The following is a 72,089-nucleotide window of genomic DNA, read 5'->3' on the forward strand; positions in this document are numbered from 1 at the left end:
TTTCCTCCCCCAGTCATCCCTCATTTTCTATCATAAACATCCAGTGACCTGGTCACTACTTTTGACTTGGGCCCTGCTCTTGCAACATTTGCATATTCATTTAAGTTTACTCACATGAGTAGCATCTTTGGTTGCAGTAAGACAATTCATTGAACATGTGAATCTTTTGGGATTGTGGCTTTTTGTTAAGGTGAAGCAGATTGTTAAAAGAACTTTGCTCCTGAAAGTTTAACAAGGAACTTTACAGTGGCAGGAAGAAGAAAAGAACAAAGTATTTCACAGATTCTTTAAAAAAATGTAAAAATAATTTTTAGAAGTACCAACAGGCATACAGAAATAATCTTTGTCCTGCCTCCTTTCCATGGTGCAAATAGAAGTTGTCCATGTTGTGAAAAGTGAATCTAGAAAATTAAATGAATATTTCAATACACTGTGCCAAACTGTGCATTATCAGACTTCTGATGTGTTACTCTGAATGATTCATAAAATACTTAACATTATGGATCTCACTGATGCACATCCTGCTGGGATTAGTGACACCACAACATTTCTAAAACTAAAATAACTAAATGTTATGCACACATGGTGTCCCAAATTCACAGATCTCAGTATTGCAACACATTTTGAAAAATACAGCCTTGCAGCACCCAGTATCACTGGGGATGTGTGATTCTACCAAGACATTAAATTCTGGTTCTGTCTGTACATAACCTCTTTTCAAATGGCAACTTAAAACTCAGTTATGCACTGGAAAACCTACAGCCATTTCAGATTATGGCTCTGCTTTATGGTTTGGAGGATTTTCGAAACAGCATTTCTATGGATTTGAGGTATATCAATTCAGGACAAAGGTTTGATACCACTAGCACTAACATGTCTCTCCCAGCTGTAATCAGGTGGTGGTTGCGGTTTTTGTGTTGCTTTGTGTTTAGTGGGTTTTTAAAAATGCATATAATAACAAAGTTTTCTGTCTTGGCTTCTTAAAAATACTAGTCTAGTATATTTACTATCTCTGTAAGAGCTTTCTGCAGGTGGGAGCAATGAGAAATAAAATCAATGGATGTCAATAGTAGAAGCACTCTTGTAAATCCTTCCAGGACGACATCACTCTTCTCTCAACCTCCTCTGCTTTTCACCATCTTTCAGGATCATCCTTCTCAATTAAAAGACCAAATCAGAATTCAGCTTATATAGTTTTAAATTATTTGACAGAAAGTCTCCATTCAAAAGGCAGACAATTTTATGCTCATAATTCATGAACAGAATTACCCACTAATCCTCAGTACAACTGTTCTTGATTTTTCACTTCAATATTAAGTATATAAAGCACCGGAAAAGCAAATTTAAAAGGAAAAAAGAACAATTCTTTTTCTACTCAGAACAACACAAAGTATTACCAATGTATTACATAGCTGTGACTAAAACACTTACAGTATTTAAAACTTGAGAGTTTGGGATGTGCTATTAGGTTATAAATAAATACCAACGCTCTGTGCTCCACAGGACAGACCTGAGTACAGAAGACATTGTATATACAGGTTTACCTCGCTGAAACAGACTTGTGAGTTAATACCAGTGTCTAGCCAAAAGAAGTCCTTGAGTTCAGTAGGAAGTTTGCTGTATGAAAAACAGAAAATGGGACATTTGCAGCCTCCAGGACTACAAGGAATGAAGTAGCTTCCACTTCCACTTTAGTCAATGGGAATTACGGCTGGATAGATGACAGTGACGAGCATGTGCAGGGTCAGTTTTAAAAGCTGTGCAAAGAACAACTGCCTATTTTCTTATCACAGAAAATCAGCAGGAGGCCTCTCATGAGTAATACACTTCACCAGTAGCAAGTATTCATAGCAATATTCCCAAGTAATTCAATTTAGGTTGTCATAAAATTGAAAAATAAAAACACTTCAAAATTTCCATGAGAATCAATAAACATTTGAAGATAGTTTCAACTTGCATACATAACTTTTTAACGATTACATCACTTAACAGTATCATGCATTTAGCAAATTGAATTAAAATCTACATTACACTGAAATAAATTTCTTGTAAAAATCAATTACAAATTGCTTTGGTCTATCTGTAGCTTAATTTATCACCAAAATACAGAAAAATTATCAGGAAATCTGATAAAAGTTTAAAATTGTCAAAAAGAATATGTATTTACTTGTAAATATATTTTCTTTGTATATAGTATTATCACTTGTAAGAATACACTTAATAATAACAAATTATTGCTTTATTCCATTAAATTGGTGCAATCTTATCTTCACTCCATTAAAATCACTTTTGCAAAGAGTTTGATCCTGTTGTTCTCATTTCCAAGTGACACGTAGAGATTTCTTTATATCTTATGACAATCTGAACATACTACAATAAACCACCCAAAACCTAACAGAGTTTAAGAGACAGACTGGCTAGCCAGTAAGATTCCAAGTTTGACAGGGTATATAAGCTCCACTGTCCGAGATTACCTGAAAATGAAAAAATCCTTCCTGAAAACTGTGGAATAAAGAGGAAATGTTAGTAGAAATAACAAGAAAAAAGAAAGAAAACCAATGATTCATTGTATTCAAAGCAGTAACAGTCATTTTCAAAAGCTTTTGCCTCTTCACTCTATCATTGCTTTCTGTATTTCAGAATTTCTATTCTAAGCTTCTTGGAGAAATATGGTTCTTCATTTGATTAATCTCAAGTAACACAAAAATATCTCCTTTCTTAGAGCAAAGGAAAATAATACAGTCTATTCAGCTGGTGGTCCTACACAGCCTGTCAATGTCACATTACACTGGCTGGCTCTTCTCAAACAGGTGTACTGAGTTTCTGAAACAGAGTCAGAATATGGAAAGTTCTGAGGTGGTTTCTACTCTTTTTGGTAATGATATAATTACAACAACAAACAAACTCCTGACTTAGCTTCCCCTCCATTTGCATAACCTCCAGAAACGACTCTGTTGGGATCGTTCAGTTCGTCAAACAGTCCTGTTTCGATGATTTCTTCCTGCCAGGGTATAGGGACAGCACCTGTCGCAAACTTTTTGAAGAACTTCTTGTCTTTGTCATCAAACTCAATTCCTCGTATTTCAGAGAAGTCAGCAATGTCTGCAACATCTTTGGCATAGACAACTGATGGATCTGGCACAAATGGAGGGTCAACAAGGTTTGCCTCTAACCTGTGGAAATTTATCGTTTTGAAGAAGCTGTGTTTTCTTGGGTCATCGTCTTCATTCCTGCAATAAAGCAAAAGTTTGTTCATCAGTGTGTTTTGCTCCCAGAGAGCTACAGGGGTGTCTGTGTTTTGTACATGACAGTACTTTATATATATATATATATATATATATGTCATGCAACACAATTCCTTTTTTCCTAACCAAGGAATGCAGCATAGTAAACATAAGCTGAGCAGCTGAAAACATTCTGATCCCATTACTGCACCTCTCAGGGTAAATCAGCCCTGGCAAAGTGCCAGGCAGGAGCTGCAGTGCTGCATCTGGGATACCCCACCCAAAGCTACACTTCCACCAGAACTGAACCTACAGAAGGCTGGGGAGGAGGAGTATTGGATCTACTGTCCCACAGGGGAAGTTCAATGATTGGCTTTGTATCTACAGGATAAGAATATCTGTACTGTATTAAGTATAGAGTAAGACTATCTGTATTAAACTCTACATTGGGGTATATTGGGTTAATACATCTATAGACTGACTCTGAGCAGCAGCAGTCTGAATAGGAAGCTGGTGACAAATGACAATTCTCATTTTATCTTAATTCAAAGCATCTACACATTTATATTCTAAAACTCAGTTATGTCACTCAAGTAAACAATCCCACTTATAGTGACAGTTCATTCAAAGTAACTACTCTTATAAATTAACAAAGATTTTTTTAGGCAAGAGATTCACAGATGATGACATTAACAAAAGTATGTATGCCACTGTCACAAATATAATCCTTTATTAATATAGTTAAAACCCAATAATAAAAACAAGAAAGGACTAAATAATTGTAAATGGTTAAGTTAAATAAATCTTACAAAAAACAACTGCAGACGGTGGGGAGAACTTCAGCTGTAAAAGAACTAGTGAATTGTTTCACTGTTGACCTGTAGTGAAACTTGTAGGATATTTCCAGGTGATAAAAATCATCTGAGCCTCAAATGTGTGCTTGTTGAAGAATGACCAAAGACCACAGCTTTTGAACTGTGCTCTAGTGTCAAGGCATGCAAAGTCTGTATTTGGAATTCTAGAGAAAGGAGGAGCAGAGAGGAGCCCTGTCTTTTCCACACCTATCATTCTTTGTTTAACATATTTAGGGATGCACTGCTCTTGAAAACAGTAATATAGGAAAATCAAATTTGTCTACGTTTTGGCCTCAGAAAATGGTAGTTCCTAACACAGCTTTTTTCTTTTCCAACCTCCTTACAAAATCAAACTTAGCAAAATGCAAGCCCTCATGTATTTCTAGACAATGTTCTATGAATAAAATGTAATGCAAACCTTTGGCAAGTGTTTTTATCTTTAAAAATGTGCAGAAGCATCATACAGAAGCAGTAGATTTGTGTGATCATGGAAAAATCTTTATTTTTTAAAATCTTAATTTCCATGCATGCAGAACAGCTCATCCACCTTGCCACTGCCTGTTCCTCATGCTGGCCTGCTGTGCTTCTGGCCTGCACTGGTGCTCCCTGGGCACAGCACAGATGAAACCACCAGCTGCTCTTTTCAGCCCCTTGCTAGAAAATTGTTACTTTGCACCTCTGCTGCCCAGTTCTTCTGAGCAAGCCACCACCAGCCACTACCCACTGTACACCACCATGAATAAGCAGGATGCCACAGCCTGAAGAATGGTAGATGCTGCCATCCAGGCATGCTGGTCAATGAAAAATATTATGTTTTCAACCCCAAAGCACCATATGAACAAAATTATGAATGTACAGATTAAGGATCTTGACTTCTGCATATCCATAGGCTTGCAAAATCATCTCCTACCTTACCTAGCCAGTGATAACCAAGTACTTGAGAAGCCTGAAATTATTTATTTACATTCACTGTTAGCCTGAAATGCATTTCAGCTGCTGTTCAAATTAACTGGTGTCCTGGGACACTGGTAAGCCAGGACTGCTCACTGGGCAGAGGCACTTGCAAAAATCTCCCTTTATTTTGCTTTTCCTTTCTGTAACATAAACCAAAAAGCACTAGAAGCTGGTGGAGGCTGCAAAATGGATTGCTGCAGTGTTCCTTGTCCTGAATCCATAAAAAGTTAAAAAATGTAAAGCTACATGAATGCCATCTACTGGAACTGAGACATCTTCCAACTAGCTGGAGATGAACTTGAGCTCACCCTCTGTGAACTGCATTTTTAGATAACTTTAATAGGAAAAGCAAATGAACTCACACAAAGTTCAATTTTGTATTCTTCAATTAAAAAAAATTTTGAAAATCACTTTACAGGTTCAGATTTTGAGATATTAATCTCAAAAAGCCAGAGTAGAGGAAAGGGGGTAGATCTTCCCTGAGTTAGCTAGTGAAATCACATCTTCAATAGAAGAGTGGAGTTTTAAAAGGTCAGGTGTACAAAATAAAGCTGTCTTTGAGCAGCTTTAACTTATGCAACAGGCAGTGCTGTGGATAACCCAAGCTCTTGTTGTCCTTAGGAGAATTACAGTGCTAATCTTTACATAACACACAGCTGTCCTGAATAGTATCACCCTGTTTAAGAGGTTCATGCATGCTTTTATTCTGTATCATGCTCAGGGTATATATCCTATTTATTGTTCGCCTTCTCCAAGTACAGCACATCAGAGGAAGGATATCTTAAACAGCAGAAAATTAAAAATACTGTGTGCATTAACCCTTCTGGGTGCACTTCTCATTTTGCTAAGAAGTTATGGAAAAAAAAGCAGACAGAAAGATTGTAAATTATTCCCCTGGAAAAGGCAGTGTGGTTACAGTAAGTCAATTGTGTGTTGCTGGTTTTGTTTCAGACTGAATGAACTCAACCAAGTCACTCACGATTTCTGAATTTCATTTTCCCCTACTCTGAAATTTGTATACTTCATGACATGCTGTAAGTCCAAATGTCTGCAAAGTATGCTGACTTTAAGTTAGAGTGCTCTGGATGTTTTTGTGTTAAATTTACTTTTAAAGTAAGCTTTTAAAACATACTAAAACAATATAGATTTTGTATTGAACATAGTCCATGTGCTGCTGAAAATAACTTTTTTCTGCTGCCTTGCACAGTTGCTGGGAAAATACATAAGGCACAAGAGTAGCTGTCTTCATTTAGCAACAGAATATTGAGAATGTGTGTATTAATGATCTATTATCTCTTATTAGATTTAATTATTTTAGACAAATGTTTGCCTAACATTTTGAAAAACTGTTCCACGTTGCTCTGAAATATAAATTTAGAAGACTATCTCTGCATTTTCAATGAGATCCTTTGTCTATTCCACCTTTAGACTGGAAAAGCACCTGATACATACATTTCTATTCACAGATTATTCAAATCACAGTGTATTCTAAAGATAGATATTATTGGTTTCCTATTAATTTTTCACATTTTTATTATATTTCTTTAATTTGTCTGTATTGCAAATGTAGATCTGCAACCTGTCTAAACAGAAATGCACTAAATTATTTATACACACACACATGCACATATCAGAGGGATCAGAGCTATTACAAGTTAAACATTACAAGGTTTAGCTTTGCATTCTCTTCTTACTGAACAGTTCCTTGAAATTGCTAAGTCATAGACAAATCTACTAGTGTTCATCAACCCAAAGCCATCTCTGAAGTGCCCAGAAATGTTTTGCTTTATAGGAATTTGTGCCAAATATTCTTTTTCTCCCTGGGATGAGTCAGGATGACCAGAACTTCTACAGCATTTTTTAAAAGCACTTGAGAAAAACAGAGGGGTTAAGGTCTCTTCAGTATGAAGCCAATGATGCAGCCTTGCAAATTAGATATCTGCAGGGAAGAGAATCCTCATTGCAGATCTGGATTTCTGCCCACATCATTCCAGTAAGCACTACAGCCTAATGTTCTGCATTCAGTCTGCACTAGCAGGGATGCAGGTGTCCACTGGAATATCCTTTTACCTTTAAGAATGTGTAAGAAAAACCCTTTTGATTCTTTCTCCCAAAACTATATAAAGTCTAACACAGAAAATAACAAGAGGGCAACTCCTATGAGTCATTTGGAGTGAGAATAGATGATCACACTATTGCAACAATATTCCTTATTTCCATATTATCTTCAATACTTTCCACCTCTTTCTTCCTAGAAGTGAAAGGGAAAATTCATTACTCTGTAGAAAGTGAAGTTCTAACCTGTTTTGTGCAATGAGTAAAATAACTATAATGTCTGCAGCTTGAATTTCTCTTGCACTGAGATTGAGAAGGCATACCTGCTTCCTAAACGGTCCTCTTTTTTCTTAGCCAAAAACAGCTTGCAAATATCTTTCGCTTCCTCTGTAAAGCTGGCATGTTCAAACTTCACCTCATCTTCCAGAGTTCTTCTTCTAACCTCATCCTTATTGACCTTTTCTTTGAAATCCTTGAATGGTGTTCTCCCAGCAACCATCTCATAAATAGTACACCCCATAGCAAACCAGTCCACGGGGTAGCTGTAGTCCTCTTCCTTCAGGATTTCTGGAGCCATGTAGCCATTTGTCCCAGCCTATGGCAAACACACAGACAGATTTACTTTACAATGTCAGAAGTGAAATGCATACAGTTCAACAGACTAGTCTATAATTCTTCCAAAATATTAGTAATTCTACTGATAATTTTTGTATCTGGAAACCCTGACCTTTTTATAATCTGGAATCGGTGAGGTATAACTTTTTTAGGACATGGACCATATCTCTCTTGAAACATCTTGGCACATTAAAAAACTGTCTTAAACACGCTTTTCAAAGTTGAAATGTCAGCATAATTTCTACCTAAAAGTGGTTTAATTTTAAATTCATGGCTAGCTTGCTTTCTTCCTCCATTTTATTCTTTTTTTTTGTTGTTGTTGAAGATATTCTTAGTTTTGTTGTGTAAACACAAGTAGCAATCAACTTGAAAAGATTTTAAAAAATACAAAAACCAGGCAAAACAGTCACTGATTCCCACCCTGTGCAATGGTTATCTAATTGGTCCAACACAGGGCTCTGATGCCAGTGAGAAAATTCTCATCAAGCCAGTAGCTGAGCTGCAATGAGGAAGTTCTCAGCTTCCCCCCTCTTGGTTTCTGGATAAATGTTCTACCACCAAGGGCCAAGAAAAACTCTTAAAAACCACTGTAAGAAAGTAAACTGATGAAAATTGTAATTCATAAATTACACACATTTAGGTGAAGGAACAAGTTCATACTTCCCAACTAAAAAAAGATGCCTGAATAAAGACTACTCACAGCACAAATGGCCCCTTCTCTGAGAGAAGAAATGGCCATTCTTTGAGAGGGACATGTGCCTGCTTTCTACTCAGCCCAGCCCTGCCACCTTCCCTTGGGGGACAGGCTGCAGTGACTGAAATAGCTCCTGCTGCCTCTGTCCCCAGGGAGCTGATTCACCTGGGAGGTAAGTGGAGAGATCAGCTCTCTCTATGTTCTCTGCTGCACTGTTACATGACTGAGGATGTGGGATTTCAATTGCAAAGGCATTTCCTCAGCTGAACCCATGTTTACTGCTGTGTCTCATGCTCTATATGATGTATTTACCAGATGCAGCTAACAGTGATAACCATGTCAGAAGTTGCTTGAACCTCTCATATAGTTTTTAAATACCGGGACTGATGTATTACCAGTAAAACAATTTAAAATAAAAAACTGTGTCTGTGCAAAATCCCACTAAAGCTTACTCAAGATGGTCATTATTACTGCTATCAGAATACAATCAGTGACAGAGATTCACTCTGAAAAGCAAAACAGTTAGAAAAAGGTAAAGCTAAGCTCATTTGGACAAATTGTATTTATAAAAAGTACAGCTCAACAGATGAAATTTATTTTATGGGGTTGGATAACCCCTCTGATTTTTGTAAATTTAGGCACAGTACTTCCAAGGCAGGTCGCCCCATAAACTTCAGCTTTTGTCACTACACATCCTAACATATAATGTCTCTACTGTAAACAATGTGTGCAAGAGGGAACATCTTAGCATCTATTAAAACATAAGCCTAACAGACAGAAAATTAAATCCACTTTATATTTTCTCTCTTTGTAGTTTTGTTGCTTGGTTTTTTTGGTTTTTTTTTTTTTTTTTTTTGTTTTTTTTTTTTTTTTTTTTTTTTTTTTGTTTTGTTTGTTTGTTTTGTTTTGTTTTTTTTGTTTGTGGTTTTTTTTTGGTTTTTTTTTTGGGGGGTTTTTTTTTTTTGCTTTTAAGGATATAGAGCAAAATCCTCCATATGCTTGAAAAACAGAAATGGGATGAGAAGAACAAAAGTATGAGTCAGGCTGAAAGCAAAAAGAAAGGTTAAAAGTGAACAGTTGCCTCTCTCCCTAAAGCCACAGAAGTACAGAGGAGCAGCACAGGCACTGCAGCAGCTGACATCATCCCACAAGCACTTTGCACTGCTTACTATGGGTTTCTCTAACTAAAAACATTGAGAGATATCCTGACAGTATTACATTTTTAGGTATGATTACTGCTTTGTTCAGGGAAGGTGACAAATGCTCAAACACAGACCACAGACCCAGATCCATCTGGCCTCAGAACAAACTTGAGAGGGAGAAGAGAGGTTGAAAGTGGTAGAGAAATTTTGATACAAAAAGCTTGCCCACAGAGCTCACTGTGGATTAGTAAACACAGCTCTAAATAGGTTTCTAGAACGTTTTTTTCTTTGCTTTTTTTTTTTCCTCCTTCTGGGAAGCAATAAACATTCTTATTTTTACTGAGATGAAGCTGGGGCACTAATGCCTTGAAGAACTATTGAGTCACATTATCATCAAAATGTGCCCTGACAGCACAATATGGTCCTTCTGATAAGAGATTACTTTGCAGCAACTTAGCATCATCATTCAGAACCTGGATACATCTGACATGGAAAAGTCAGAAATCTGCTGTCACAGATGTGTCTCAAGGCAGCTCCTTTCAGACTGTTTCTTTCCTCCCACTTGCATTTTCTCTTCCACAGCTGTTTTTTTCAAAAGAAGTAACTAGTCTCTTCCATGGGCATTTTCAACACAGCCTCCAGCAGGACACACCATCTGGAAGAACACCATGCTTTGACACGGTGCTTGTGTTTCTCAAGAACAGAGAAAACAAGGCCATCCCCACACCAAAAAGACAGCACGACCACAACTTAACAGAAAACACCATGGACTGACAACAGCCTCCCTTCAGGCTAAAGTGACAGGCTGTGGATGAGCTTAAATGTAAACAAGAACTAAACTTCCACACTCTAAATTAGTAGCTCTGAAATCTTGAGCTGTTACTGGGCTTATCCAGCTCCATCTGAGGAAGTCTAGAAACATATCATACCTCGGATATGCCAAAGCATTTCAATTCAGAATTTAATGAGAGCTGGTTTTCTCACAGAATTTAATCCAAATTTAATCTAAAACCAAAACTTTCCCAAACCTGAACCTGTCCTTCTATTCACAATGAAGGAACAGGCTAAGAAGAAGGAATCCAAACCTGATCTTATAAGATTTGAGATTTTTAAAATCCACTAAAATGTGACAATTTTATAGCAGAAGCAAACACATTTCAGAAGTGAACGGGGATTTTTAAGGGGGAAGAAAAACAATAAGGAGGGATAAATACATAAATCTCTATTTTTATCAAAACAGGAATTTGAAGAAAGGAAGAAAAGAGCTTAAATTTTAGTCTTTTCCACCTATTTCTCTATATGTGTAGTTTTGGCAAAATGATTTGTAAAGAAAGATGCTAATGCCTTTAGCATTTGCCATATTAGAGAACACAAAAAAGGAATTATTCAGCACCTGGAAGAACACAGATCCTTCAAGTGAAGATTTAATTCTATCTTTGGAGAGCAGGCAGCATTAGAGGGAAGGTAATACCTAACATCTCTACACTAATCATTATGGAGAACAAGATGCAACAATCAGATCATCTTTCCAGGAACAGAGATCCTAGGGCATCAGGAAAGGCAGCCTAAGTAACCTCAGGAGAGGTTTATCTAAGGAGGTAAAACAGGAGTTTTGTGAAGGGAGTTATTAAACTGTACAACTCTCACTAGCAGCAAATCTGAGCAACAATAAATAATGTATTAGGAGGAAAACTTATCCACCAAGTCCCAAAGCAAAAATGAATGAAAGTAAATAGGCAGGTGTGGAGTAAATAAGTATACTGTAAATTATATTCTCGTGCAAAAATAAAAAAAAATAAAGGACAGAAAGGAAAGTTAAAAGCTACCACAAAAGATAAATGCATTATTTTTTGAAGGAGTCTATTTCCCATGGGCTAGTACTGAATATTTAATTCAGTCAGAATTATCTGACCATGCCTCAGAATGAATATCTCCAAATATGGACTACTGGTATGTGTATCATACAAAAAATCAGTAGGTTTGTATGATTTTGCAGATGTTTTCATTCAGTACAATTGATAAGTAAATTCAGAGGCTGTATATTAAACGAAACTCACTTTTTCTTACTAGATCTTACTTTACATGGACAAATTTCACTCTTTTAATGGAAACAGAGGAAATAAAAAACTCATACTCAAAGTTAATTCTTTGCTGTCAACTCTTTTCTATTAGGATGTTCACTGGGTTTTGACTGAGACTAAGCACATTATTCTCTTCTTTCCTGCACAATTCCTGGTAACAGAAGGAACCATTTGAACATATATGTTAACTAATCAAGTGATCTTACAGAGACACAAACACATGATATTACACCTTCACTGACCTGGAAACATCTAATAAAAATATCACAAAAAAAACAAAGACTGATATATTATCACAACTTTTTACTAGAGACAGAAATCTTATGCCATTGTAGAGGCACAGAACTTTTTAAAGCATAGTCAATACAACACTAGCTATTTTTTACTTGCTCTCCATCTAATATTGTCTTTTGTGATAAGCAGGTTTACTTGCATATGCTGCTTGAATTATAAATATAGTCAATAAATTTAAGTCAATTAAATTTTAATTGATCTGCTTTTGAAAAGGGTTCACAGATCTACTTTCCCTTTCTTTCACTACCTTGAGAACAACCCAAAAGACAATTTATCAGTAATCCTCTAAAATGTAATGAGCAAATGCTGCCCTTGGCTACATTAGCAAAGAAGTTCCGTTGACTGGAATTATTGCTTTGAGTGTGATTTGACAGGGCATAGTAGAAATGACTCATCTGAAAGTATACAAATGTTTCTTTTGTGAAATGCGATCCTGCATAAATTTTTCAAAGGTCACATAATTATAATCTTTTAGTAATTCAAGATGTGATGCTGAGAAGCACTAAGTGCACTCAGATCCCAGTGCAGTCAAGGGGCACCTGGCAGTGCAGAGCTGGAGCAGAACCAGCCCCACAGTGCAACAGCTCACACATCCCTCTGCCAGGGAACAGCCCCTTCCACACTGCCCCCGTGCCAGCTTCCAGCAGGTGCAGGCAGGAAACAGAGGCAACTCTCTGGAGCTTCCAGCAGCACAGAACAGGCAAATGGGGAAAAATGGGATTTAGACCTTGCTACCTTTTCCCACAGATCTCTGCAAAACAAACTCAATTGATACAACAAACCAAACAGTAAAGCAAATCAGAATGTCTTTTGTTTGCCATGGCACAAGAACTGTTGAACAGAGGAAAAAAAACAAGCTGAGTTTAGCTCTATCAGCTGTTTCCTGGGGCTCGGTCCTTCCTTCCTCCAAGGGGTGCCACTGCCTGCTTTGTTCTCTTGTCCAGCTGTTCCTCCACTCCTTCAGCAATGGCCTTAATAGACCCTGCAGGAATGCAGGAACAGACCACAGAAATCTCCTCCCTGCACACAAGCTAACAGGCCCTAGATGTGGAGAACAACACTGATCTGCCTCTGTCACTCACTTCACCATGTTAATTCTTCTCCCAAGTCACTGTGAGGAGGAACAGAGCGTAATTTAAATGAGTTACACAGAACTGCAGTTCCTCCAGTTTCTCACACATGTTCACACAATAACAAGAAACTAGCTGACCCAATTAGTAGGCAACTATTTTATTTTTTTCAAAGAAGATATAATTAAATCTAAATAGAGCAAAAGGCACTCAGGAAAGCCACACAGAAGATTCTTATGCAGATTGTTAATGTTTAGCAGAAGGAGGGACCTTCTAATGGGATGGACCATCATGATTCAAGACAACACAAGGAAGACTCCTCAGAGTAGCGGGAAAAGATAATGAAAAGACAATACTGGAGCTAAGTAACTCCAATCCCAAGTTTGGTCTTGAATCTTACATAAGCATTGGAATCCCACATGCTTAGTCAAGATCAAACTTTTTTTGATTTTCACATAAGGAGATAGTTTTCACAGGGAAAGTTGTGTGGGCTTTTAAAAAAGCCCCCACAGGCCAAAGCACAAAAGGGACAAACCAGATTTTTGCTATATTAGAAAAAAAGAAAAAAATGGCCCTGGGTGCAAAGTCACTAACTGGAATAGTAAAAAAATCCAGCATTGGTTTTTTAATCTTTTAAGTTTGGTCATCAGTAATCACTGAAATGAAACAAGCTGCACAACAAAAGAGAAAGCCACTCTGTGAGTAGGGACTGCTCCCTGTGTGCTCCTCTTTGGGAAGAGAAATAGACACAGGTATAACATGGTTTCAGTTTAGATTCACGCTGTGTGGAAGTCAAAGGGATAAAGGGCTTGAGAAAGGACAATCCAGTAACTGGGAACCAATTTTAACTTTGGATTCTAGAGCAGCTCCCTGCTTTCTTCTTGCATGATCACACGTAAAGCTTTGCCTCAGATCCCAACTGGAGAGAGAACCTGCTAACACTCCCACCACAGTGATGTGTCATCAGAAGACATGCGAAGGCATTCACAGACAGGGAAGCAATCAGACATTATAGGATGGAACATTTAGGATAAACAAAACACTTGTCCAATCCCCACTTTGCTACAACCTCCCATCAGGGAGATGTAAAAAACAGTGAAGTCCCCCTGAGCCTCCTCTCTCCACTTCCCTCAGCTGCTCCTCACCAGATTTGTGCTCCAGACCCTTCCCAGCTCCACTGCCTCTCTCTGGACACACTCCAGCACCTCAATGTTTTTCTTGTAGTGAGAAGCCCAAACCTGAATACAGGATTCAAGGTGCAGCCTCACCAGTGCCGAGAACAGGGGAACGGTCACTGCCTGGTTCTGCTGGCCACAGGCCAGGATGCCATTGACCTTCTTGCCCACCTGGCTCATGTTTAGCTAGCTGTTGACCAACAACCCTCTCTTCCCACTGGGCAGCTTTCCAGACACTCTTCCCCAAACCTGTAGTCTGCAGGGGTTGTTGTGACCAAGGTGCAGGACCTGCTGCTTTACATCACTGAACCTTGTAGAGCTGCCATCAGCCCATCAACCCAGCCTGTCCAGATCCCTCAGCAGAGCTTTCCTGCCCTCCAGCAGATCCACATTCCCACCCAACTTGGTGCTGTCTGTGAATTCACTGACAGTGCACTTGCTTCCCTTGACCAGATCATCAGTGAAGACATAAAGTAGGGCTGGTCCCAGTACTGAGCCCTGGGGAGCCCCACCAGTGACCAGGTGCCAGCTGGATGTAATTTCATTCCCCACCTCCCTCTGGGCCCGGCCATCCAGCCCATTTTCACCCAGCAAAGAGAGCACCTGTGCAAGCCATGAGCAGCCACGCTCTCCAGGAGATGCTGTAGTAAACAGTGACACAGGCTTTACTACAGTCCAGACAGACACATCCACAGCCACCTCCTCATGACAAAGCAGGTCACCCTGTCATGGAAGGAGATGAGGCTGGTCAAGCAGGACCTGCCTTTCCTAAACCAATGCTGGCTGGGCATGATCCCCTGGCTGTACTGTATGTGCTGCATGACCACACTCAGGATGATCTACTCCAGGATCTTCTCTAGTACCAAGGTCAGGCTGACAGGCTGGAAGTTTCCTGGATCCTCCTTCCAGCCCTTCGTGTGGATGGGCATCACACTGGCTAATGTCCAGCCAGCTGAGACCTCCTTGGTTTTCCAGGACTGCTGGGAAAGTCATGATGGGAAGTGACTCGGTGAGCACTTCTGCCTCAGGACCCCTGCATGGATCCCAACTGGCCCCACAGACTTTTCTGGATAAGGCTGCATTCAGTAAAGTACATTTCAGGGATTAAAAAAGTCTCAAACACCTGGCATGACAATGCACCACATAACAACTGTGATTATCAACATTTTTAAGAACACAGTTCTGCTAGTAAAAATATCATCAATTTTACATTTCATACTTCAAAATGTATACAAAACAGCTGCAAGTTCCTCTAATTCTGAGCAAATGAAAAGCTGTCATTTTTCAAAGACCAAAGGAAGAAGAAATTTTTACAGAATTTTATCCAATAAGAATGCCATGTGATAATGAACAAAGGTCAACTGTAGAATAGCTTGCTGAGTTATTTTTTATTTCACAAGTCTAAACCCTCCTCCTGCTTTTCAGCTGCCTGGAAATTAAACTGCTAGTTTCAGGAACATCTAAATAGATTTCCATCTGTTTTCCTAAGAAATAGAATCTTATAATAAACAAACATACAGGAGGGCAAAAGGACATTTTGAGTAAGATTTTAACCAAAACATGTTTTTCCTATAAAAATATTATGATGTCCTTCAAATATATAAAACATAGCACAGGAAAACTGTGAAGAAGCCTGAAACCTCTGAAGATATGAATGTACTTTTATAAATACTAAAAAATATGTTTGTGTTATTTTTCACAGTTATTATGTCAATATTTAAGCTCTCTGGCTCGCACATGCATCTGCACAAAAGTTCTTCACAATTTACATGCAACAGTTACTTTTCACAAAAGCCATATCTAGTAAGGGCAGAAAATTCTTCCCTAAATAAACAGCAAATACACACTAACTTCTGGAAAAATGGAATTAACTTGGGATGGAAGCTCCTCATTTCATATGCAAAAAACCCCTAGTGCTAGAATAAATCTAGTACATAACAGACAGAACACTTTGCCTGTGTAAAAGCTCTCAGTTTCTCCTTGTTGTCTATTTCAATTATGTAAGACAGAGAAAATAATAATATTTAAAAAGCCATAATTTTAAGATACAAACTAGTTCCTGCAGGGTCTGATCAACACATCAGATCAGATGCAACAGGCACATTTACAGGAAGTCATAATGACATTTAAAGTCCTGAATAGTTTTATTACCGCTGGAGTTCGTTTCTGTTTCCAGAGATGTCAGTAGGGAGCTCGCCTGACTAAATGTGTATAGACACATTTCTTGGTAGATTGCACAGGTGCATGTAGCTATCATGAGAGGATCCCTTATAATCCATGTATGTTTAATGAAGGAAAATTACACGGTAAGTAGCTTTCAACTGTTTTCTACTTTTATTTTCAAGATTGTTATTATTCAAATTTGTGTATTTTAATTTTTTCTTGTGATTTCTTCTTTCTAGGGGCAGCTGGCACTTCACAAAGTCAAATCATCACACTTAGTGAAATTAGAGTTTTCTAAATTTTGTAATTATTACTGTATCAATTACTCACAACTACAGTATAAGTTCAAAGTACATTCACACAGAAAGCCGGATGTTTCTCCTTGCTGCTTTAGCAATTGAAAAGAGAGGGAGAAAATTAAGGCTAGGTATCCAACTCCTTCAAGATCTTTGTAAGGAGCACAGTTTCTGAAAGCAAGGTGTTTTTATTTTTAATAGTTATGACCAGTTGGTATGGAGCACACAAGTGCCTTCAAAAGGAGTGTATGTAACAGCAGTACTTAAAGGATACCAAGGCTACTTCTTCGATTACGTAAGTATTGAATCATCAGTTGCACAATGCTTTTCTGAAGCATAAACACACTATTTTTTATTAAGACCACATTGAAGTTATCCATCTAAAATTTAAAAAAACCTTTCTACCCACAAAGAACACTTTTTTGGCCGATGAAGTGTACATAAACGTTTTAATTTTGTAGAAAGCCTCAATGAAAACTTGGAAAATGTCTAAAACAGGAACTCATTAACAAGCTTATTACTTGTGCCATGTGATAACCTAATCACCTAATAAGATTTACAAAAGGGATTAATGGATCCTCCAGCTGATGTATGGGTGATGTGCATTTATTCATACATGACAAGACAGGAATTTTTTTCTGCTTTGAAAGCAGAACAAATTTAATCTTTAATAGCTTATACAGCTATGAGAGTGCAGAAAACTTTCAGAATTCATCAAAATAGTGTATTTTTCCAATCTTTAATGAAATGAATGCACAGATAAATCCATATATTATATACTATAGATCAGTAGCAATATCCCTTAATTAGTGACTGAAAAATTGTAAGCCTTAAATTGTCATTTCAAACCATCAACCAAAATCTAGAAACAGTTTTATGATATTAGGCACTTAGATATCAGAACAATAGAGATTTGGCCTGTAAGGAATATATACTCTGCTTTAGCTTATAAAAATGCCCTTATAAAATTGTGTCCACAAAATGGTGCAACTGATTAAATTTCATTTGATAAACCTGTCCTGGAGCCATACACTCCTTTGGGTAAAAATGAAAAAGTGATATGTATAGGTTTGGTTAAGTGATAACAATTTGGCAGTCATACTCAAAAAGCAAGTTATGATGTAAACTTTCAGATAATTTTAAGTCAGAATGTAACTACGATTAGTAGACAAAAATTAATTTAACAGCACCATTTTTCTTTTATTACAGGAACACAAGGTGAAGCTTAATGTAAGTTTTGTAAATGTGTTCTTTGGTCTTCATGTGTATGACATGAGCATAAATAATAATAATATCCAGCTCTCATATAACAATTTTTTGAAGCTTTCAAGTATGACTATTTTACAAAAATGCAAAAACAAGGGAATTGTTAATTTAACTCATGTATAGTTATGATACACACCAAAAAAAAAATCTTATTCTTCCATCTCCTATTTCAATGTAGTGTATGAATAAAACTGCCTTTAACTGAAGTTCCTTACAACACATTACAATCATTATTCACTGCAGTTTTTGCTCTAATAAAAGCAACTATGTAATGCTGACTAGAGCTTCTAAAAACAACAAAAAAAATGGCACTAACAATTTGACGGCTGTCATAGAAGGTCAGGAGGAACAATCACCTTGTCCAATATTGCTTGGAGATTCTACCCTAATACCAACAGAAGTGGTTACATATTGCTAAATACACTCTTTAATTTTGACATTTTTTTCCTTCTGCCAAACCCCACATATTTAAGTATGAAAAATTGCCCTTTGACAAAACTACTTGTTCTGATCATAGTAACTGCATGCCTCTCTAACTTGCAAAGCCCAGTAAGGTTTATACCTTTGGGTTCGCTGATGAAAATGCAATCTTTACAAACAAAACAACATTCTCATTTCACAGAAGCTCTATGGAAAAACTTGCCTTAGCTTCCACAGAAGCTGTATTTTTGTATCCAAAACACCATGCAGTTTAATTTCAAAAATATTTACTATTTATACATACCGCAATTTCTACATTTTCTTTCAGCCAGAACTGAAACCACTACCAGTGCAAACTTCTTCACTTGCCCGGGAAAGAAAAGATCCTTCAAAATTACTGAACTTAAAAACATCAAAAGATGTGCACTCAAACATGATGTAGAAGGCCATTAGTGGGTCCTCTCTTCTACTGAATTTCTATTGTAAACTTGGGGAGTTTAACATAGACCAGTTTATAATGTTGCTTCCCTTTCTTCATTTTCCTTGAGTCTTTCAAACACATTCTCTCATTATGCACATCTTTAAGCTCCAGATACCTTGAGAGAAATATGTCTTTTTCACAGTTAAGCTGAAGTGCTGCACACTCAATTCACACAATATCTACTTGGTCATACATGTTTTTCTTCCTACACATGACAGGCATGGACATTTACAAACTGTCAAGTCTGCTAACTGTTTTAGGAATTAATTTGTGGGGGGAAGAAGGGCTGGAAATAATTTATCATGCAGTGCCACACACACATGCAATACAATCAGTAGCATCACTTAAGAGTAATGTGTAAGAAACTGTATTCTCCTAGGAGCAAAAGCAGAATACAGAGGAGCCATATCTTTGACTGCTGCTCATTAAACAACTGATTAAATCCCTGACTATGCAGTATTCCATAAGTCACAAAGCATCTCCCTCTCTCAAGTCATTGGTTCAAGAACTTAAGAGAAAAAGGTCAAGTAAATTCTACTGTTTCTGTGCAAAAGAAGTTATTTTACCACATGCAGCAGCTGAAGAGTTAATAAACCAAATCTTACGACCTGTCTCTCAGAATGAAATTACTACATTAGGTCTTTAGCATAGAATCAATTCCAGGGAATTAAGTCTTGGTCTCATAAGGCATTAGAAATAGAATGGCTGCACTTCACCCTGCCCAAGTTCAAAGAATTTGTACTCACCCTCTGGGTGATGCTTTTTCCCTCTTTGACTTGCACGGCCAATCCAAGATCAGACAGTCTGCAATTCCCATTATCATCCAGGAGGACATTCTCTGGTTTCATATCCCGGTACACAATTTTGATGGAATGGAGATGCAGAATCCCACAGGTGATCTGAGCTGAGTAAAAGATGATCCTTTTCATTTCCAAACCCCTTTCTCCCACATTGTAGATGTGATACTTCAGATCCCCTCCATTCATGAGGCTCATAACAAGACACAGATGGGTTTTGGTCTCATAGGCATAAGCTAGTGTGACTATGAAAGGGCTGTTGACCTTCTCCAGGATCTCTTTCTCCAGCAGTGCCATCTTCTCTCCACTTTTCTTTTTCAACCTTTTCTTATCCAGTTTCTTGCAGGCATACATCTTGCCAGTATTTTTGACCTGGATGGCACAAACCTAGAGAATATGCACATGGAAAGGTAATGAAGGAATTTTACACAGAGAGTGGAATAACAAGGGTAGTGACAGGCAGGAACTGGGGAATCACTGATGCCTATCAGTAGCTGCTGATGCTAACTTCTATGAAGAGTATATTAGCACAGAAAACAAGAAAAAACAAGCGCACAATCAGTTCTGTTCTGGACCAGTAGTTTATCATGGCCCTGAGGCAAAGTTCTTGAGGATGCCACTAGTAGGCATGTATTAGCAAATAAAAGGAACAAGGAGAAGAACAAAAATCTGTAACCATGAGAATAAGCAGCATTTACAGATTGTATCTTTACAGTTAAACTCTTGACTCTCAAAAAACCTTCATACTGTAGTTTGAGAACAAATCCTGATGTGTGCTTTTCCCTAAACTACAGCTAGGAATTATCTGGGAGTGTGTGAGATACGACAGGCTAAGATGATGTCAAGGAGCAGACTTAGTTAAGTACATGAACTTTCATGCAAGTTTTTGTAAAGAAGCCTGGTTTTTTTACTAGCATAGATACAGAATATAAAAATGTCAAAGTAGCTTTTTACTAGCAAGAGCCTTTATCACAATATAAATAACCCAGCCTGATTTCTGGAAAATGGGCAATCTGAAGGAGCACATTTTACAAATCTTCATATAGTGGCTTAATCCACCGGTCTTTGCAAACCCACCTGCTAGTCTTGAAAGGGGAGAGATGACTCACATCCCTAAAAGTACAAGCTCTTACCTCTCCAAAGCCACCTTTGCCCAGCACTCGGAACTCAGAGAAGTATTTATCAGTTACTGGTTGCTTCTCAAACACTTTCCATTGGATGAATTTGTCATAGAAGGGGCTGTTCTGGAAGTCCTGGAAGGGCTTGTCTTTAAAGAAGACTTTGGTTTCTTCCTTGGCCAGCTGCACGATGTTCTCATAGTCTTTTGCAGTAGCTGCTTTGCATTTGCTGACCAAGTCAGAGCTCATGAAAGACAGATAGTTTTTGGCGCCTTCCTTAAGAAAATTGGTGACAATATTCTCCATGCTACTGCTCTTGAGATTGTCCTCTGCCAGCTCCCAGCTTGACACCTCATCCAGGAAGTCCCTAGCTACCAAATATTCTGGCACTGTCTCTAAGAAGTCTCTGAAGAATTTCTTGCCAATGGGCTGCTGTTCACAGATGCTGTCATAATCACCCGCAATGGACTCTCTGTGGTCTTTGCACTCCTCAATCTTGGGCAGCGAGAGGCTCTTACGCCTCTTTTGCATTTCCTTGGTGTCTCCTTCTCCACTCTTCCTTGCCTGGAGGTAGGCAGTGTTGGCAATCAGGTTATCGAGCCCCCCCATGTCACACATCTTGGCAAGCCCTTGGGGTGGCAGAGCCTGGTTCGGACAAAACGAGTAACTGGCCCAGGAGCTGTGCTGTAGCTGCACTGCACTTCTCCCTGCTAGTGGTGTGTGAGGGCTTCAGAAAAACACCAGGGAAACTAACTGCTTTTGCATTAAATACCTCTCAAGGATTTTCACTAAGTACCTTTAGGTACAGGCACCATTTGTGGAAAGTGACTGGTAAGAGGTTTCTCTGTAAGAAGCTTTGAGTTTGCTATGTATAGCTTGAGGGATGACACCCTAGGCAAACCTTCCCACTGGCAGTACCAAATGCACGTGTTTCAGCTGGTGTTTTTCAGAATGGGCCCTGATAACCTTTAAATGTGCCAAGATTCCCTCTACATGTACTGTCCCTGGCTGCTGGGAACATGCAGAGATTCATGGCTGGAATACATGCACTCTCTCCAACTCAGGGGCACTTCGGCCACAGTCAGCAGGACAGGCCTGGATCTCCCCTGGTCGACATCAAACTCCAGCAGACTAACAACTGGTTTTATGAAAAGCTTTTATCACAAATCTGCCATGCCAAAAGACATTGACATAGATGAACCATACAATTCAGTGCTTTGAGCATTCACACCTCCAAAGCACAAGTTATATTCAACATCAGTGACTGAGCCCCACAGACAGTTCAAGCAAACCCTGCTGCCTCGCGTGGCTCTGTCTGAGCAGATTACATGCAGAGGCTAAGAACTGCCACTGGTCTAAAAATAATGATCCTTATATATGAAACAACACAGCTCTGACTTCATCTCCTACTCACAGAAAAAAGAAAAACACTTCAAATGAACAGCCAAATCTTGCCATGACACTTCCATATGTTATTTTGGCCTCAGTTTATTTTTCCTGCTGAGCTTTATGACAGAAAGTGGTTGGATAAGAAGGTGGCAACAACATATAGCCGAGGTGACATCAACAAAGGGACAAAGCTGATTATAATCAAGTGAAGGCAAATTCCACCTGCACTTGCTGGCTGCCTACCAGGAGGCATTTTTTTCCCTTCAAAAGAATAAAAATTATGAGTGGCACTCCCTAGGTTAAGCCCCCTTCTGCTGTGGGGTCAGGTGATTTGGCTGTTAAAACCTTCCTTAAATATAAGAAAAGTACTATGAGAACAAGAAAAGAAGTAACACTGGGGTCAAGCTGTACTCTTGAGGTCAAGGTCAAGTGTCTTTTTTCTTTTTTCACAATCTTAGAGCAAGCTGAAGAGCTGAATTACAAAAACTAAACACCAAGAGTAATAACAGGCACCTTTCAGACTCCCTGTAATAAGTGTTAAGCCCTTCTTGGCTGCTTTTGCCATTCTACAACCATGCAGTGTTTTGTTTTTACATGTTTAATCCTGTCCACACTGAATCCATTTGACATAAAACTCGTGCTTGCACTCTGCAGAGTTCCCAAGGAAGTGTTTTTCTAGGAGTGATGGGGAGGGCCATCCACTGCAAACTGCCGTGTGTGCATGAGAACAGGGGGAATTGTAAGGCAGACACTTGAAAGCCTGGCCAGTTCTGCCAGGTGAGAGCAAGCCCAGGGTGGGAGGTTACATAAAGGGCGCAACAGAGCAGCCAACAGCATGGGCAACACTGCTAGGAGCCAAGGGAAGAAATGGGGAATTCTGCTGCTGGCTGTCCTGAAAATGGGGCCTACAGCAACACATTCCAATAATACCCTGGGTAGAGAAAGGCATGAAAGCAAGGAACAAAGCTTTCATTTCAGGTTTTTTTTTAAATAAAGCTTTTAATTTCCTGAAATTCAATAGGGTCTTTTTTATGTTTGGCCAGAATATCCACCACAGCTCAAAGAGCAGCAGGACAAATGGCTGGTAGCTGGGGCCCTAAGGCAGAACTCAAGCTTATTGCAGCTATTGGTATTCTCATGCCTAAGCAAATCAAGAAAATTCCTAATGTTTATGGCACCTGCATAAGACAGACACATTTTCAGCTCCAAAGACCATTCTACTCAATTAATTAGAATCTTTCCCAGTCTCTATGGAACATAAATTTTCTCTAAAATAACATAACTTCATTAAAAGCAAAATCAAACAATATGATTCAACATATACTCATTACTCCAGTCACTTTTGAGATTTGCTTGCTGACTTATCCAAATCTACTCAGCATTTATTAAACACTGGAGAAAAGCAGATCAACATTAATCTATTAGTTGACATTGGCTATTTAAAGTAGTGTTACCTGCTCTTAAAACAGTATGTTTGGGTGAGAAGCAAAAAAGGTTTATTTTTCATGTACAAGAGGTGAAAAATTACAGAACTGAACACGGGGACGTACTAACAACCATGCTAATCAGCCTTATCAGGGCACGATTTGGAGAAGTTCTCTGGTGTAGAGCTCATAGAAAGACTGCGACTTAGGCTAATCACTAAATCACAGAGAAAATATGCAGGACTTAAAATTCATTACCTTATGTTCTGGATGAACCTCAATTACTGGTCAACAAGATACTTATAATATGCAAATAGATACACAAAAATATCAGCTACTTTGATTTCAACATTAACTCTCCTAATACTTCATTTGTGTCAACACCCTTTTGAGCTGAAACTTTGGAAAAACTTTTCCACAACTGTAATTCTCAGCTACTCTTACCATGCACGTGACATGAGCTAAAAGCAGGGTTTGATACTTTCCATATTCACCTATAAACCAAAGAAGAATGAATAAAGTCCTCTGATGGGACTAGATGGCATTACCAGAGGTCAAAGGATGGAGCCTCTGTCCAAATGTGGACAGAGAAAACAGGTGGTAGGTAAGATACAGTATGACTGTGACAGCAAAAATTTATTTTCATGTCCACTCTGATTTCTTTTTTTTGAAAGAATTTTGGGAATACTTTTACACAAACAGAAATACTCCATAACAATGCAAATGCTATAGGCACTTCATTACTACTGTTAACATATTTTACATTTGTTTTGAGTTTGAAGACAGATATCATCTGGCATAATAACAACTGATGTGATACAGTGTAACAGTGACTCAGGATGTTTTTACCTCAGTGTGTAATTTAAAAAAAGCTACATTTAAAAAAAATCACAACATCTTTAAAACCAAGATTACAATATCAAAAAAAAACCCACAGTAAACTCTGCAATATGCTTGATGAGACAAAGATTGGAACTACTTTATACAGTGAAGATAAACCTCTTTAAAAGTACTTAGAATTAGATAGAAACACATCTACTGAGAAACACATTAAACATTAAAGATGATAATTCTAAAGTAAACAATGCATAATATATTGCTTCAACTTCACCCATATTGATTGACCATTTTATTAAGCCTGAATTGTTACAGATTGAAAGCAATAATTTTATCTCTTTGTTACATATATTTTAAAAATCCCACAGCATATATTCAGATTCATAGTAATCTGGATATTTAAGGAAAAGACAAAGTTAGAGGCAAGCACTTAAACAGCTGTAAGAAAAAATTCGAAGATGATATATTCAGGATTTCCACAAAAATGAAAAAATGCTTCCAAAACACTATGACCAATAAAAAGATAGTAAAGAAATTTCTATTAACCAAATTTTCATGAAATCACAATTTTGTATTTTTCCCTAGGTTTAGTTAGTGCCTCCTTTCCTTGGGTTATTTAAATTATCACTTTTGTTTGCTTCCTACATTAATCAGCTAACCAGCATGATTGTCTACACCTCTAGTTAACTGATATCAAACACATGTCTTTGTACAAAAAATCTTTGGGTTAAAAATACATGTCTCCACGATCACTAACAGAAATACAAATAAAAAAAGTTATTAACATGGTTAAATTTTAATGCTATGGTTGTAGAAATCATGTATAGAATATAACAGAGCAACAGATGAAGAGATACAAGAAAACTAAAGTCATAAAGAAAATCTAAATTAGAAATGTTTAATACAGTGTGATGGAAAAAGTACATAGCAAATGTTTTACACACTGTTAATTTTAGATTAAAACTCAGAATAATTTCTTAAAAAACACACTGACTGTGGTTTTGCATACAATAGTACTTAGGAAAAATTTTCTTTATCCTGGCCGTAAACTATGCAGTGTATCAGACCAGGTGAAGTGACCCTTTCAATTTAATTAATTTATCAATGGAAAAAGATTAAATGCTCTGGGTTTAGGGTATAATCTGCACCACTAAGTTTCTGTGCTCCGATCCAGACAATACTCTAATCATAGCAGATACATTTGTTGAAGTAGCATCTCCTGTTTGAATCGTGGAACTCCTGCAGTGAGCCTGCCCATGGACTGCACCTTGAGCAGCCAGAGGCCTGCACCAAACCCACTCTGGTCTTGGAGCAGGTAAACCCAGTGAGTCATGTCCTGATGGACACCTTCTGTTCTGCATGAGCATAGGGCATAACACACACACACCATTCCAGTAAGTGCAACAGAAAGAAATCCTTCCAGCTTTTATTTGCCTATTCTCTGGACTACCCAGTCCTGCTGGCAGAGGGGACAGCGATTATTCTGTTTCACCCACAAGGACATGCAGCAATTGTGGAAGGAATGATTGCATTCTCCCCAAACCACTGAAAGAGAAGAAAGAACATGTTCCAGTCACACTCAGCTGTTCAACCAACTCCTACAGCATGATTCAAACTATCACTCTCAAATTTATAACCACTGACACTGAAAACTTCAGACAAAACAGGTCATCACTGATTTATACACTGAGATTGGATTATTATGATCATCCTGATGATAGTGAGGTCCACCATCAAGCCTTTAATTTCCTTCCAAATATTAAAAAAAGAAATACGTATGTTCTCACCTTCTTGTATAAAGTGACAGGGTTTTGTGACTGTATAAATACATTTAGGGATGTGTTCTGCCCAGGAAATAAGTGTAACTAATAAAGTTTTTCCCTTTATCTTCCCCAGTACCAAAATAAAGCCAATGCACTACTGACTCACTATCACACCAAATTCTCATTTGAAAGGCACTGTTTGAACTGAAATGTATGATAGCAAAGAGGCACATGTGACACAGTATATAGTCTTAAAATGGGACTTTACAACAGGAGTTATTTGCAGGCTACAGTTATTCCAACACTACAAAAATTGTTATCTGTTATCCATTTACTCCTGAATGATATTTTAAAATGTAGTTACTTTGCTTTTTTCCTTATTAGCTCACATTTTCCTCACAAGAGCACAAGGGTACCAATCAAAGGAGTGCTGCAAATTATACTTTTTCCTGTCTATCTTAAATACTTAGCAAGCCAATTAAGATATCTTGAACAGGAAAACCCTATTCCCATTTAAAAAATCATCAAAAAATCCCAGTGGCTCTTTTTGAGACAATACACTTCAAAACACAAAGCTCAACAGCATGGAAAGGTTTACCACTGCTTTAAAAGTTGTCTTAAAGGTTTAAAGCAAATTCTTTGAGATAATTTTCACTATTTCTAATTTAAACACTCAGAATCAAGACCTTCTTTTGCATACATTGGCACTGAAAGTATGATTATGTTTAAACTGAAGTGATTCCGCTTTTGAAAATGAAAAGTGAACAACCAAGTCATTGCCTCCATTATCTCTGAATTATGAGTGGGAAAAATACCACTTTCTAACTCGGACACACATTTATTTCAGAACAGAGGATTTTTACTTGTACTACCATTGTGCTTTCTGGCATGCACCTCTGAAGAAAAAAGCAGCTTTTTCCTACCCACTTCAAAAATGTACATTTTGATCTCAAATATGCTCACAATGAAAGAAACCTAAACCTCTTACTTGTGTCCGTGTTGACAGGAAATTGGAAGCTGTTTTGTTTTACAGCACAGCTGACATGAAAACTGACTTTTTTATTGCTCAAAAATAAAACATAAAGTACTACTAATGCAGAAAGATGATACAATGTAGAACAAAACACCAGTTTACTTCTGAGCATTAATAAAATCAGTATTCCCTTCAAACTTTAAAATGCACCATACTGAGAGAAGCTTCAATTGAAAAACAAGCGAATGAAGTCACTACATACCAACACAATCTTCTTGTTTGTTTTCAGCTTGACATCTAAGACAGGCATCTAAAAGTAAACAAGAACAAACTCAATTTGATTCTCAGGATTCCATCTTAAGAATAGGTTTGTCAGAGGGAAATATAAACTCTAATACAAATTTACAGAGGTAAAAAACTAAAGTTTTGATGTCTAGTTCAGCCCTTTAACATTAAATAGCCCCCTTAAGTTCTACAACTGTGCAAATGACAATGAAATATATATCTGAAAGAGATCAGAAGGATTCTGAACTCTCCAGCATGTTTTGTTTATTTTCCATTGCTTTGGTATTTTCATAACTTTTGCTGAAAAAAAGCCTTCTCTATTTTGTAGATATAAAAGCCCACAGATTTGTGCCAAGGCACTCAGGCATATTAAGACCAGAGCAAGCAAAAGCCAAACCCTAATTACAGTACTTTGTTTTTCAGATGTCAGCATTTCCTTTTAAGGAAGTCATTTACAATTTTGATTTTTTAGGCTGTGCATCTCTCACCACAACTCCCACCACCTATTACTTTTTATAGTAGCTTCCCTTAACAAGTACCTGCATATAATTTTCACAGGACTCACAAACATACAAATATAGTGGTACATTTGATAATATATGTTAAAAAATACAGAACAATATCTAATTAAAAATATTTATCATCTTTATGCATTCCAGTCTGTGGCTTTAGGACTGGATGGCAGCTCCAGCACTCAGTAAGATACAAGAGTGACAACTTCCAGGCTTCCCACTGTGCCACACAGTAGAGTGGAAAAACACCTTTTCTTCTCCTTTGCCCCAACATGGGCTGCCACAGACACACGTGTACAAATCATGCACAACAGAAAGTGTTCAACTGTTATGTGAGCAAACACATCTTCATCTCCTCCAAAGAGAAGAAACTAGTTTAAACAAGCGTCCTGCAGGTTGAATCTGGCTTACACGTCACTGGTTGGACCATGTTCTCCCAGAAGACAAAACTATAATGTGCTACAGGAATTTAGATTTGAGTATTTTTGCAGCCTCTGCCAGATAGGGCCAGTATTTCTATTTTAGACTGATCTGCCCAGACATTCCTCCTTTTCTCAGGTAGTAGAGAATAAAGAGGAGAGAACTGCCCTTTCTTCATTGAGATAAAAGCAAAACTTCCCTGTTGTCTGTCCCTATAATTTTTATTTCAACAGCAGTTAAGGGCCAAGGTGCTGGGAAGATTCAGCCAAACTGCTTCAACTTGTATCATGGTGTGTGGGAGCCCACTGATCTGGGGTCACAGCAGAAATTCACAGTAAATCAGCTAGCTGCCCTATGGAGCCCTAGAGCTGCAGCTTCAGACAGAAGCAGCACTGAGAGCCAAGGCCAGAAATCACTGCCACCACACCACACCACAGTAACCTGTCCCCACTCCTACATCATAACCCCAAGGGGGTCAGACTGAAAGGCTAAGGAACAGCAAAGCCAGTCCAGCTGCAATCCTGCACTTCCCAGATAGCACCTGCGTTTTTCTGTCTTTCCCTTGTGCATCTAAGGCCACATTGGTTCAAGGAGTTAAGCCAGCAGAAAATGGAGCCAGCCAACACCTCCTTCCTGCAAAAGTCAAACTAACCTTCAACAAGTGCCAGTCTCAGCCTGGCACTGCCTCCCACCTAAGGTTACTGCAGACGCAGTGGCTCTACAGGAGTCAAACCCGCTCTGGCAGGGTCAACTCGAAATTGCTAAACTGAAGTCAGTAATGATCAAGTTTCACATTCTAACAATGTGGTTTGTTCCCAAAAAACGATTACTAGATTTTTTCAGATTTTTTTTTTTTTAGTTTCAGATTAAAAGTACTCCCTTGGTCTAGCTGTGAAAAAATGTGACTTTTTTTTTTAAACTTTTATAATAGCTCTGGGTAAGATTTTGTTAATTTAAGACTTTTTTTTTTTAGTGTCCTGTAACAGCCTAGCTTACAATGGGGATAAATACATTTTTAAAATATGGTTTACATGGCAAATGAAGCCAATTTCATATTTCCAGAGTGGTCTCTGTTTACCATAAAGAAAGCAAATAATCTTCAAAACATGTTTATGTAAAGGATCAATTTCCCACCACTTCAGCCTGCGCTTCACCTTTTTTCCTCTTGTACACCCTTTTGCCTCCTCTGTTCCAGAGAGGGTTCCCAGCAAAATGATTTATGAGAAGTGACAGAATTGCTTATTTTGCCTCATTTCTGTTAAACCAAATCCTGACTTCATTTTCAGTACCATGGTTCCTGGCCCTACAAAAGCAAGGTGCTCTGGAGGGGATCTTGGGACCTTTGTCCTGCCGAAGTGTTGCACATGCAACGGAGAGGACTGTTCTACTGAGGATGACTCAGCCCAAGAGTAAAAATTGGAATGCACACACAGTAAAGGAGGAATTTAAACAGTTTTCGAAGAACCAAGATAAATGACATATTTAACAAAGATGTCAGGAAACAGTAATATGAGTCAACAATGAAGGTGCTTTCAGTCAGTCTCTGGATATTAAAACAAAGTAAACTAATCCCTTACTCAATAGATTTCTCAGTACATGTGCGTGTGTTAAACTGCACCAGTAATCACATTAGTAAAGTAGTGTAAGAAACCCTGGTTTAACAGATTTGAAAAATCAATTTTTATGTACATCCGTAATCGCTTCGTAAATAAAACCCGTTAACAAAACCCACCCCATAAACAGCAGCCCCACGCATGCAGCACTCGGTTCAGCTCGGCTGTAAATTAGTGCTTGTGGGATTTGCCCGCAGACGAACACGAGCCCTCACGACGAAGGCGGCCCTGCACTGACGGGACGGTCACCGAGCAGCCCGGCGGGGCCCAGGCCCTGCGTGAGGCGCGGGCGCGCAGGGAGCGCGGCCCAGCAGGGCAGGGGGCACTCGCTGCCCGACGGGGCCCCGTGTGGTCCCTGGAGCGCCGCGGCCCGGCCCCCGCGGGGCCCTCCTTCTCCTCCTCCTCCGGGAAGGCGCGGAGGAGGAAGCGGAGGCGGGAGGGATCAGCCCCCCCCGTCTGCCGGAAACCGCGTCTCCGCTCTGCGCCCGCCGTGCCCAGGCCGGCGGGCACGGCCCCAGGCCCGGCCCAGGCCCCCCGCCCCGCGGCCATGGCGGCCCGGCCGGCGCTCACCCATGACCTGCACCCGGCAAATGGCGCAGGTGTCGCACTCCACGTCCCAGCTCCACATGGCCACCGCGTTCCACTTCTTCAGCGAGAACATCTTGTCGGGGGCGCCGGCCTTGGAGCCCGCGGAGCCCGGCAGCGAGTGGGGGGCGCCGGGCTCGTCCCCGTCCTCCACATCGGCCATGGCGGAGGGGCGGGGACGCGGCGGCCGCGCGGGCGGCAGCGCCACCCTCCGGCGGCGGCGGCAGCGCAGCCCCGCCCGCGGCGCGAGTAGCGGGAGCGGCCCGGCGGCGGCGGGAAGGACCCCGCGGGGCGAGGAGCCCCTGCTAGGACGCCGAACGCGTTCACAGAGCCTTCAAGCACTTCTTGTGTTTCAGCGGGACACCTAGCAGGTGCTAAGCTGGCATTGCTCATGAAGGATGTTCTCGTACGCAGCGTGCAAGTGAATCAATCCCAATTTCACTAATGGTCTGGGCTGCCTTGGGCATGGGGAGACAACCCAGTCTTTCTACTCAACGCATTTCCTAAGACTGCTGACAGAATAAGCTAAACACTTCAGCAGTGGCATGCACCTTGATCACCTTGGTAATAAAATTAAAAAAAAATTATTAAAGATTCTATGCTCATTACTCAGCTATCAATTCAGAAGCACCTTGAACATGTCAAACAGCATGTGAATAAGGTCTTTTAGCTTAGCTGGTTCACATTCCTCTCAATCCACACCAATCAATTCCCTTTGTCAGCTCCACTCCTTTAACTCATCATTCTTTTCTGTCCATTGTAAAAACCATCATGGCACTTCTGAATTTGAATTAATGGGACTAGATGTAATCCAGAAAGTTTAAAATATTAAAAAAAAAAAAAAAGGTACATTTAATTTCTGCTATGTAAAATGTATACTACCTCTAAATAGAGATTTTTTTTAAAAAAGGAAAAAAAAAGAAAATTCTGTTTAAGTTTTGGGGGTTTTAGATTTATACAATTTGTCTTGTATCCCTAATACAATTCTTCTTCAGTTCTAAGAGCAAACTATGACAGAGATTATAATTGTGTTTGAATGCTGTCAAACCCCATCACATGTGCTGTACATGATGCAAAGTCAAATATAAACCACACTTAGATTAGCAGTGAAAGTAGAGCAAATATGACACAGGCACCTTTGACTCTGTCCATAGTGCCTTAGAGAAATAAAGTGATAGCTTCCCACCCAGAAATTATTTTCTTGCCATTTTATCAGCTAAAGAACAGTGTAACAAAAATTCCAAGGCATTTTTGAGGAGTCGTTCTGGCAGTCTGTAATTCATTTGTCCCCTGCAGCCACACATGACATTAAGGAGGTGACACAAGGGACAGTGGCACAAACCCACAACAGCTCTTTCAGAGGGTTTTCCCTATGTACATTGTCACTGGTTTTCATTTTAAATAAAAACCACATTTTTTCAGACAGGACATTTGCTCATCTCATTCACTGAAAACATCCCAAGTTCTTATCTGAAAATGAGAACACAAACCAAGTTACTTTCAGCCCATAAAGGAATTGTTCAGCTAGAATTAAAGCCAATTGTGTGCTGCAGAATGGGGAAAAAAGAGCACAAGCCCTGTGAGGAATCACTAAGGGAGCTGGGGGTGCTCAGCCTGGAGGAAAGGAGAGGCAGGGGTCTCCTTATCACTCTCTACACATTCCTGAAAGGTGGCTGTGGCCAGGTGGGGTTGGTCTCTTTCTCCGGGCAGCAGCTGACAGAGGGAGAGGACACAGTCTGAAGCTGTGCCAAGGGAAGTATGGGTTGGATATTAGGAAAAAGTTTTTTACAGAAAGAGTGATAAAGTTCTGGAATGGTCTGCCCAGGGAGGTGGTGGAGTCACCACCCCTGATGTGTTTAAAAAAAGACTGGATGTGGCACTCAGAGCAATGGTTTAGTTGAGGTATTAGGGCATGGGTTGGACTGGATGATCTTGAAGGTCTCTTCCAAACTAGTGATTCTGAGATTCTGTTTAAATTATTTTTATTAAAAACAAAGCCTTGACAAAAATGTCAGTTTTATGATAATGCAAAGAACAGTTATGTAAGTATGTGTTTATCTTGGCCAACTGAAGCATGTACTGGACTGTATTATCCCACTTACTGTTTGTTCTCTCAATAGATTAACATATATCAAAACACTTGAGGACCATGTCAATTTATCTGCCAAAGAAAACAATTTAAGCATACTTCTCTGCCAAAACTATTTCTTAAACTCTGGTTATCTGTGTCTCTCTGTGCCTCTTTCCCAAGAGGAATATGCTACATGGGTCTTTTAATGGCCAGTAGGGCTGAGACTTGGCTACAGTGGGGCTGCAAGAGAGGAAGACAGCACAGGGAACAGTGCTGTATGAGCACACCACCACCTGTCACAAACCCACTTGTAGCAGCTCCTAAGGGTTTACTGAAGCTGCCAGATGCAATTACCAAAATGGAAACCAGACTCCAATGCTGATAGGTACTGTTTCTGTGAAACAGAAGCATGTAGCAGATGTGCAGAAATATAAAGGAAATCACAAGAGGAGTTAGGGAAACAATGTATTGGAATAAACTGTGTGCTTTTGCACTGGGAGCATCTCAGTGGATGGGAAGAAAACACACAAATATATTGCTGCACAGCATAGCAAAGGGATCCTGATATTCCTATAAATGTATGTGATTGGGCATGAACTTCATAGAAGTCCAGGAATGAGCTCAAAGACTGAGAAGTAGCAATAATTCCAATTCTTAAATGCATTGTGCTTTACTCTTCAAGTGAAACAAAAGAACACTCATGACACATATTACACAGAAGGGAAATCCTTACAGAAGTTAATAAAAAAACCTTAATGACTTCTGCAAAGCAACCTCTACGCTTTAACAGAAAACCCTGTGTCACAAGACACTAAAGAGATCCTGACTTTGCTGAGCTGCTTTAATCAAGTCTAAACCCTTGGAACTTCTCCATTTTTCACACAACACCCTGGCTCATCCATCTGTCCTTCCGTACTAGAGATTAAAAACCAGAGACACAAAGACTGCTGACTGCTTTATGAAATTCTATACTGTGTTTTTGTTTGCTAATTGTTTTACTCTGGAGTTGAACTCAGCTATTACTATTACCTCTGAACAGTGCTGATTTTCAGGTTAGATGTCTATCTCATATCCTTTCTTTAATTTAGAAAACCTGTGAAGATAAAATTTTGCCTATTTGAGCAAGGAACTGCATTCTGAATTGAAAACTGGAAACCAAATAATGTTGTTCTGTTGTTGTGCAGGGGCACAGTCCCCACCTATTTTGAAATATGGACACTTCCTATAAATTTGTGAGGTAGCACAGTCTGTCTTATTATTTGCAACATCTCTCTGATACTTGGATCCTGCCTAGTATCAGGATGGACCCCAGAAGCCACTCTTAGCAAATCCAGCCCTCCAATCCACACCAGACCTTCCCTCCTCAAAAAAACCAAAAATCCCTAAAACCCCAAACAAAAAATAAAAACACTACAAAGAGAAGCCATGTAACTTGCCTATAGAAACTCTCTTTACTTACATATTTAAATTATTAGAAGGTGCTGCACAGGTGAACTTGATCTTCTCATTATTCACCTTTGCAGATGTTATATCCTGTGTAGCATGTCACAACTAATTTTTTTTACCTTGACCTACTTTTTTATTTCTAGATTTTGGCCAAGGTAGTGCCAAAAATATGCATTTAAATTCAAGTATGTGTATATATATATATATAAATAATAATAAAATAACTAACCCACATAAATGTTACACCATAACAGAATGGAAGAACTCAACTGGAATATAAATGAACTACTCAGGAGGAAGCTAGATGAATTATTTTCATTGTTACAGAAATCATTGTTTGTTTTGTGTTTCAAAAGTTCTATCTTTCCTCTTGGACATTTCAAATTTGCATTGCTATACGAAGCATAGTGCCTTAAGTTACCCGGTATGGGAAGAAGAAAACAAATTGTAGATACTTCCCTTTCTTTCATTCAGTACAGTAAGTCTATGGATGAAAGATGCAGCTGATTGTCAGGTCTGTACAACTGCATTACTATAGATCACTTGATTCTAAAAGGGGCGTTTCCTTCTTACTCATTTTGTCTCTGCTCCCTGCTTTTTCCAGGCTTGTTTCTGTATCCTCAGCAGCAGTGTCCCAGCGAGCAGAAGGCGAGGGCTGAGCTAAACCCCGGGAGCTCCAGCTGAGCCCAGAGCAGCCGCTGCGGTCAGTGACCCTCTGGAGTCACTGCTGCCGTGGCTGCTCCGGGAGGGAGGGAGGTGCTGCTGCCTTTGGAGCCTTTGCTGCTCAGGATACACTCACCGGCCTCTCTCCCTGCTGCTGGACACACTGCACTTGGCCACCACAAAGCACTGGATCTTCGGAGAAATCAGAGGGACCAGGTAAGAGATTTTTCATTTTTACCTGTAAGCTTTGAATTCCACAGTAGCTTTACTTTGGCTGTTCTATGATCATCTAGGCTTTTTTTTTCCCTGTGTACGAGGAAGGACCAAAAATAAAAGATGAAAGTAGGGAACAAATTCACAATCCCTTAAAGCAAACTAATTGCTTGGATCCATAAAGTTTCTAAAATCTGTATAATGATTTTCATCCTCTTTTTGGTGAAATGTTTAACTAGACTTTCATACAACTGCCATGGCATTTGCAATAGTAATTATGCTAAAATAATGATGGACTCAAACACTTAAAAATCTTGATGATACAAGATTTTCTATGGAAAAAAGCAAGATGGATGAATTTTGTTATTTACCATAAACATTTATTAGCGTAAAGAATATTTTAAAAGCATTTCAGCAAGGTCATATATTTGCTTTTAGTAAAAAAAAAAAATCCAAAATATTCTTACCAAGAATACCTAATTAAAATTCTTAATTTATGTACCTAATTAAATGCTTACAAAGCACAGTCTTTCCTGAATGCTGTAGCCACTGGATCTTTTAAAATCTTATTCTCATTGTAGAGCAACCAATTATCAACGTTTTTGTCCCTGATTTAGGTACATACAGTACCTTTCTAAGTAATTTAGCCAAATTACAGGCTATATTCCCAATTCTTACAACTCTGCTCTTCAACTCTGAAATTATTTTCTTTTTAACATTGTTTATTATGATGAATCCCAGGAATACACAAAGTATTTCAGCAGCAGTCTCATCACAGCTGGACACAGTAACACTGATATCCTCTCCTTACTGCTATTGAAGAATTTCTGGTTTGTTTAACATGCATAAATCATATCAACCTTAGTTAAATATGCTTCTCTAAGTATTTGTAAGAACTTCAACTAAATTGCATGCATTTGTCCATTCTACGAGAAGTTGCTTGTTACTGGGATCTTATTGGTCTGATTTGGATTTGATGTGTATGCTCTTTTTAACACAATACAGGATCTGTCCTTCTCACATGTGAGTAAATGTTGCAAACTTTGTCATACAGACGACCAGGAATTAAAGGTAATGTATTGTAAAGCATTTATCATACATTTATTAATAGAATCATTTAGATTAGAAATGTTCAACAAGTTCAACTGTTAACCTAACATTGCTGAGTCTACGACTAAACCATGTTCCTGAGTGGCACATCTACAGATCTGAAATGGGAATGCCCTTTTGGTGTCACAGGTTAGAGAAAACTCAGGTTAGTGGAATGGTTAGAGAAGGCAGCACATTAGCAGAGAAAAGAAAAGATCAATCTGCTATAATCATTACAGAACATGTACAATTCTCTTTTTTAATGTTAACAGAAAAAAAATTTCCTCCTGTACTTCCAACTTCATATATATAGTCCTCTGCTTTCTAATCTCTGCAAATGAATGTAGTGACCACTCATACTGGGCCTTAATACATCTTACCTCAGATTAATCAAAATTAATTCCAAAATTGCTGGAAGGTTTGCACTGTAAATCCTGACAAAAGCTTCCATGCTGGCAACAAAGGACAACAGGTCAGTTCTCTGCACAAGGAAACAAAACACCTCAGGGCATTAAAAAGCACTTGAACAAAACTTCTTTATAAGAAAATGCCCAGAACAGGAGGGGAGAGTGGCTGGCAAAAAAGTGCCCAGACTACATAAAGAAAAGAAAGCAGATTGAGAAAAGTAATAATTTTTTTTCCACATGCAATATATTTTAAATAGTTTTGACAAATTCTACAGCCTGTACTGGTACACAGCATAGGTAATGGAACACAAATCAGTATAACAAGAAAAAAAAAGAGTTGCCTGACCCTAACAACACAGTACCAGCTATCTTTCAACTCAGCAGATTAATCTTACAAACTTCTAAAGCACTGTCAAATTCCCAAGGTTTCTCTGCGTGCTCTTACACTAAATGATGAACCAACACTTATCTCCCCAGCCACCAATTTTGAATGCAACAATGCTGCAGATGCCATATCCCTCAGGTCAATTGTGGTGGGCTCTGCACCCACCATCAATCAGGCTTCTCTCTTTACACCCAAATTCTGTATGCAACCCCCATTCATTCAGTTAAATGCTAACATTTTAAACAGCCAGGCCTGACAAGAAACACACCGTTGATCTCAGGTTTGTTGTAATTTATTTCTGAGTTATTCTCAAGCAATGTTACAAAACATTTTAATGTCTTGATAAGAAAATAAAATTTAAATAAAAATACATTCAACAATACATCATCATAATAACATTAAAACTTTTACAATCCTAACAGAACTAATTACTGAATAACATCACTTTTCTAGACTAATCAAAATGAATGCAACTTTTATTATTAATCATCCTACTTGTACCTAATTAAATTCTAGAACATCTACTGTACTTTAAAACATTATAAAATGAGAAATCAAATCTTAATGGTCACAAATATTCAATGGCCTTCTGGGTTGTTTATCAATATTCCAGTACCAAAGTAAAAAAAAAAAAAAAAAGTGCATATTATAAACCCCCAACATTGCAAGAGTATACTACTCAATTTTTCATAAATTTTACTTTGAAATTTATGAACAGAAAAGGGCTCCAAGGAAGAGGGTTTGCCACAGGGTTAATTCATATACAACAAAACCTAATTCTGACACTCAACCACATTCAACTTTGTTTAATGGCAGTTTTTGATTAATGGCAATTAATCTTTACCTTGGCAAAACACATGTATTTGCATTGCTGTATTCTCCCTCACTTTTAACTGTTGGCAAATGAAAGTCCCGTTGAACACATCAAATGTGTAAAAAAGGAAAAGGCAAAACCAGCTGAGGTGATTCAATGATTGTGATGTTGCAGATCCTAGTACTGAATCCCAGATATTCTAAAATACCTTGGTATTAAATTGAAGTCATTTTAACAAGTTACATTCATTCCAAAGAAATTTCAATCCACTTGCCACTTTGCTTCCATTATAGAAAGCCTTCTTACAACAGTATAATAAATGTGTGGTAATTTCAACACCTTACTGTTTCAAGCATTATGGATTTCTATTTTAAGTTACATTCCTAATTAATTTGGCCAAATCATGATTGGAAAAACAAAACAAAACCAAAACTAAAAAACACCCTACAAAAAACCAAAAGACCCCACAGAAAATGCTTTAAAAATAAAAGTACCACATACAACTTTTATTAAAAATAATATTCCAAGGAGTACCATTGTATTTAATACTGATGAAGCAAAGTTGCCACAGTAATACCTTTGCTTCTTCCTGGTTATATACATATACTTTTTCTCAGCAGAAAACTAACTTCTCAGACAAAGTGAGCAAAAATTAATCTTACTAAAGTCAGGAATGCCAGTTTAAAATTGTGTTAAGTGGCAAATACGAATCCACGTAACTAAAGATACAAAAATATTCACTGAAGCATTGCTTAACGACAAAACAATGTCGATCATTCAACTGATCATAACAAGCAGATACTACAAAGTATCTAAAAATAATCTGGGATAGTCCAGATATCTAAAGTGCTTTGAGTGATTATAATAGAGATTATTTATTAGATTTGTAGTCAAAAGTTGAGCTGGATGTAGTTATTACTTTTTTTATAAAAAGAAGTTAAATCATACACGGGGTGATGTTAATTGATCAGTACTTAACCACAATCTGTTCACACTTAAATTTTTCTATCTGTAGGCAAACCTATTTAACAAGAATGTTACTACCCTGCATTTCTTCTCAGATTAAGTAAAAATATGTACCTTAAAAACTGCTAAAGAAAATAGATAGTGGTCTAATGTCCCTCCATATATTACTCACTCCAAATGTAAACAAGAGGTACAACGTAAGTTCCCTGATTTCTTCTTTAGTACTTAATAACTCAATTAACACTGGTATTTGCTGTCCAGATTATTTGCAGCATACTGCATGGTTCTGTAGAACTTCAACTGTAGATAAATCAAGTCCTGACAACACCTAATAGAATGGAAAAAAAAGTCAAATGTATGGAATGTGAAGCTTCAGATTTTTTCCACATCATAAGATCTTGGGATTTCTATTTCGAGATCCGTATCAGCAGGGCAGGCACTCATGGTAAACTCATGCAAGTTTGCAGTGTATGTACTGAGATGTAATCCAACCAACAAATGCAGTGTGGATTCTCTTCCATGAAAAAGCTTATTTGTTTAGAAAGTTCTTTCCAATAAGACAACAATGGCAAAACAACATTTAGATTTATTCGCATCTGTTATTTCAAGAACTTGGAACTTCAAGTTCTTCAGCAAAATGAGAATAAACCTTAAAAACCAGATTTCCAAGAAGGTATTTTTCTCTTAAATATTAAATAGATTGTCAACACAACTAGCATTTTATGTTCATTCTTAAATATTTTGCAAAAATGCATATTATGAATTTAAAAAAAGAAAAACAAAAAACCAAAACTCTAGAACACTTCCAGTTTCTTTTTTCATCCAAGTGGGCCATTTTGTTTCAGTTAGGAAACCTTTCCAACAATTGGATTTTCTCTGCAAAAAACCAAAATATTATATGTAAATACTTTTAAGATTAACAATTTTAATTTATCAAGCATAAAAAGACCAATTTCTACCATTAATTGTGAAATTTAGTGATTTGCAAAAACCTCTTTTACTTTCACATGGGACTTCAAAATCACAGTCAATTTTTCTGAAAAACTTGGGTCAAACACTAAACTAAGCAAACCAAATCAGGGTTTGAGCTTTTCTTTTTTTCCTGCTCCTTAGTGATACAAAGAAGAAATCTAAAAACTTGCTAGTGGTGTTCCAGAGGCATAAGCCAGGATTAAAGAAAATTAAAAAGTGTGCTCTGGAACAACAATGTACTCCAAAGAACAGGTTTTTTACCTTCACAAGAAATAGTATTTATCATCAAGTATGGCAAGTGAAATACAAACAGTAAATCTGCTGCCTGAAAGATATGTTTCTGCAGTAAAATTTTGACAGTTTCATATAACTTGATACTTCAATTATTTAACCAAATTTTTGGGGAAAAAAAAAGAAGGCAGGCATACTTTATGGATAAATTTTGTGTGCACTTTGAAAGCTAAGCTGCAAGGGAACAAAAGAGTCACTGCACCCACTTACAGGAATCTCAACAGGAACAGATGAATCCACACCAGAAGAACTCAGATCTTCAACACCTGTTAAAAAGCTGCAGTACTACAAATGATGTACCTTATTCTCCCCAGGTCTCTGCTGTCTAACTCTACCTTCATTATCTCTAACCAAAATGTCTGGCCTCGCCCCATGATTTTTTTTCAAAATACACATTTATCAATGTCAAAGTTACACAAGATACTTACTCACTACCATATTTGGCACTAGATGATCTCTTCTTCTGGTATTTTTCATGTGATTCATTCAGCTTTTCTACTATATCTATTATCTGCTGAAGTGTATGAAAAGTGGCTACAGAATCTTCAATGGTGAAGTTGGAGTAATCATCTGGTTCTTTCCGAGGACCTTGATAGACTGCTATACTTCCACAAGCCTCTACAAAAACAACCACAATCATCCCACTTAGAATTTCAACAATTAAAAAACAAATCTAACTGCCATGCAAATGGTAACTCCAGCATTCTGAAACACAAAGTTACTCTGGTTACTCTAACTCAAAATATGCCCTAATCGGGGCACTACAAGCAGTAGCTCAAACAATTTCCTATGAAGTAACCCTGGCAATTATTCTTCTGTCTGTTGTCCTCAGTGGTAACTGATTAAGATAAAAGCAGGAGGCAGTATCAGTTACATGTATTTACAAGTCTGTAGCTTATTTTCTGCTAGCTGTGTTCAGCATCTTGAGCATCCAGCTCTCTCCTCTTCCCATTAAGAGAAGCTCAGTGCTTTCTTATAGCAAAACCATGTTTAATTCATCACATAAGAGGGAAAGGGATAACAAAGGCAGAAAAGCACCGCCTACAATTGCAGTTTAAGCTATTAAAAATATTACATATATGGAAATTCAATTAGAACAATGACTGATATCTATTGCAAAGAAATGCCTGAAGAACATCAGACACCAGGGCACTGAAAAGATAAAAATTCCATCTCTTTCTCTACTTTCCATTATTTTCAGGAGAATTGTTAAATTCAGTTAATTGTTCAAAATTATATTCTTGGCCTAGAGAATTAGAACTGAATATCAGTGTTATTCTTCTTAATTATCATTTGAGTACCTTCCAACTTCTGTAGTTTAGACCTGTTGATAGTGAAAAGTGAGTAAATTCTTTCCGTCTCTCTGTCGCCATCAATCTCAATTTGAGTATCAGCAGGAACATCTCTAGAAGGTGAACAAAGACAGGTAATCAATATCAGTAATTCTTGAAAGCAAGTAGAAATGGGTTCTTTTTCATTTTACATAGCCTTTTAATATGTTTATTACTCAGACAGTTTCACAAAACGTAGTATGTAGTTTATATAACCTACCCAGTTAAGGATAAATTTATTTTTAAAATAAATCACGGCATTTCTTTGTTTTCAGAAATCAACAGCTTCTAAAAAGACATTAAAGCATTTTAACATGTTATTAATTTTTCTGACATACCTACAAAACCCAAATGATTTGTCAGACTCTACATGCAAGATTATTTAGCTGACTTTCTTAGGGCACTCCTATAAAATATGTGAAGTTCAAATAAAAAAGTGGTTGTGTAAAACAAGACAAAGTCATTAAGGAGAGAAGACTTCCAGGCTGAACTTTCTGCAGCAAGTATTTTAATTATTTCATACAGATGATCTAGGTGTGTCATATTTCTGCATTCAACCTGGCGTCTGAATGAAATCTATTATTCTGCATGAAGAGATTGCAGAAACAGGATATTTGTGCTTTTCATGCTGAGCAGGTTACGTCCACAGGGTGGCACACAAAGTACCAGAGAAATCGGTACTTTGTACCTGATCCCTGTGGCAGGTCTTTGTGGCATTTTGCTGAATTTGACAAGGAAAGCCTTGTTTCCCCATGTGCCAGCTGCAGAGTGAGTCCCACGCTCCCTGGGCCTGCCCATTCCCCGGGCAGGGACTTACGCGGTGCAGCGAGCGCAGCCCTCGGTGCTCTCGGCCGTGGCCTTGCAGCACAGCCAGCTCCCGTTCAGGAAAGCTGAGGGGTGGTAAAAGCTCAGCCTCTTCTGGTTGCACCTCGTTACCCGGCAAAGAGCCTCTATCCACTCGCTGGCTTCTACGCAGTTATTTGCTTGGATATAGAGTGGCTTTTCTCCATGAAGTACTTGAAACATCTGTAGAAGAAACATATTTTATTCTGCTGAGTAAATAATCCAGTTACCGAGCAACTTCAAATATGTAAAAATAGATTTCAGTGCTCAGGCAATTCCACAAACTCTAATTAAGACAGAAAGTGAGACAAGGGAGAACAGCCGACTTTTCACCTCTTTCAACTACACAGAGGAGAAAAGCCCTACCAGATCAGCTTCCTTGTGTTCTCATCTAAGAAGAACCCTAAGAAATTAGAACAGGATGCATCTTCTGTCCTCTTCATCCACATATCTTGAAGTGTGACCCCAGATTTCAAGAAGCACGACCTTCATGCTTCAGCAACAAAAGATTCCCAGAAGTCTCTCCTTTAGCCACCACTGCCCTTAGTGATAGCTGTTATTTTATCACTGCCTCAGATGTTTGGACTGACGTAAGAACAGAAATAACTGATGTGTTCCAGGGCCAGAATGAGGCCATGAGCACAGACAACTCCCTAGGCTGATTAAGGGATTGTAGGATGTTCTCACCAAAAGAAATAAATACAAGTTTGGTAACACTACATTTCTAGTAGTACATAATATAATTTCAACTGCTTTGTAATAAGGTCGTATAGTTTTAATCTTCATTCCAGAAATTGGCAAGAGGGGCCAAGTCACAATCAGTCAAACTTGGTGCAGATAGCCAAATTTCCAGGTTAATTTCCACATTCAGAATACTTGGAGATACTGCATACAGCTTGTTATTCCTGATCCATAAAAGACTTTTTGCTGAAGTGCTTAGTAAGGGGGGTTTTGTTAACTCTGTCAGCTAATTATAATCTTTTATTTAAAGAACATATCAAGAATTACATATAAACTATCTTTCGACCCACATTTTTCTTGTTGAAGGAGTTCTCATCAAGTTTCTCCACTGCAAGGATGTTTTTGATTGGAATAGTGAAAATTGGTTCTTTATCTGTAAAAAATTGTAAACAGACGAGTGAAGCAATCTTTAAGAACTGTTTTATAATCTCAGGGCACTGACATTGCAGTTCATGCTCTAAAAATATGCATTTTTATTATTGAAAAAATAGGCAGGCATGAATCAGACAGAAACCTCTATTAATCAAGGTAAAAGTAACTAAAATAAACCATAGGTATTTTAGGAAAAGAAAAAAATTATGCAATTTTAAAAGCACAAAAAAGCTACAAACACTTAGACAATACTGAAAAATTAAAATAATTGTAAAATAAACATTATTTACCTTGCTGTTTGTGGTATGTGAATTCTCTACTTGTTAGACAGAACCATCGCTTCTTGAAATTCTTTTTACCAATCCGAGTCCTACCCTGAGCTCTTTTGTACATTTCTCTGTAAAGACAGAATCAAATGAAATGCAACCATTAATCTTCAAAACCATTTATTGAGATAAGACATGATTGTTCATCATGTAAAAAATCTACTTCATTGTACATTAAAAAACCCTACTACTTGTTCACAACAGACCCTCAAGATTACCTCCCAATAGGGTGATGGTGCGCAGGGCTCCAAAACCAGGAAAGGAGTTTCAAAACCACACAGTCCAGGCCAGTGCTTGTAGCAGTACATTTGGAGGGGATTTGTAACTTGTTCAGATCAAGAATTCCAAATGTTCACTAAAGGGAATAAGGTGTATCTAACTACAAGATTCTCTCTTTCCTGCCACTTTCTCCAAGTGCTTGGCCTTGTCTGGATCAGAAACTGAATATCAATAAAATGACACTGGACATGGCTCAACAGCAAGGGCAGACAAACTGCATTTAGTACACTTTAAGTGTACTCACTCCTAACTCTCTTTTATTTTGAACAACAGCCATCAATTTATGACTACAACCAAGTGTTGATCTACTACAATTTCCTCCTCCATTTCTATTCAGTATCTTCGTAAGAGACATGTTTCTTCCTTGTTTGAAATTTGGATGCCCATTTGATCTTTTTTTCTTATAAACCTGCTTCTCAAGTAAATGAAAATATTTTTTCCTCATGAATGTTGTTCAAATCATCACCTATTCTTGATCAAGTAAAAGAGAGTTCATTTTTTGGGAAGAGCGACTTTCACCTCCATCTATATAACAGTATTCTATCACTAATTGTTAAGTATTTAAATTACAGGGTAGTTTCCTCTCTAACTTCAAAGGCAGAACATTTAGCTGGCCAGGCTTATACAGGAGGTAGAATAATTTTAAGTTAATCACGTTGTTTTAAAATACACTTTCACAGACCTCAAAAACCACCACAGAGCACACACTAAACTATGACAGTAATGCAGACAGTCTTCAATAGGTTTTCAGCTGCTTTTAATTACTTTTAAAGTATTTAGAAGATGAGTTATGAAAGTTTGCAGCTGTTCTTTAAACTAATTCTATATACTAAGAATTGTTTAAATTACAAATATAGTAATTTCTACAGGATATCAAACATTTCAATAAGCATTAATCTGAATCTGGCATTAATGTAAAAAGACTGAAGTCAACTCTGTTATGAGCAAAATAAATTCAAGATGTATTCACCCTTCTTTTAGATGTACTGGCTCGCTCACACCACTGGGCTCTTTACTCTCAGTAGAGGAAACATCATCCAGGAACTTAGGGAAAAAAACCACAGGGAGTATAAATATAAGGTATTTAGAAACACAAAACGCCCAAAAGCTATGTTGAAAATATAAATATACAGTTTCTCCTTGAACAGAAAAGTTATTTTATGCAATAGATGAAAATATATGGAAGGGCCTTGGAACAATGTAACAAGGGATGCCCAGAGGTCACACAAGCTTTCTTTAATGAGCTCCTAAACAGCAGTCAATAACAATTTCTTTCAAAAAATGTACACTTTACTTTTTAAATTAAATTAGCTCAGTTCACTATGTGTAACTCTTGTGTATGGTTTTGCTATATTATTTTTTGGTATGGGGGTTTTTTATGTCTGAAACAGACCACAACTTTTGTTTTTCCGTCTAGTAGAAAACTGAACACTAACACAACCGTTTAATAATGAAGACTGATCAGCTACACCCACAATAAAATAAAATACAGTTGAAAGTTACCTTTTTAACAGATTCAGTAAATTTTTCTTCTTGAAATGTTTTGAAAAACTCACACATAAATGTCTCCTTGAAACTTGACTGAAAGGAAAAGTATATTGACATAAATAAACTCTTATATGAAGTTTCAATAGACAGAATGTTTGAAATGAAAAAGAAGTTTAATAGCCTTACAAGTTTGCTTTTGGTCAAACTTCCCCAGCTCCCCAAAGTCTGGATGGCTTTTGATATAAGAGTTAATGTTCTAGAAGTCTGTGCATCCTAAAACAATGAAACAAAATTCAGAAGTCATATGTTTTCACAGTTCCAGGTAGAAGTAATTAAAAAATTAAAATATCAAGAAAGATATTATATTACACAATGAAGTAAATCTGGTACATCTTCATTCCTTTTCTTTGCCCCAAAAGGAAAAAAAAATGCATATGAAATATTATTTAGTTTATTAGCTACTGTATAGTGTTTAATATTTTAGTCACTACCACTAGAATTTAATATTTGTACTGGTAAAATATTTTTACCTATATAACATTGGAAACCCTCAAATCCTCTAATCATTACTACACATCTAACAAACCTCTGAAGAATAAACATAATGAACTACTGCAGGACAAATGGCCCAAATTTTCATAATAAAAAGTGAAATTTAAAACTTTGTCTTTAATGCTTTTACTTGATTTGCTTGCTACCTCACCAACTGCATTTTAATGCAGAATTATAAACACAGCCTCCAAAAGTGGCCTTGCTGTTCCCTTTTAGATGTTTAACCCTCAAGTGTTAAAATCCTGTAATTTTTTTACTCAAAAATCTGGATAATGTCAAAGCAATGAATTTGAATAAGTGTATCTTTTTCTTCTGAAGGTATAACATACCTAAGTAAATAAAATAAGGTAATAATGACAACCTCTGGAGAAGCAGATTTCATATATTCTCTGTATTTAATGTGGAAAATAATACATGCTTTTTAATCTTGATATTTCTGTTTTTGAAATTGTGTTATACTGTGTATCTACTTGACAAACAAAAATAGAAAATCTGTCAACCCATTGCAACTAGTGGAGTCCAGGACAAATATACTAACCAATTACAGGGTAATGCTACAAGCTCTGCTTAAGAACCACGTGGCAATGTGGGTCTTAAGCAGAGGCATCCAAAATGTTTGGATGTTTAATTTCCTTGGTGGAAAGAAACAAGGCAGTTTAGGCCTACACCTTAAAGGAACCCCAGTCATGTTGTTATTTCACCCCAGAAGCACATTCCCAAAAAAAGCACAGCATCTTTAATATTGACAGCTCTTCCACATCATTTGAGAACACCCCATAAAGACTGAAATATCTGATGCTTAAAGAATTGCAAATATCGTATTTCCTTTGGGAACTGAACCTAGAGACATTTAGGACATCATGTTATCTCCCAGTTACTGAAAGTAACTTATGCCTTCCCAAAGCAACAGCTCTGACAGTGTGAATAAAACAGAACAAAGCTTCACAAGACTTACTGGATGGTGAGGTCGTAAATGAAAAGTATGAGGTGAGACTACGGCTACAGCAAAGAAACGAAGAAACACAAAGCTGCTCACTGCAGAATACTGTACATGAGGGTCATCTGCAGAGAAAAACCATGAAATGTAACATGCACTGAACTTAGGAAACCATGAAGACAGTTAACATAAAAATCCCTAAGAACATAACATCATAGGAGACATTCATATTTTAAAATAGAATAGAAAAATCAATGAAGGGCATGAAATGAGAAAGGTGGTCATGGTAAGAAACGTTCTCCTTATAGTGGAGTGTTTGCTGCTAATTTATCTGAAAAGAAGTTCTATTCCCATACAACTGGCTCATCAGCTCCCCTGGGAGAAACAGTGAGATGACTGCAAGCATTTACATACACAGTTGATTAGGTCTGGCTGGATGCTGCACCCAGAGACAAAACACTGCAGCAACTGCCTCTAAACTCTGGGGGTATTGGATTTTTTCACCTGGAAAGCTACTCACTGATAATTCAAATACATTAATGCTGCACAACAAATACAGTCAACACAACAAATATAACTGCAATTCTGAGTTGCATCACAAACCCATGCTGTTACATAATTTTGATGATGTAAATGAGAATTTTCTCATTAAATATTTTGGGTATATCTGCTTTTATACTGGGAAATACAGTGAGGTCACATTCTTACTCTAATGACCACTTCAATCTGATCTGGTAAGTCACCTTATCTAAAAGGACTGTCTAAACTAGAGCAATTTATGGCTCAGTTGCAGTGATAAACAGGAATCAGTGAAATGTTCTACACTATGAGGAGCATACTCTTCACCTGTAGCTTATTACAGGACATTTCAGATTTTAATTGACTCAAGTGTGAGTACTTCAGATCCACAACATTACTCCTATATTCAAAGCATTCTGAAAGAATAAAGCTATTCTAATACTGATCATATTCACAAACCAAATAAATAATTTTTATTATCCACCCTCCTCAAAACTACCCATAACTAGGTTAGTTAGAGCAGTACCAAAGCTAGCTTCACAGAAGTTATGAATGTGCTGGCCATCATTAACAGAGTCACAGTTCATGTAAAGATTTTAAGTATCTTTCAAATAAATCACTTCCTGTACTACTTGTACTTTTCTACTATTATCTTGTACTTTTTCTAATGACTTCTCATTTGCTGCTGTCTTGCAGTTCCTGACTTGCTATATTTTTGTATCAGAAAACAAAAAATGTCTCTTGACTGACCGCAAAGTTTCACTATAACTTACACCCTGACAGAAAAACAAATGCCTGTCAAAGTTCAGGGCACAGCTTTGGACAAGATAAGAATTTTAACAATCCCTATAAGGTAACTGAAGAAGTTTTCAGCCTGAACACCACTTTCAGAAGTTCTTAGAGAACACTTACTTGGAAATCTTTTGGCAGCCAGATGCCTCAAAGAATAAAAAACATCACACATTAGTGTAGGACAACTGATACTCGACCGCACTATTTCACGGAACACTTTGTCCACGTAATAGCGGAGATTTTCCTGCAATTGTGAAAAAGAAATTTTTTAAGAACATGAACATTCATATTTCTCCTTTTCTTTTCCCTGGGCACAAACATAACACTCTCTGATTATTCAACATTGAATTCTAGTACAGTGCATATTTTAAAAGCCTCATAATATTTATATGGCATTACTACTGTTAAAAGGTAGTTTAATGATATTTACTTTAAAGTATATCAGCATGTCTAACAATATAAACTACCTATCAATACCTTTTGTCATTTGACAATAAGGAAGGAACATTTCCTATGTATATCAACTGAACATTAACTTGATTGCAGCAACTGTTGCCCTAAACATCAGCATACTCTGGTAAGAGGGAAGCAGCCAGCAAAACTTCACTGAAAAATGCTAGAGCATTCTAATTAGGTCCATCAATCTAGATGCTGAGTATAGGACATCAGGAATCAAAACACATGAAAAACTGGTAAGAATGACTGTCATCTTTAGCTTCTCCTCTCTGTCCCATTTTCCACTGGACTTTTCCATTGCTGTCTCCATAAAGAGGAGTACGAAAATACAGCTTTTTCTTTGTTTACTCTGAAAATAGAGTAAACAAAGATTATATTGCTACTATAAGTTACTCATTTTCCATTACAAAGAGCTGCTTTTAAAAGCACTTTTTTCAGATTTTAAGACCAGTTGGTAAACTCACCATATTAATTTCCACGTTATCCCCCTCTCTTAATTTGATGGGATCTATTTCACAGGGTTTAGGTGACTCACATATCTGAAAGAAACAGACAAAACCATAGGAGTTAAATTTTTCAGACAAAGTATGGGAATGCACTAGATTCTTATATTTAGGAATAAAATTCTAAATAGGTTCTAACCATCTTTAACATGCCATGACCATCCTCACTTTTGTCCATGCCTTTTCAATTGATTACATAAAGCATCACATGGCAAATCCTACAATGTGTTGGAGGCTGCAACAACTTTCACTGACTGTTTCTTTTCAAGCATCTGGAACGTAAATAACAAACCACAGCTCCTCCCACTAAACTTCAGCAATTATTGCTCAATTACTTTTTCCTCTAGGATTCTCCTACCTGAGAGATTCCTACCACAAAGCTGAAACAGGAATGTCCATCTAACAGAGAAGGATACCAGAGGGGGCTGAGCTTCCCCAAAGAAGTTTCAGCAGGATAACATACCTCATCAATAACAGGTTTCAAAGTAACCTTTAGGTAGTGCTTCCCCACTATTTTCATCATTTCATCCACACACCGAGTTGCTAATGAGTTGCCTCTGAAGATTGTGTTTGCTTCTCTGCAAGAAAACAAATTATTTCATTTGAACAGGGAAAGAACAAGTTCAGTAAAAAAATTCAATTTACACTCTATCTTGCAATTAAATATATTAAAAATACTTGTAATATATTTTTATTAGGAATCCCAGAACACATGCACCAAGCTTCCAACAGCACTCAGCAACAAAAAGAGTATAAACAAGAATATTATTACAGCAATTACCAAACCCAGGAACATAAATTAAACCATAAGAAAAAGCCTAAGAAATTTTATACAATTAAAGTTATAGTGCAGTGTGGAACATGAGAAAGAACAACTGGAGAAAATTCCAAAATTATGAAAATTGTACCTCAGCAATATACAATTCCTCCTGCAGTAGTCATAGTAAAAAAAAATCAGGAGCAATAGCACACTGCTACACTACACCAATAAACCCAGACACTTAAACCAAAAGATCATTTAATCCAAGGTTTTATTTTTATTCATTATAGCTCTTGAAGAAAAGTGACAGGCAGCTGAGCAAAGTGTATCTTTCTAATCTGAGAGATTTAGTTTAAGCTGCCTTTGTTACAGCTCAATTACAATGGAATGTGTGTACTAAAATGCAGTTTAGAAAATTATATTCTATGACTCACCTCTTTCTACACAGTTAAACTGTCTTGCATTATTTAAATCAAGACTAAGCGCTTTGAAATGAACTGTTCTGTGGTGACAAAATCCTTGCCACACCTCCACTGGACATGACCTGGCAGTGCAGTGGTTGCTGCTCACATCTGCCTTATTTCTCTCCTAACCACAGAGCTGCAAATTCACAGAGCTTATGCTGCTACTTGGGAAAAACGCCTGTGCTTCCTACCTGCAAGGCATGCAGGCCACATTCTTTATTACATGGCATCTTTGCAGAAAAAAAGTAGCCTTGATTTAAGCCACGTTAAAGGAAACAGGATAAGATTTTGAGCAAATTAAAGATGTTCCATCTAAGCTTATAAGTTTCGATACAAAGTGTAGTAAAATTTGAAGAGTGGCCAAATAAAGAGATTTAAAATAAAAACTATGTACTCTAAGGCAAAGTTTTACCAAACTGCCCAGCCCCTTAACTCCAACTCCCAGCTTCAAAATTATTTAAATGAATGTTTTTAAAAATTAGCATTAAAAGATGAATATATTTAGTCAGTTTTACGTATGAGAAAGAAACCAAAGGGCTTACTTATCAGTGTTGCATCGTGAAGCCCTGTGAAACTCTAAGATTAATTTTAGAAAGCATGACATCAATAAACATGAAATACATACTGGGTGTCCCTCAGATCTAGTTCTGCCACTGCTGCAACAAAGGGAACCAGCTTATGGTGGTGCAGCAACAGCCGTACCAGAGGCAGCACAGCATCGTACTTGTCTCGACACACTTCACTCAGAATGTAGGCAGCAGATGCAGAAATAGGCTGTGAGAAAGCAGAATACAAAATCTGAGTAAAGTAGTTACATGTTCCTTGTGTATTTGAAAAAGCACAGATCAAATCTAATGACATAGTTTGTTAATGGGAAGTTTCAGTATTTGCTGTATAACATGGCAATTAAAAGCTTTCATTCCAGAGATACTTGATTGAAAATTAATATTATCTACTCTAGAAATACATTTAAGAATGGAATTCAGTAGCTACTCATCCTACTCATTCTCCCTAAAGGGTTACACTATGGCTTTGTCACAAACCCAAGTTAGAGACAAAAAGCAGCTGTTTTACTACAATGTCATGTATCTCTATAGGACTTTTAAAACTACAATCAGGGGACATTAAAATAAAGTTCTCACCCTTCTAAAGTGTTTGCTGCCACTGTACAGTTGGGAATTTCAATACAAAATCTAAATTATTTCAGTAGAAAAGACCACTGCTGACTGCTGCTACCTATATACTCAGCTATTCCTGAATTTCAGTGAAGCAGTAATTGAATATGAAAAATATTGAAAAAAAACTTTAGTCACATCTGCTTCCTCTATCTTTCTTCTCCTCTGTCAGTACTTCACTAACACTGAATTGATGAAAAGCTGTAAAAGACCTAAGAATATAAAGTCTGGTTACTATGATTTGATTCCTGTCCCAGTGTTATGCAAACATTCTACCACAGTTCCCTCTTTGTCACCATGTCCTGGTGAGAAATCCAGTCATGCTGATTAAAATCCTGGGGAAGGCAGAAGCAATTCAGAAGTAGAATTTGAAATAAATTCTGAAGTAGATCCTTTTTGTTAACTATCTGCCCTTCACTGCCAATAATGAATCAGTGTCCCTGGAAAACCTCTAAATCCAAGAAGCCAATAGAGGCCAATGGAAAAATACAATGTTGAAAAGAGCAACCAAAAAGAAAAAAGTATTTTATCTCCTCCAGGCACATAGCTCAGATTATTTTCCTGTCTCCACTGGTTCTTCTAAAATAAGAAGAAAATCCTGGTACTTTGAAACAGAACGAAGAGCTCTAGAAGTTGTTCATCTGGGTGTGACAGAAGTAATTTATACAAAGAAACAAAACCAATTATCTAGATATGAGTAATTCATATTGTCTCACAACTGCATAATCCAATTTAGTTTTCACTTCAATGAAATTTTCAACAAAAGTACCTGAACATCTGAAGATTTTAGCAGCAAGTTCCTTAAAGAAGTGTAGTATTCAGATGGAAGTACACAGTCTTCAGTGTAACAGATGTTTAATCTAAGTGATCCCAAATCATCAGTTTTAGAAGACTTGTTTCCATTTTCTCTTGGCTGAAGTAAGTACCTGTAAGCAACAGGACAATTATAAAATATTAGATACCTATTTCATTCATTTGACTAATTCCATAATAAAGCAAAGTATCACATTTATCTATTTCAGTATACATGCATTGTATCTGAAAACTGGCAAAAAATTCACAAAAAACCCCCCTTGAGACACAACAGTAAAAACATGAGCAGCATTTAATTCATCTTTAACACATAATGGAATTTATATTTATTTTCTCACATCTTTGCAAACAGTAGAATAGGATATACTTTTTCCAGGTTACCAGGGAATAGCAGGAATAGTTTGAAATTACACTGGGCCATCTCATTTTTCATCTAGGTTATATTTAGGGTGTTGGACTGCAGGTGAAACAGATAATGTGAAGAGTTTAAACAGTCTAGTCTGAGACCAGAAAAGCCACATAGTATTAACAGACTCCACTCTTGAGAAACAAGATATAGGGAAAAGGCAGATTTTTTTTTTTCTACTCTTTATACAAAATACATGGAACAATTCACTGGCTGCAGTTTCACTGCATTCCAATAGGAGGTGCAGCCCTACAAAATGTTCACAGCTTTTAAGTGGTGTCACAGCAGTTTTAACAATCACCCCAACAAACTGAAACCCCATCTCCAAATATTCTTTTACAATCATGTATATTTGGACTTCTATAACCAGGAGATCAGACTTCTTTTTTTCATAATCAGATGCAGTGCCTATCAAGGCATGATAACATAAAATAAAACAGATTTACCAAGAGAACCTCTCCTTAACAGCACGACTCCCAGGCTTATTTTCCAAATACTGAGTAGTACAGATAATTTCTCTGCTGTACTTCAGCTGCATTGAAAACCATATGGCACAAATGTGCAATAGTATAAAAGATTTGTTATTTTTAATCACATAACTGTTTTTGATAAGCAGATCCTACTTGGATATGAGGATGTTCAATGCAAGATGTGCCTACCATGGATATTAGCAGACACACTCAAGAGAACTAGACATGAGTTAGGTCAATTCGAAAAGCTACACAAACAGCTCACTGGCAATGAGCCCATGCTGATACAATCTCTCTCTCTGCAGGTTGTTAACAGAGGCCTGGTTTTATGTTAATATGGTCGTACAGCTGTTGGGGAGACACTGGCAGAACAAGCCTGTGACTGCAATACACTGTGCAAAAAACACCAACACAAACACCTACAGGATCACATTCAAGCACCAAGAGTCTGAGTTCAACATCCAAGACACTTGGAGCCTGAGGTGGGTACATGGAGCAGAGCCATAATGGTTCCTGGCCAAGACCTGTGTTACATTTAGTTCCTATTACACGTCCTTCCCACCTGCTTTCCGTGTAGATATGAAAGCGCTTTCTCTATGCTTTTTTCTGTACTGAAAGGTTCACTAAAAGCAGAATACTTTACACACTTGGAGGCACTCAAATCCCTTGCACTCATGCCTTCCTGCTGCTAAGCATCTGGGACAGCAAAGGAGCTAGAGATGGGCTCCTGCTTCCAAAAACCTCAGAAAGGAGGGTGCTGAGATGTCCCACACAGAAGTGTTTCCTTCCTGAACTCCCTTCATACCTCACCCTTCCAGCTCCTGTGCCTGCTCCCCTGATATGATGTTGGGCAGGCTCCAGAAGATACTTACAGAATCTCCCCAAGGAAGAAAAAAAGCCATACTTAATGATCAAATAAACTCCCTATTAGTCATTCTGGAAGTCTGACTTAGGAATTGAATTACGAGTGATGCATTTCTGAGAAGCTCCAGGTTTGCTGGGTAGGCTGAAGAGATCACTGAAATCCAGCAACCTGACCAAAACACAGTTAACAGTCCATCTTCCCTTCACTCTCCACACTTCCCCTTCAAACACCAACTACTCTGTGACTAGGTGCAGACATGGGGAAGAGCAGAGCTAAATATACCTGCTGACAAGGTTAATTTATTGAGTAGGGCAACTCTAGAACCATGTTTCACCTAGTTTAGAACAGGAAGACATAGTTTAATGAATAGGTAGAATAGAACATATCCTTTGCAAAAAAAACAAAAAAGTGCAAGACAAGCAAATTCACTACTGAACCACCATTTCTCACCATGCTTGAAAGGAATCATTTCTTAACACCTTCACAGGAACTTTAATTTCTCCTAGAAAGATGTCTTGTACCAGATTCCCATTATTCCATAGGTCAACCCTGAAAACAAGAACATCGCTTAATTTTCTTTTCTCCCAGAGAGAAATAAGCAAGTTTACAATAACTGCCTTACAGCACTAATCCACATGCATGCAGGCAGCAAATGTTAGAAATCTCACTCCATTCTAAATAAATCAAGAAGACTCAAACAAGTGGCTTATTAATCCATAAAGAACAGATAAAGAAACAAACAGTGAAAGTTAAGACTTGCAGACCTTGCATCAGTAAATAAAAGTGATACTGGCACAATGAATGTACGGGTTCTGCGCAGTCTCCACCCCCAAAACTGTGCACATTTCTTCTCAGGTAATTCAAGTGAACTTTTTAACCAATAGATTTAAATATCTACCTAACTGCTAGACTCTGGGACACTGCAATGCCACACCAACACATGCGCTTGTTTCTCCAAGCAGCAGCTCGTACGCTTACAACCTCCAACGGAATCCGGCTCCAGACATGCACCCTGGGTTTGTCTATTACTTCTTACCTCTCTGACATTTCTGACAGACAGCAGTTGTTAAGAAGAAAAAACAAAAAACAAAAAACAAAAAACAAACAAACAAAAAAAGACAACTAGATTTGTTGGGGCATGACTATTTTTCTAAATATATTTGCATCCACAATGAAATATACAGTTGTTATTAATGAAGCTAATAGTTAAAAACACACACACCAAGATAGTTCTACAATGGCTATGTGGATTAACTGCTGAATTATTCTTCTGATGCCTGTTAGGAAACATGTTGGCCTTGAAGGCTTTCTGTCATTCAGCAAATTTGGTGCATGTATGTGCAGGAGCACAAGAAAGAAAAGAAACTGAGTACAGGGCTCTCTGCAGTTCTAACTACATTGCATAAATACAGAAAGACCTGTTCTGAGGGTAAAGCAGCAGAAGAGGGGAACATACTTTCAGTATTTGTGTTTGCAAGGAAAAGATGAAAGACAAATGTTCCATTAAAAAGAAAAGTGAAATTGTAAGAATCTCATAAAAGAGGCTATCTCCTCTTTTTTAATTAAACCAGCCCACTATATTTTAAACTACAGACTATGTTCAGGTATGCTGGTATCCTTCAGAACAAGTACTATTACCAATATTCTGCCCAAATAAATATAATTTCATATAAGGTACTCATACCTCTTTACTCACAGGCACAGGAAGTTTAGGTTGCAAGATACATTCAACCACTATTTACTCCAAAACAAAGTTTTATTTCCTCAGTAAGAAATAAAAGTAAAAAAAAAGAGAAATTTTCTATGTCATCTTTTCTACATGTCTGATCAGTAATTCTATGGAGCTCCACTAAGATAAAAGAGGTATTTATTGTCTTTATGATAAAATATTATGATTTATTATTGATTCTATGAAATCACTTTCTAATCCACATAACTTACCTGACTTCTAGTTTCTCAATATCTTCTTCTTCCACCTGAAACTGGGACTTTTTGGTGTAACTGCTGGACCTGGTTACCTGCAAGCAAATTCCTCCTATTAACATATTTTTTGTATTATGGATATCAAAAATCAAAACCCTCTCTGCCTCCAGCACAGGTAAACAGCTACTGCTCCTCATACAAAGGAAAAAGGTCAGTTGGCCAAACAAACTGCCTTTTCCAGAAAGCAGGAGAAGATGGGTCAAGAAGGGCTCATGGTGGAGCCTACTGAAGGCAGATAAATGAGGGACTTACAGTATAGATCTATTACAAAAAACAAGTAGTATGACATGAAACTGGTAAATTTTTTTTTTCTTTCAGCATGAGTCCTATGAAAACATTGAAGTCAGTTCTGAAATGTTTAAAGAAACAACAAATAGGAAACCCACTCTTCTTGCCCTAGTTACAACACAATCACAACCTCCCATCTACACTTGCCTCATTTCTTGACTGACTGCATTCTCAATTTAACTCCAATAAATCATAAGTCAAAAAGTTACCAGAGTGGTTTGGATCACATTTTTATCCTTAGATATAACTTCTTAAGAAATCATACTCAGTATTCTTGAGCAGATAACTGAGACACACACAAATTGAAACTGTGCACTGGTATGAAACTATTTCTCACTCAATTCCCACAGCAGGATTTATAAAAACACAATAAATTATAATACATTTGAGGCACATGCAGTAGTTGCACTCCTTCCAACTCTCAGCACTGCTTGCTTTAAATACAAATCTGATTTTTATTACTGACACAAATCAGATGAAAATTTAAACTCATAGTTTCTTTGTCAGATAACTCATGTAGAATTGAAATCAACTCCTTAATAACCAGAAGGCTAACTTTTAAAAATAAAATAAACTTTTTTGGGTATAATCAGTATATTACTTTGTTAAATAAATAAGTTGTTTGGGTTTTTTAGGTCAAGCTTGAAAATATTTAAATAGAAGTCCATGGGATAGGTTAAAGTTATCTCAGAACTCCAGATGCAACAAATGATATATAAAGTGATTCAAGATAGGGAATTACGTTCATATATGTGCTTGTGAGAACGTAATTTCTCCCACAGCAATTGGAGGAGAATGCTACTGTCTGGCAGACAGAAATTTAAGGATGTCATCCACTTACATTTGAGAGGCCAGTTAAAGCTCTTCAATTTGCCTGAAGAGATCTTTCTGTATTAGGTATTGCTAATACACCTGAAGGATTGCATAGAACAGATAAACAGGAAGAACAGCACACAAGAAGTTACCTCAAAATAAAATGTTTCGTTAAACTGTGGATTGCTCGTTTTCTTCTTAACTTTGGTCTTCTTTTGGTCATTCCTGTTCCAATGTGGTAAAATTTTTACCATAGAAAACTTAAACACACAATTATAAAGACATTCTATTGTCAAGAAGGACCCATGCATTTAAGTTAAAACATTTTTTGTTATTCTACAATTCACTTAGATCAATGAGGAAAATCTCAACATGAAATTAGCTCATCTTCACAACACAGTTTAGAGCTAAAATTTTAAATGCTGTGTCTAGCTAGCTGTGCATCTATCCAACTCAAAGGTTGTATTTAATTTCACAAACAGGTAAAACTTACATATATTAATTAAAATACATGAACAATTTCTAATGCATTTAAAATTTAAATTTCTTTACCACTGCCTGAAGGTAATGAGCACACTTTTCCTTGTCTTGCTCAACTGCAGTTTCTGTTTTTCCCACCCTCTTTTGCTGGTGAAATATCCACTACTTCTTTACAGACAGAGGCTTATACCCAAGACACGGCAGGTTTTCTTTGAAAACAACTGCTGCTCATGTTAGATATGAAGCAGCACAGGCTCAAACAAAACAACTGCCCCCACTTCCTTGTGGGGGCAGTTGGTTGGTTTTGGTTGGTTTTTTTTTTTTAATTTTACAAATTTTATAAAAGAATACAGTTTTATTTCTTTCTTTATTTAGCAAAGGGCTGTGGTAAAATGGCTTTCCAAGAGGAATTAATATAAAATACGTGAGAAAAAACAGACAAGGGAGAAGAAAAATTGCCCGAAGTATCAACTACCTATTTTCAGGCACTGGACATACAAATATTCCAGTCATGGTACATGAGTCACACATGCAGAAGACTGGAAAATCTCAACCAGGAATTCCTGTCAGATTTGCACATATATTCCCACACTAACAGGGTAAGTCTTTTGTGGGATCAACATTCTCCCACTTCCATCCATACACAGGACTCAAACAGAAAATGTATGTCAATTTACCTTCTTTGCCATTTGGCCCCATGATTCCTAAGTATAATGGGTGAGCCTCCCTAGTCCTCTTAGGAAAAACCCAAATAAACAAACCAAACAAAAAACCCACTAAGCCAAACCTAAAGAATGTGATCATTTATTATCAAGGAGAAAAAAAAATGCTCCATGCAGAGCTTACTCAGGGACAATCCCTCCACAGTCTTAAGCCAAGCAAGTCTGGTACAACACATCCTGGCACTGTGCTCACAAAGGCAATTCCTCAGCACAGGAAAAAGGAAAGGGTCTGATGTGGCAAAAAAGAAGCAATTGAAACTTATCCATCTCATTGGGCAGGGACTTGCCCATATGTGGGCAATGTGTGGGAATGTGTGGGATGGGGGATTTTTCTTAAATGAAAAAACCCAGCAGTTATTGAGGATGACTGGTCCCAAACAAGGAAATATCTGAACTGTGTGGAATTTGAACACAGCATCCTGAAGGTGCTCCAGAACCTCTCCTCTCTCATCTCCTTCCAATTACTACACATTTGCTGCAAAGAAACTCACACATTAGGAAAAACAGAGAAGAGAGGAAGGAGAGTGAGCAGCTGACTGTATCACGACATACAGGAATTTCACATAAATTAACAGGAAGTACAATGCAGAAATCCAGTACAAAATGTAAGAAAGAACTGAGTCATAAGTGGCTCTTGACTAGTACAAACAATTCTCACAGACCAAACACCACCCCAGTCTTGAGCATATGGCAAGGAAGGGAGAGAACAGTATCCATGGAGATGTGATGTACGCATGAGAGCACTGGAAGATTTTTCTGTGTTTAAAGATTTTGCCTAAAACTATGATTTTCTTTTCTAATTCAACATCACAGTATTTTTAGATTTATTCATTTTATACTAAAACATTACCTGGAAGGCCCCACGAGAGAGACTGTTGCATAAGGATCACAATTCTGTCCATTTATAAGAGGTAACCCATGGCACTCCTTTATGCTACAAGGAAAAGGCAAACAATAGGTCAGTGAAGCAATTGTTTGGCTTAAAAAAATAAAATCCAAACAATGCTTTCTTTTTGAAAACTTTTTGCCCTGCTATATAACACACAGATACGGCTGTACAATGATCCAACATGCTGCATGTACTTGAAGAAGATCTCTAGATGGCAACACAAAATAATACTCAAATATATAGTCAGACTTGGGGGCTCTCTCAGAACAAAACTCTTGGAATTGCTTTGATAAAGACACTGCAGTATCACATATGAATAACAAAATCCTAAGTAAAATGAACTGCTATATGTTAGGAAAAATTGCAGATTTCGTTAACTTAAATTTGATTTCTCAAGGCCCACAAAAGCTATCTGGCCTCAATCAATGGTAGCAACTATATCTGGAAGGCATTGAAATGGATTGAAATATTTAATTTTGGATAAATTATATTCTGACTTATGCTAAGAAATGCAAAGTGAAATCCTGAAATTATATTTAAAATTAAACATCTGAAACTATTATAGTATTTAGTTCTAGCTCTATCTTTGAAATAGTGCCTAAGGTTTATTTTCAATCTTTTTTCACAATAGTCCATGTTCAGGGTTAAATTACCATCAAGGTTGAATGACCCTTTTAAAAATTCTGTTTTCTTCTGTAATTCAAACAGTAAGTGGTAAACTGGTGTTTAACAGGTACACAGGCACACTGTTCACCAGCCCTCATGCAAAAGGGACAGGATGGTTGTCAATTAATGCTCATGGAGACAGAGAAAACTTTTCTGGACCTTTTCTAAACTCCTCAATCTTTGAATCACCACAGCAGCAACACAGAGCTGAGTCAGCAAGCTGCCTAACCTTCAGATGCTGCCCACATATGAACATTAACTAAAAAAACTGGAGCAACTGAAGAGAAGCAGAAGAATTGGTAAATTCATAGCAGAAACCAGACTTTCTAGCAAAATGATGCTCTAATGAAACCATACACACTGTAGTTTAAGTCCAGAAACATCCTGCAGATGACAAAATTTCCTAAGATCTGAATGTTGTATTCATATTCTCTTTAAAATTATATATATATTTAGCTGTATTGCAGGAATTTAACTAAATTAAAGCAAGAAAATTTCAATTGTCATAATTTGCTCGTTTGACTAAAACCCAAAACCTAGGCAACTTAAGGAGAAAACTTAAAATTCATATGAACAATTAAGTAAATGTTCTAATATCATAATGTGGAATAATAAGTTGTGTAGATCCAGTGGAAGTTATGTAGCTGCCTACATTTTAAAATAAATGCTTTATGTACTGTAGAAAAATGTTGTTAAAAAGAATAACAGGAGCTGCAAATTCAAACACAAGAGTGGAAACAACAGACACTAACACTCCTGTGCTGCCTCAAAACCCCACCCTCTTTGGAGTATGCACAATTATAAACCAGATGGTATTCCCCCCCCCAAAAGTCCCTTTGTCTTAGCCAGTTCAGGGAACATTTAGTGCTGAACCACTGCACAATCATTTGTTATTTTTCTTCCAGTTATCAAGCATGTGGCCTTCAGCATTTCAATAATTTTTGAATCACAATGAACGCTACAGTGATTTCAAGCCCACCATTTAAATGGGTTCTTGAAACATCCAGTTGTTTCATAAGCATTAATTGATTCCTCCTCCAACACATAAGTGGCACAGAAGAGTGGCAACAAAATTAAACTGTCTAGACTTTTCAGTCATTTGGGGTATCTGATGTGAGGCAGGACTCTATTCTTTCATCCTGATGGGCATCCTGTAGCATAAAACACCCTCTGCAGCTCCTCAGGCTTTGCAGTTTCAGGTGTGAGTGCTGAGTGTACCTATAAATCAGCTGCAGTTTGAACCTCACAGGAAATTCATAGCAGATGGATCAGCCAACCTTGTCTGAAAAGAATTCAGCTGTTTTAACAAGAATTTCTCTTCTTACAGTCTTTGACATGATCACCAAGCTCCTGGATTTCTCTAGCAAATAGATATGAGCCTGTGGGACTTTCAGTTATACAGCTTGTTCTGTTCTCTTGACCACAACATACACAAACTAAAGAAAGGCTTGTTTGTGATTTCCTGCAAATTGAAAATCATTTTACTGACAACTTCACAGTCTTGCAGCAGAACTAGAATCTCTGGACTCATCATATGGATCTGTCACTTCAGGCTGATGTCATGCTCCAGCTGGTCTCCCTGTGGAGGCAGCTCTAGAACTCCATTTTCGCCTCCTGCCCAAGCCCCAGCTCTGCTGCCAGCAAGTCTGCCTAGTTTATTAGACAGCCTGTCCTGGTCCAACAGCTCCCCTGACCATCAACTCCTAATATCCCTGAATCTCTCTCTTCCACATCTATCAGGCACAAAAATTTCTTCCAAATTTATCTCACCTCCTCCCCTTCCATCTCTCACTCCAAGGTAGCCAGTCAGATCCATCCCTTCAGTCTGCAGGTACTGCCTGGAGTCTGCTTTAGACACATATGTGACAGCCCAGCCAAGTCAGCTGAACTGCTGCTTCTGTTTACCACCCTCACAGGAAGCTTTTAACCTAAAAGTCAGTTGTGAGTTTGGCAAACTGAATCACCCTGTTCATGCAGGAGCCCTCCCAAGCTCCAAAGGCAAGCAGCCATTAGGGATAGGAAGCCATTAAATCAACTCAGCACTACTGAGCTGGATTGTTCCTCCCCAGGGACTGAAACACTGCACTGAATCATTGCTGACACTTTAAAGTTACTAAACAAACAGCCTCCAGTAAACATGTTTAAAAATCCTGAAGATGTTTGAAGTGGCTAAACTAGAGTAGACTTAACAGAAATGGAAAAGCTGGAATGCAAATGAATGGAATGAAAAAACCTCACTCAGCTTGCTAGTCAGCAAATTTCACAGGGATACTGCCTTTCCTCAAAGAATCAGGCAAAGTGCTGCAACTGCAGTCTCCTTTAAAAGGAAAACAACCACCAAGAAATCCCAGCAAAACCACCAACAAAATGCCAGACATTTTGACCAATCAAAACCCAAAATAACATTAAATATACACTCCTATTCTGACAACAATAATAAATACATTAAAAATAACACAGTAAAAATATTTCAGCTTTGTCAAATCATTTCATCTACCTAGCTAGGCAGTTGTCATTCAACAGGCATAAATGGATAGAATTTGAAGAACAGATAGGAACTTAGAAGCCTTTTATTTTATATTTTAGATTTCTGTATTCTTATGTGCCGTCTGAGCAACGGGTAACAGAACTTTGGTTCTTTTCTCCAACTGCTGCCCTGTTCCAGTACAGTGTAAGATATGATTCAGTTTTCATTAATTCTCATCTCAGTAGTTTGTTGTGCAAGAGGAGTTTCATACAGGAAATGAGAGCCTTTCAGATATAACTGGCATATTTTCAGCTTAAAAGATGAAAGTAAGTCCTTAAAAAGACCCAGCCCACAATAAACCCCCTCAGTGACTGACTGCCCACCATTCAAATCAACTCAAGTTCTGCACAGGCAGACACTCCCTAACTGCAGCCATTAATATCTGTATGTACACTTCATAAAAACTGCTGTGCTTGCTAGAACAACTTCATGTGAGCAGACAAAGTATAAACAGGACAGTAACAAACTGACAGGTCAACTGGAGAGAGCATGGTGTATAATTCATTTAGAAAGATATATGCAGTGAAGTCAAAATCTGGCTGTAATAAACCATTTCTGGGCTTTGAAGTATTCACACTGTAAATACACAAAACCTTCTTTCAGAGCTGAAGGGCTGTTGATCTCAGAGAAGGCAGGTGCCACCACTCAGCTGCCTAATTTGCCAAGAAACTGTTCAAGCATCATCTATTTCAGCAGCAGCAAATAGGCAAACAATGGCCATGCAAACTTGTTCTTAGGGACTCCAAGCAAGACCTGCAAGCATGCATTTGTGAAATGTGCTACTATACACACCACTGTGGTTTCAAAAAAAACCAAACCTCAGCAGGTAATCTCTTGCACTTTTCCTCCTCCTCATTCACACATTAGAAAAGGAAGCAACTCAGAGACAAAACAAAGCTTTAATTCACAGTCGTGAGTGTATCTGCATGAAACTTAACAGCAAATTTGCAATTAATACAAAAATTATAAGTAAAATCAGGGCTTAGCCTGCTCTACATGAGCTCTAAGACAGTCCTTCACCAAAGGAAGATTAACTATGCTTTATGACAAAAAAAGCAACTAGAATTGAGTTTTTAAATCAATCCTAATGATAAAACTCATCTAGAAGACCACCAGAAAAAGCTTCTACAGGCATGTTTACAGAACCAAATCAACAGGAATCCATTGTCTAGCCAGTCATGGGTTTGGTTTAGCCACAAGATGATAGGGGACTCCAGGTAATGCTCAGAATCATAGTTTTTTAATTACTTGCTATTGTGTGTGCACTTAACACCGCGTTTAATCTTGTGTAATGAAAGTTAGAGCTACTACTTGTCATCTTTGTAGAATTTCTGGACACTCAGGGAATACACAGTGGAAATCCATTAGCAACTTAACTATGCACAGAAGCCAGCACAAGTATCTAGCCTTCTCCTATCCTAGAAAAAAATTACTGGTGAAGGTTTAAAAGCATCTAATTTTCATTGCATTGAGACACCATTAATTTGAACATGAAGTAAAATATTGCTGCTAAAATACAGGTGTCATAGCCTGCATGTCAAAAATTATTTTTTCAGTGATTTTTTTCCTTTGGCCATTATTTTCCAGTTTAGAACAGATAAAGAAGAGTCAGAAACAGACAGATAAATTTGTGCCCACTCCTTGTCTCTCTTTTACTCTGACATGGTTCTGCTCCTTTCTATCTTTCAGCTTTGTTAAAGGAGTTACTAATTCAATGCATTCTCAGGGCCTGGTGACTAGCGAAAAACATAGCAGGAAGTGCATCACTTACTAACTATCATGGGAAATTTACAGGACAAGCAGGGTTTTAAAGAGTTTAATTTTCTCTTTAATACTCCCACAACTATTTTCTGTAAGTTCCTCACGCTTTAACATCAAATCTCAAAAATGCCCTCACATCCATTTCTATAATACCACATTCAGTGAGAGATTTCTTATTTCATATACTCTCACATGTACATGCAAAACACATTAATGTACCATGTATTAGTAATGCAGTAAATTATTTCAAGGGCAGCAGCATGTGTGGTAAAATTCTACTAAACATTTTGGGTTTAAGGAACTCCAGTGCATTTCCTAACCTCAGCCAACTGCACTGATGTAATACAGCAGTGTCTAACGCACAGTCCTCTCCCACATGGCAGTGAGTGGGTGAGTGCTGCAACCAAAAGAGAACCCTGGCTTCCTTTTGATCAATTATCTCCGTCATAAAGAGATCCTAAGAGAGGGCACAGTGAGTAAACCACTTCCTACTCAAAACTGCAATCTGCAAAAGTAACTTTCTATTGTAACTTTTCTTCATCATATGAAAAATCCAGGCAAGGTTTTAAAATAAAAAACCCACAACACTAACATGAAGTGCATGAACACATAAAAATGTAACATTTTCTGAAAATTAAGAAAGTTGGGAATAAAACACAAAGTCATAAAGCTCCAGCCAGCTTTTGGTGGTAAACAGTCTATGGGGAAAAGCTGTTCTAATTCTGCTTTGTGCTGCAAGTGGGATACAAAAATAAGAGCAGCAGGACTCCCAATGAACCATGTTGCTACCCCACTATAAAAGCAAACACATTCCAAATTATCTTTAAGTAATAAAGATACCTTGATGTCCATCTTACCTGAATTATGAGCCTAAGCCATTAAGCCATCACCAGTTTCACTAGCTTAGCTCTACCACAGAATAGCTTCCCCCTCATAACAAGCTAAAGAACAGCAAACAGACCACTTTGCTGGGTCCTGCTCCAACTCAACTATCCATCTGGGTCTAGAGAGCTGACAAAGACAAGGACATCTTAACTTCCTAAAGAAAATTACATTAGCAAATAGACAAAAAATGTATTGTTTCTATGATACTCTTTGATATGCTGTAGCATTTTTACACTTCAGAGCCAAAATTAAGTTTGGTAGTGAAATCTCCTCAAGTTGCTGCTAAGAAGTTTTACTGAAATGTGGTAAACATGCTGTTCCAGAACCACAACTCCTGTACTTGGTTTTCTGTAAGAATTTCTTATCATAGTTAACTGGAAGAAAATAATTCTGAAGCAAAACTAGTAATAAATTTTACAAAACCAGCTCCCAAAAAATACCACCAGCAGCAGTAATTCAGTCAGTAACAGCCATACTGCAAGTTCTGGCTGTCAGCTGCACTACACACTCCCAGCCTTCTCACCACACCAAATTCAACTGGAATTCCAAGACACTAATCCTATTAGTTCCAATAAAAGCAAGGGCTTTGGTAGCAGAGATGAGCAGCTGTGAAAAACTTCTGGAGTTCCCTAGACATATACTCAACTCCTCATAAGGCAGATTCCAAGGAAAGTCCCATAAAGAGAAAAATGCTATTGGTAGTAAGAGGTGCAGACATCCACTATCGGCAAAGACATATCCCTTAGCATTCTAACAAACAACCAAATATTAAAGGATTTATGTATTTCTTACTGTACTACTAGTTGCTGGCACACAGATCCATTGTCTGTTATCAGTTCATTCAGTTTTAATTCAAGGTGAACTTTTCCCTGAAAAAAAACAGGAGAGAAACACAAGTAGTTTAAAAGCATTTATTTAAAAAGTAGGAATTAGAACAATAATATAGCTAACAGTTAGAAGCTATTTAAGGTTATTCCAATGTTACCACTTGAAGAAAATACTTAATCTAAAACACATATCCTGCAAGTAGAGCATGATGGATGCACTTGAACTTTGAGACAATGCTATAGAGAAGTACCATCTCATCTGCAGACGGCACAAGAATCAGTCAAGCCTCTACAGATTTAACACTCACAAGTACTTCTTCCACCATGAGTAACTACCAAGAGTAAGAGTCTCAGCTATTTTGTTCCAAGCATGGGATGAACCCTTGCACAGACATGAATTTCTGAACGCTTCAGGAGAAAGTTCTAAAATGACCTTGGATTCTGAAGGCAGGTAGGTATACCTAGAAAACTAGAATGGCATGCAATAGCCATAACCAGCAGCATTTACTATCCACAGTGAAATCCATCCCGCCAGACCAAAGATAATCTAGAAACGAACTGTGCATCCCAGGGCAGTTTTCAACTATGTCACAAAGACTGCTGACATACTCAAGGAAAGTAAACACAACCAGAAGAGAGGAAAAGGTAGCAACAATTGCTAAACCTAGCTTCCTCCTTTTTTTTTTCTGATATGGCAGGATGCATTCAAGAAATAGAATCCATAAATTATGGAACAGCATGGATTAACTTCAGAAACCAGCAAGGGCCAACCTACTGTACCCTCTCAATGAAAGGCTCCATAATTTTAAACCATGATATGCAACTTTTTTGGGATGACCAAAATTTATTACTTAAATCTTGCTCCAAACAGCTACTGCCTGAACAATACCTGCTACTCCTTTGGGTGCCTGGCTGTTCGTGCTGGCTTTTACATCTAAGATAGGCACACACTGCCAGAGTCTTTCCTCTAACAATGTTCTCCTTGGTATTCTCAGACTTTGTCTGTTTGCTAAATGGAACATAAGATGATACCGATCTTTTCACAACCAAAATTCTCAGGGAAGTGTTCTGGAAGGTGATTTGCAAGAGTGGCAAAGGAACCAAGTCATAATCTGAACTACAGCTTTGCCTTTCTGCTAAAATGGAAGCAAAACCCTTAGCTGACCTTGCACACATTTCTATAGCAGTTATGTTTTGACATAGAACTGCAATGTTTTTATTGTAAATCCCCTGGGGCAAAGGCTGTGTTTCCTTCTCTGTTCGTCACATGGGAGGAGAAATGAAGCTTCTTTTACAAGGCAGTTCCCAACCTAACTGCTTCGGGATGCCTGCCAGGTGTTTTGCAAACTGTTACTACAGGGACAGGAACACAGGTACATTAAGAAAGTATTTGTCAAGCAGAGAAACTGCATTACAAAAACAGATTTACAGGATAAAAACAGGATACCGAGAAGCATGCCAACAGCCTTACAAGGCAAAGTTTTTGAATGACAAGTGAAAAGACAACCATTATTAAAATTTATTTAAATAACTGACTTCACCTTTTTTAGAAAACAGATGCTGTGAATGGCCTAAACATCTTCCTTTTGCTATAAAACCAAAACCCACAAATTGTGTTTTACTCTTAACAGTAGGAATAAAACAGCACATTGCTGCTCCTGAGAACTACCTGTGGATGCAGTTTGCTCCCAGCTCAGTGCCATTGTGACTACAAAAACATGGCTCTTAAGAAAATATTTCCCCAACATGCATGGAGAGTTTTAGATTTTGTTTGTTGAGAGCAGTGTGATGGTTTCCTAAGGTTGCTGATCTGCAGATCTATATCAGAACTTCTGACATAATATGCAACTGGGTTTTAAATGTGGCTGTACAGAAGGCTGGTTTATTTACGTAGTATTCTCACATTTGTATTAATTTTTCAGGAACTAGTGAAGAAAGGAAAAAGTTTCAAGAAAACAAGATTAATATGAACCCCTAATACTGTGAACAGCAGGAAAACAAAAACCAGCTAATATCAAAACACAGAGCAGAGCAGCTGCTTTCTAAAAGTCTCCACCACTAACATTCCTGGTGTACAGGCTGCTAATTTTACCAAAGTTAACCTGTAATGAATAGATGTATATAAAAAGTACACTTTTCTTGAAAAAAATGCAGATGTATGGAAAACCCCAAAAATAATCCCAATCAAGCAACTGCAGTGTCCTGTGCATATTCATGGAATACAAAATACTTTTCTGCTATCCTATTGCATTGCACACATCATAAATTTTGGAAAATACTCACATGGAGGGAACCAGAGGAACAAAAAATCAACTACATGTATGGTACCATGAGGAAAAGAAAACAACTTTTTTTTTTTTCCTCCAAACTGATTTACCTTTATAAATATTTCATGAACTTTTTCTGCACATGTACAATACAAAAGTCTGCTACTTTCAGCCATGTCCAGCCAACAATCTTGGACCTCTCAGAATATATTTCAGTACTGTATACCACATTCAAACCAACAAGACTTCAGCCAAACGTGGCAGATGGGAACTGGTCTCAGCTATGCTCTAAAGACTTTTATGGAAAAATAAACCAGGACAGGAGAAACCTACCCAAATGCCTTGACTCAAGAAAAGATAAATATGAGGAAGTGTCACGCAGGACAGCTTTTGCATGGCACAGTTATAGAAAAGTAAGAGTTTACATTCTGCTGTGAGTCACAAAGCCAAGGAAAACTATAAACTTTTTATTTACAATGTGTAAGAAATCACTACATTCTAGTAATGGAATGGTCTAACTGAATTTTCACATACTCATGTAGTATTATGACAAAAATTAATACCTTTCTCAAAACATTTTTATGACAGAAAAAAACATAGCAAGCATGACAATGTTTAAGTCAAAGGGGAAACTACCTTTTCGTTTGTATCTGGAAAGTGCTTTCTAGAATTTTCAGAGTGATTACATTAAAGAATTCAAAGAAGACAACATGTAGCTGGACTAGATGATCTCTAGGTCCCTTCCAAATGAACTATTCTATTCCATTTGATCATAACTGAAAGAGAACTGATTTTAACAGAGAAGAGGAAGTGGTATTCAGATGTTTTGAAAGTCTGTCTTCATGTAAAGCAACCACATGCCCTCCTATACCCAAGAGCTGCAGGCTAAACTTATGACACATAAATGAATCATCAGTGGAAATAATAAGAGAATTCTGTGCACATTCAGATCTTGTAAAAGCAGCCAGGATTCTCCCTACCCAAAGGGACTTTCAGGTTACTAAAAAAATACAAACACTGTCAAGTCTAAGACTTTTGCCCTCAGGCAAATCTGGAAAAAAACCCTATTAAAATCTACTAGTTTATCACAACTAGAAGGCTAAGAGATGCTCAAGAATTCTGTTTTGTTCTTGAAACCAAAAAGAGAATTGCTACAACTTCTAGAGCCATCTCACTTTTACCTATTCCTAGAACAATTCTGTTTGAAGAACTGGAACCACAGGCTGAAATAAAACTGTGAAGTGCAAGTGGTTTGATCCTGAATGCAGAAAGTGTTTCAGGAAAAGATACATGAACACAGCACAAGTACATCCAAGATTTGAAGACTGACCACTTTAATGTCATACAATCAGCCATTATTTCAGTTAACAGCAAAAATTACTAAAAAAAAGGTAATCAAGAGTTTTAGGATCCATTCATGTGCCTCAAGTACATGACCCCTCTTACAAGCATTTCAGACATCAAAATACTTCTAAGACATTTCCAAGCAGTTGCTTCATGCCTTCTGCCAGTTTTAAGTACCATGAGGAATATCACAAGCTTAGGTGTAGAGTGCACTGCTCCCTAACCAAACTGAAGGCACAACTGCCTCAGAAATACAAATGTCAAAATACAGATACAAAACCTTATCTCCTACAGCTCAATGTAATCTACCATCATGTCCTTATCTGTACTTCACTTTCAAAAAGTAAATGTGCAATTTAATAGTTACCTGAACCTCTGAATTAGAATCAACAGGTTGAAGCATAAACCAGTTCTCTTTTCCTGTGTAGTTGCATAAATCTTCTTTTTTGATTGACACCTTTCCTGAGGGAGGGCGGCAGGGGAAAGAGAAGGAATAAATATTACCTTCATCTGAATAGAACAACTATTTAATTATGTTTGAAATTTGATTTTTTTTTCCTAAACTCCCAAGTTTTTCTTTAAATTTATGATGCTATATGAAGAACATAAAACAAGGAATGTTATGGGTAAGTAAAGCAGAAAACAGTTTGCAAAAAGCCTGATGGCATTAATTATTATTTGTTATCCTGGATATCACCAATAGGAAGGTAAAATAAAGAACACACTTGAGGCTGGAAATAACATAATAGATTTGGGAGAACAAAAACGGTGTTCAAGAATGCTTAAACAGGAAACTGAAGTAGATGCCTTTTACTCTTCTGATTGCTATTTGGAAAGCTGTTATTATATCAAATTATCTGACATCCTGGTGCAAATTATTTCCTTCCTCAATTCAAGTAAAGCAAAGGCTTGTTCCACAGCAGACTATTAGAGTTTTGTAGCAACTGTATCCAAAAAGCAGCTGCAATAAAGTCATTATGCAGTGGAGAGAGAAACAAATCTACCTCCCGTGATTTTTCACTTAAGCTACACAAGCTCCTGCCAAATGCTTTGTTAAGTCACTAAGTTACAGGCTGCACTGACAGGGAAAAAAATTATCTACAAATGATTTTAAAAATTATTCCACAATTGTAATTATTGTGGAATGATTCCACAGTTTATTCTTTAAAGATCTATAAGTAGTGACAATTATTCAAATATTCCAATGAAGCAAAATTGGAGAACAAAGAATTTTTAAAAATGTATTCAGACCATAATAAGACTATAAAATGTCCTACTAGCCTGAAAAACAAAACATATTTTAGTATAATAGAATGAAGTAAGGAAACAAAATCCTTATTTTCAAACTTCAAAGGAGCACTTAAGTGCACTACACACAGTTTTGAAAGATGCTTCACCAATAATTGTATCCTTAATCCTACAGATAATGCTACTGAAAATAACCAAGTACTCTGCCAGATGCAGACAGCACCTCACAGACACTTACCTATACGCAGGTCCTTTTGTAAAACACTTTTATCATAAATGTAGAAGGACAACCACTGGAATGTTCTTGGAATCTCAAAGTAAAACTCCTCTCCAAAATAAGGACTGAAAAGAAAGATTTGAACTTAAAATAGAGAAACACTTTATGCAATTTATATAGAATATGAACATCAAAAAGCTGCATTTTACTGCTGTCCCAGCCCGTGGCCCTTGGCACTACACTGAGCTGTGCCCAAAACCATTTCAACACAAGAGCACACAATAACATGGCAATGCCTTCTGTTTGTTTAATCAAAGGTAAGAATCAGAGCACACAGAGAGTGGTGTCTCCTCTGCAATTGCATTCTATTTTTCTGTCTTGAAATTATTCTAGCTGGTTCTCTAGACTTCCTGAGACCTGCACAAGTTTTGTTTCATTTTGTTATTCAGTACATGATTAAACTACATTTAGTCCAAATTTAATTTAAACTTATTGATTACTTAACTAACTGGCATTTGTTTAGCTCTAACTTCCATGTCAAAACTTCTGCTTTAAGATTCAGACCTGTAAGAAGCTATTACTAGAAACTGTAAGATAGAACAGTGAAAAAGAGAAGCATTCATCTCAAATCCACACCATCTCCCTCACGCCAAAACCATCACCACATTTCTCCATCTAAAGAAATCCAATATCATGTTTGCAGGTCACTCTATTTAACTGCCATGTGCACAGCCCTCTACAGAAAAAGACTCTGGGTTTCTCTATGCTACACATATTTCATACAATGTGTTGGTATTTCACTCCCAGAACTGGTACTCTCATTAAAGTTAAGGAGTACTTATTGATGTAATCAGAGCCAGCAGTCAGAAAATTGTATTTCAATACTGAACAAAACCGCAATGTTGTTTGGGTTACTGCAAGTGATGAATTCCGAAAGTCAAGCAGATCCACAGAAAAACCCTGCTATTCTAGAACTGGGTTCTTAAAATAGTTTCAGTTACAATGTATTAATATCACCAGAGAAAGATGCTCCTGTTCATGAAACTACTTTTATGCAGAAAAGTACTGTGATATCAGTTATACCAAACCCTGAAACAAATGTTGGGGTTTTTTTGTTTCCCAGCAAAGCATCATTCTGACCCTACTGCTACAGTACTTTATTAAACTAATAAAAACATGACAAATATGCTTATGTTTGGAACAAGCAGTTCATGTTATTACCTACCCAAAGGATACCAGGAAGAACAGGCCACCATCCCTACT

The 72,089-nt window shown here is 37.6% G+C and overlaps 3 protein-coding genes across 4 annotated transcripts in view; all 3 read right to left on the reverse strand.

Annotated features, from left to right (window-relative positions):
- Positions 1-2,546: 2,546 nt before the first annotated feature.
- Positions 2,547-23,985, reverse strand: GRK7 (G protein-coupled receptor kinase 7). The gene is made up of 4 exons (XM_009089187.4): positions 20,715-23,985; positions 19,531-19,968; positions 7,411-7,682; positions 2,547-3,230 (listed from the first exon to the last, which is right to left on the reverse strand). Exons 1-4 carry the CDS (start codon positions 21,315-21,317, stop codon positions 2,888-2,890), a joined length of 1,656 nt encoding a protein of 551 aa, XP_009087435.1. The 5' UTR covers positions 21,318-23,985; the 3' UTR covers positions 2,547-2,887.
- Positions 23,986-25,748: 1,763 nt separating this feature from the next.
- On the reverse strand, positions 25,749-30,720 carry RNF7 (ring finger protein 7). Of its 2 annotated transcripts, none has more exons than XM_009089189.4 (3): positions 30,486-30,703; positions 27,348-27,395; positions 25,749-25,894 (listed from the first exon to the last, which is right to left on the reverse strand). In XM_009089189.4, exons 1-3 carry the CDS (start codon positions 30,661-30,663, stop codon positions 25,776-25,778), a joined length of 345 nt encoding a protein of 114 aa, XP_009087437.1. In that variant the 5' UTR covers positions 30,664-30,703; the 3' UTR covers positions 25,749-25,775. The 2 variants fall into 2 exon arrangements, with proteins under 2 accessions (XP_009087437.1, XP_009087439.1); XM_009089191.4 differs by having other exon boundaries at positions 25,838-25,894; positions 30,493-30,720.
- A 6,330-nt stretch (positions 30,721-37,050) lies between these two features.
- Positions 37,051-72,089, reverse strand: part of RASA2 (RAS p21 protein activator 2) — a 45,474-nt gene continuing 10,435 nt past the window's right edge. Inside the window, exons 3-24 of the mRNA XM_030227003.2 lie at positions 70,848-70,951; positions 69,729-69,823; positions 65,716-65,792; positions 59,046-59,129; positions 57,146-57,218; positions 55,851-55,927; positions 54,360-54,458; positions 52,125-52,281; positions 50,806-50,954; positions 49,420-49,534; positions 48,918-48,992; positions 48,118-48,241; positions 46,705-46,811; positions 45,384-45,470; positions 45,213-45,290; positions 44,680-44,753; positions 43,395-43,501; positions 43,023-43,105; positions 41,966-42,174; positions 41,119-41,222; positions 40,246-40,435; positions 37,051-39,430 (exon numbers count right to left, since the gene is read on the reverse strand). Coding sequence (XP_030082863.1) covers positions 39,400-39,430; positions 40,246-40,435; positions 41,119-41,222; positions 41,966-42,174; positions 43,023-43,105; positions 43,395-43,501; positions 44,680-44,753; positions 45,213-45,290; positions 45,384-45,470; positions 46,705-46,811; positions 48,118-48,241; positions 48,918-48,992; positions 49,420-49,534; positions 50,806-50,954; positions 52,125-52,281; positions 54,360-54,458; positions 55,851-55,927; positions 57,146-57,218; positions 59,046-59,129; positions 65,716-65,792; positions 69,729-69,823; positions 70,848-70,951 — 2,299 coding nt within the window. The 3' untranslated portion in view covers positions 37,051-39,399. The remainder of the gene's footprint in view (positions 39,431-40,245; positions 40,436-41,118; positions 41,223-41,965; positions 42,175-43,022; positions 43,106-43,394; positions 43,502-44,679; positions 44,754-45,212; positions 45,291-45,383; positions 45,471-46,704; positions 46,812-48,117; positions 48,242-48,917; positions 48,993-49,419; positions 49,535-50,805; positions 50,955-52,124; positions 52,282-54,359; positions 54,459-55,850; positions 55,928-57,145; positions 57,219-59,045; positions 59,130-65,715; positions 65,793-69,728; positions 69,824-70,847; positions 70,952-72,089) is intronic.

Source organism: Serinus canaria, chromosome 9, assembly GCF_022539315.1.
Source record: "Serinus canaria isolate serCan28SL12 chromosome 9, serCan2020, whole genome shotgun sequence".
Classification (NCBI taxonomy): domain Eukaryota; kingdom Metazoa; phylum Chordata; class Aves; order Passeriformes; family Fringillidae; genus Serinus; species Serinus canaria.

What these genes read in the sequence shown, in the direction of transcription:
- GRK7 (XM_009089187.4), bottom strand. Translation starts at nt 21,317, where the DNA reads ATGTGTGACATGGGGGGGCTCGATAACCTGATTGCCAACACTGCCTAC. An exon ending in GAAAAAGCATCACCCAGAGG is followed by an intron (nt 7,683 to 19,530) that starts GTGAGTACAAAT and finishes TGTTTGCCATAG; the next exon opens with GCTGGGACAAATGGCTACAT. An exon ending in GAGGACCGTTTAGGAAGCAG is followed by an intron (nt 3,231 to 7,410) that starts GTATGCCTTCTC and finishes GCTTTATTGCAG; the next exon opens with GAATGAAGACGATGACCCAA.
- RNF7 (XM_009089189.4), bottom strand. Translation starts at nt 30,663, where the DNA reads ATGGCCGATGTGGAGGACGGGGACGAGCCCGGCGCCCCCCACTCGCTG. An exon ending in TTGCCGGGTGCAGGTCATGG is followed by an intron (nt 27,396 to 30,485) that starts GTGAGCGCCGGC and finishes GTTTACTTTTAG; the next exon opens with ATGCCTGTCTTAGATGTCAA. An exon ending in CAAACAAGAAGATTGTGTTG is followed by an intron (nt 25,895 to 27,347) that starts GTATGTAGTGAC and finishes CTTCTCTTTCAG; the next exon opens with TGGTTTGGGGAGAATGCAAT.